Consider the following 72,089-nt stretch of genomic DNA (forward strand, 5'->3'; position numbering starts at 1 on the left):
GAGATTTGAGGATGAACTGAGTAAAGGAATAATCACATTCCTTGAGACCAGAAGAAAATGTCAGATGAATTTATTCTGTATCCCCAGGTTGCAAATAGTGTTCTACAACTCCAAAGTCTCTCATAACTCTCATTCGTGAAAGCCACATTACTCTCCCTCACTCTTCCAAAGTGCCCTGCCCTTTCTGGCCATTTTTACCTCCTCCTACTGTCTCTTTTTATCCCAGTTGACTATGAGATTATACAATCTTCTCACAGCAAATACATTCAGACGTGACAACGTCTGAATTTTGAGATTTTATAATCTCACAGCAAAAATTTGGAGGTGGTATGCAGTTCTGAGATTTCTGTTTGGCTAAATCTGGGTTTGGATCCTGGCTCTGTCACTCCCAGCTGAGTGCCTATATTAGGATTATCTAGAGGAGAAGAACTAATAGGATATATATATATATAAAATATATATTTATATAATATATAATTATCACATATATTTATATAACATATAATTATCACATATATTTATATAATATATAATTATCACATATATTTATATAATATATAATTATCACATATATTTATATAATATATAATAATATGAAAATATTATATATAATTTATATATAATTATAATCATATATAATTATAATTATAAAATATATAATATAATGTAATATACTGTAAATATTATATTATATATTTATATAATATATTTATTGTATATTTATATATAATAAATATATTTTATATATTTATATATATATATCCCAGCCCACTGACTCAAATGTTAATCTCTTTTGGCAGCACCTCACAGACACATCCAGGATCAATACTTTGCATCTTTCAATCCGTTCGAGTTGACACAGTATTAGCCATCACAAGTCCACTGTCTGTCGACTTAAACCCATACACGTCTCCTGAAATCACACATAACTTCAAATAAAGACAATAATAAGGTCATAATTAGACCTAACATAATACAACTCTCCTTCATACAACCAGAAATGCAACAGTTCCCAACCCAAATGCTATTACATAAACTTAAATCCTGATATGAAGTCAATAAATCTTACGTCACATGATAAAGGAAAAAGAAAAAAAATGAAGGTATTTTCTTAGTACAAGTGTATACGTTCACAAACATGTTTCTAACAAAAGGAGAAGGAAATACTCATGACAATTACAGTCCCCGTTTCTGCAACTGGTCACATGGTCTTAGCTGGTATTGATGATTACCTTCTTCTGCTACCCATTCTGTATTCCTTTTGCCTTTAGCAAGCACCTTGGCACGTCATGGTTTTTTCCCCTGGTGGAGTTATCCAACCATCAGCTCTTGACTTCTGCGCACTCGCACAGAAGCTGCCAAGGCTTTAAGTCACAGCCCAGCCTCTATGTTAGGCCCTTTCAGCCACTGTTAGAGCAGCTAGGATGCACCAAGACCTTAGGCTGCACACAGCACAGGGACCCTGGGCCCAGCCCATAAAACCACGTTTTTCCCCCTAAGCCTCCTGAGATGGGAGGACTGCTGTGAAGACCTCTGATACGCCCTGGAGACATTTTCCCCATTGGCTTGGGGATTAACATTCAGCTCCTTGTTATTTATGCAAATTTCTGCAGCCGGCTTGAATTTCTCCTCAGAAAATGGATTTTCCTTTTCCATCACATTGTCAGGCTGCAAATTTTCTGAACTTTTATGCTCTGCTTCCCTTATAAAACTGAATGCCTTTAACAGCACACAAGTCACCTCTTGAATGCTTCGCTGCTTAGAAATTTATTCCACCAGGTACCCTAATTCATCTCTCTCAAGTTCAAAGTTCCACAAATCTCTAGGGCAGGGACAAAATTCCTCCAGTCTTTTTGCTGAAACATAACAAGAGTCACCTTTGCTCCAATTCCCAACAAGTTCCTCCTCTCCATCTGAGACCATCTCATCTTGGATTTCATTGTCCATATCACTATCAGCCTTTTGGTCAAAGCTAGTCAACAAATCTCTAGGAAGTTCCAAACTTTCCCATGTTTTCCTGTCTTCTTCTGACCCCTCCAAACTGTTCCAACCTATGCCTGTTACCCATTTCCAAAGTTGTTTCCACATTACTGGGTATCTTTTCAGCAGTGCCCCCACTCTACTGGTACCAATTTACTGTATTAGGACATTTTCATGCTGCTGATAAAGACATACCCGAGACTGGGCAATTTACAAAAGAAAGAGGTTTAATGAACTTACACTTCCACATGATTGGGGAGTCCTCATAATCATGGTGGAAGGCAAGGAGGAGCAAGTTACATCTTACATGGATGGCAGCAGACAGAGAGCTTGTGCAGGGAAACTCCCCTTTTTAAAACCATCAGATTTTGTGAGACTCATTCACTATCAGAAGAAGAGCAAGGGAAAGACCTGCTTCCATGATTCAATATCTCCCACTGGGTCCCTTCCACAACTCTTGGTAATTATGGGAGCTACAAGATGAGATTTGAGTGGGAACACAGAGCCAAATTATATCATTGCCTTTTGGAATGAACTTTACTGATGATTTCCTCAATTACTGAAAAGTTAGATTAATTAAAGAGAAACAACAATATTTACTTAGTGATAAGTAAATTAAATAGATAATCCCTGTAACAACTCTGTGAAGTAGTTTCCTTTAATATCTTCATTTTACAGCTGAGCACAGTGGCTCACACTTGTAGTCCCAGCACTTTGGGAGGCTGAGGCGGGCAGATCACGAAGTCAGGAGTTCGAGACCAGTCTGGCCAGTGAAACCCAGTCTCTACTAAAAATATCAAAATTAGCTGGGCATGGTGGCAGGTGCCTGTAATCCCAGCTACTTGGGAGGCTGAGGCAGGAGGATCCCTTGAACTCAGGAGGCAGAGGTTGCAGTGAGCCGAGGTCGAGCCACTGCACTCCAGCCTGGGTGACAGAGCTAGACTCGAGTTCAAAAAAACAAAACAAAACAAAACTTCATTTTACATACAGATGACCACCCTGTGATTTAAAGAGGTCAAGAAAATTATCCAAAATATACAGCTTCTAAGTAGCATTGCTGAAACTCAACCCCCATTTTTATATTGCTAACTGCTTCCCAAATAATACTATCTGCATATTACTATTTGTGAGAGTTACTTGAGATGAATTCATGTAATACTCATGATAGATCAAGGACTTTCATTAAATATTGGTTCCTATTTATTTGTATTTGTATAGTACTTTATTTTTCCCAAATCTGTTTAGATTTTCTTATTTCACTTGATCTTCCTTGGACAGATAAACAGAAATATAAGATTAAATGATATCAACAAATCACCAGTGGAAATCGTCCTAGGATGTGGGCCTTCTCTCTTCATATTTGGTATCTTTTTTCCTTCAAACCTTCAATCCCTCAAGATGCCATAAGAAGAGACTTTGAATTTTAGCTTTTCTTGTGTCCTCCCTCCATTTGGGTCTCTGAGGAAAGGCATATGAAAATAGGGCATATGCTTATTTTCATAAAAGGATGTTACAGAACCTGATAGCGCACATTTAAAATGACTACTTTGCGATCTTTGGAATCATTGTGGTTGAAGGGCCACTCACAACAGGACTTTTCCTCTTCTTGCAATGATAAGCCTTAATGGAATCTGGCCTGCAGAGTGTCTGGGCTGTGTGTGAGCTTGGTGTCAGATCAAGTCCAAGCAAGTTCCCCGAAGCTCAGGCTTTACAACATCATGTAACTCAGAAACATTCCATCAAGCCACCACCCACCTTTTCCAGTGGGAATTCACTAAAATGATTCTCTTGGAAGCAGTGTGGAAGTAGGGGGAAGGGTGTTAAATTTGTGCTTTTGGAGCGGATTGTAGATGGGTGAGTGGGTGGAGACAAGAGGGGGAGAATTAAAAGCAAAGATGGAAAAAATAACCACACTGCCACCAAAATATTCTGCTCAAGGATGAGGGAGTACACCCTACAGCTGTTAGCACTGTTCAGCATATTTTGCATATTTACATATACCAAGTATTTCCAAACAGCCTTGTGTTTGTTTTAAAATCCCACAAGGAGATGTCTGGTAAAGCTGTCACTGCGGAAACTTCATGGTGAAGTTTGCAAGACTATTTTCAAAATTCTTTATATGCATCATAAACTGAGCAGAAGAGCTATTGTCATTAACCACATTATAGAGAAATCTGAACTAATCTGCCTACCCATCAGACAACACTCAGAACAAAGCATCCATGTTCTAAGACAAAGAAAGCACCTCGTTGATTGAAGCCAATTTTTTTTATTGTTGGTGTAATTTGTTTAATACAAAATGGCACACAGCATGATATCATGTCACCCAATTATCCTTGATTAGTCTTGAGGTTATCGAAGTATGATTTTTCTTTATTTCTGATGACTCTAACCTTTGACTTAAAGATATTATCCCAGACTTACTGAGTTATCATTGACAAATAAAAGTTGTATATATTTAAGGTATACCATACGATGGTTTGACATGGGTAAACATTGTATAAACACAATCAAATTAATTAATACAGCCATCACCAGACGTATTTTTTGTAGGAAAAATAACATTGGACAGATTTCTCATGTAGCCATTTTCTTTTGGAAACATAAAACACTACAAAACCATACAGAGCTCATTTGAAAAAGATTCGTGAGTTTTCAACAGAAAGAATTGGGGAGTTTAAAGCTATATTTTCCTTTTAGCAAGATCCACAAGAAAGGATAGAGTGTCATGCTTAAAGGGGAACAGATTTTGTATTTTTTGGCAAGATATTAAATCCTCTGTTGCTATATTTGGCTCTCTGCAAATAGTCTCTTGTACAAGTGCAAAGCAAAGATCAATGCTGGTGTTCTTCATTCAGTCACAGCCAAACTTGGTATGGAAAGTAAAACAGTTGTGTTTGAGTGTTGTTTCGAACAAAGTCTTGCAGTTCATTTATTGATCAGCAGCATTCCAGAGTGTGGATACCCTCTTTACACATTAAATCTATCAAAACATGTTTGCTTTTCCATAAGTTTTTCCACTGCTTAACTGATAGCAGATGGAGTGATTCAATCTGGACGAAAGTGTTAAAGCTTTACCACGTCAATGTGGTCATATTTAGCTATTTAGTCAAATGTGTATAAGCAGGTCAAATAAGATGCTTGGAGACTTAGGGCATCACAAGATGGGCCTATGTTCCCAAAAAAGGAAGCAAAACAATGAAATCGTACTTGGTTGTCCCCAAAGAAAACACACTTCAGCTAGGAAGAATCTGCACTAGATGACCTGCTCTCCGCCCCCCAGACTGCTCATCTTACATAAGTAATACATAACCCTTTGGATTCTGAAGTACTATAGAAACTACATGAAACATTTGAAATAGTGACAGAAATTTTCTTTATATGCAATTATTTGATGAATGAAGACAAACACCCACACAAATGCCAACGCAAGCATTATGACTTGCTACTCCCAGTGAAATAGTCCTTCTTGATTACAAGAGTGATGGAAAATGACGGAAGTCCAATACTAATTGTTGTAGGTAGAATAATGGCTCCAAGTCCTAATCCCCAGAACCACTGAATATGTTATTTTACATGGAAAAAGGGACTTTAAAGATGTAATTAAGAACCTTGAGCCGGGCACGGTGGCATTCGCCTGTAATCCCAGCACTTTGGGAGGCCAGGGCGGGTAGGTCAGGAAGTCAGGAGTTGGAGACCATCGTGGCCAACATGGTGAAACCCCGTCTCTACTAAAATACAAAATACGAGCCGTGTGTGGTAGCACGCGTCTGTAGTCCCAGCTACTTGGGAGGCTGAGGCAGGGGGATCCTTTGAACCCAGGAGGCGGGGGTTGGAGGGAGCCGATCGCGCCACAGAACTCCAGCCTGACGACAGAGCAAGACGCCATCAAAACAAAATAAAACAAAACCTTGAGATGATGAGATTATTCTGGATTATACAGATGCAGCTATTGTAATCACATGAGTCCTTACACATGTAAGGGAGAGGAAGAAGAGAAAGTCAGTGATGCCATGTGAGAAGGCCTTGACCAGGTTGCTGGATTTGAAGATGGAAGGAAACTAAGCAAAGGACTCTAGAAGCAGGAAACAGCAAGATTCTCTCTAGGAAGCATCCAGAGGAAATGCTGCCTACATTGTGTAGCCCACCAAGACTAAGATCTTCACCGAATGTCTGACCCACAAGAGCTGTAAGATAGTAAATGTGTGTTCTTTTAGGCCATTATCGTTGTAGCAATGTAGTGATATTTTACAGCAGTTCTAAAAAGCTCATTTTGACACCACATTCTAAATGTGGTAGACAGTTAAAAAGCCTGTGCCAAATTATTTCATCTGTAATACTGGAAAGTCTATTATTTAAATGCTGATTTTCGGACTTTAGTACTTTCACATTAAAGATACGTGTAATAAGAAAATTGAGGGCCCACGTAGAGAAACTCTAGCTTTCTTCAGAATACACGGTCTTGGAATTCTCTTTTCAATGTTAATGCATCGTGGAAAAGTTTTTGTTTGTTTTTTCATATTACTTATGGCAGGGTCCCTGTCAGCAAATGTAAAAACAATAAAATACACCTTGGTCAACCAATATCCTTAGAAGCATTGCATTATAAAATTCTCAAGACTCTTGCTGTTATGTAATTAATATACCCCATTTCATTTGCTTTTCCATTATAAACATGTGTTTTATAATCTATTCCTTGCTGTAACATATAGACTTCTTGGCTCTAGAAATTAACTTCTTAATTAAAAACACCTAAGATGTTGTAACTTCCAAAATATTTATAAGATGCTTAACTGAATAAGAAGGAAACAAAAAGAGCTTTAAATTCTCAAGAAATGCAGACCAAATCCAAATGCTACATTCAAATATAAACATTCAATTCACATTAAATTATTTATTGAACAAGTTGAAGATAATGACATCTGTTTTTATTACAAAGTCTTCCATCATCTGGTATCATTGACACATATTATGAGACCTGCATTTGAAGAGTGAACAGAAATAAGAAAATGTTTTCCCAGCCCCACAAAAACAGAAAAAATATATAATTTCATAATTATCTTATAAAGCCAAAAATTTTATGAGTTATACATTTTTTATTAATTAAGAATGACAGCATAACTAAGGTTAATTTTTATTTCTGGAAACACAAAATTAAGGTAGCATAACTGCTTGTAGAACTAATAAGTCTGAAATTTCATGGCATTTCAGTGCACTAAAATAATATTTCTATTAGTTTTCAGTTTAATCAAGTGACAGATATAAAATTCACTACACTGTATTTTTGTTCACAAAAGCATTTCACCTTACCTAGATTTATATAATAAAAACAAATTGTATCCATATCTTCCCTTTACATATATGTACTTTAAAATGATACAAAGAATTCACATGAAAACTTTTCCCTATGTTTTATCTCCTGAAAAAAATGTACGGAATAGTATTTTTAAATCAGATATAATATCCAATATTGTACATATCCTAAGAAATTAAATCAATTGTGTAAATAATCATTATTAACTTTTGCTCTAGCCACAGCATAGAAAGAAATGTACATCTCTATTAATATAAAGAGATATCAATAGGAAAGTTCACATCTTATGTATATACCAAAAAACTAAAGTATTTGCATTTTAAAAGCATTATTCTTATGCCAAATTTAGTAGTCTAGAAATTGTTTTTTTTAAAAAAAACAAATTGATGATTACTTATCCTTTTCTAAAAGGTGTCTGTTTGCTTATACAATGGAATTGGTAAAAGTACACTTAATTATAATAGAATTTATTGGAACTTAAAAAGGAGATTCAGAAAAACTTACTGGATCAAATTAAATTGACTACGACTTCAAGAGAATACTACTTTGATCAATACTTTAAACTATAAAAGTATTTTTAAACAAAAAAGCACAATAGACAATAAAAGAAATACAAAAATTGAGATAATTTAACAATAATGACGATTTCTATAGGTTGGAAAAGTGTACATGGTGCAATTCCCAGAGAGCACTACAAGATTAAAAAGAAAAAAAAAAATCCTGCTAAAAAATTCTAAATGTCTGTGCTGTGACCAATCTCCATGATCAAGTTACCAAGGAAAGTAACATTTTGAAGTTATCGAGACTGAGGTTTCCTTATAGGCTCCACTCATGCCCCCACTTGCCAGAACCATTCACTTTTTTATAAGTTCTATGTTTGGCTAAAACTTTTGCCCAATTTTTCTAAACTGATTTTAATAATACTTTTAATGTTTTAACAATAGATTTAAAGGGCACTTTGGCCTTTAAATATTTTCAGAGAATAAACTGTAATTTCTCTCTCAAACAAGCCTTTCTTATTCTGAAAGATGTCTTTTATCTTACAGGAAAGAAAAAAAAATGAGTTTCTAGGAGCCTCTCCATTAAACTGGCAGGCTGATTTCATTTCTGATCCCATACAGTTTCTGCTCTCTTTCCCTTGGCTGCAAAGGTGATCAATCAGGAATTCGAACGCCATCAATACCCCTTTGTAACTGCAATGGCTCAAGTGAACTCCTTCCATCTTCAATAACTGACACAGTGTCAACATCTGCTTCCAATAAGGTGGTTTCTTTTTTTTCCTTGAGTAGAGTAAATCTGCTGACTGAGATCGTAAATGGTTGTGTTTTTTCCCCCTTTTCATGCAGAAGATTTTTTCCACCATATTTTGCAACTTTCCTTCAAGTCAAGTAAAAATAAAAAAAATCGGAGAACTTCAAAAGAAATGTTCTTATTCTAGGTGCCAAGGAAGTTCGATATATAACCAAAAATATAAACCATGGTGAATGAATGACACTGTCCTCATAATTTTGGACACAGTACTTTAAATAAAATTTTGGAACATGGAAGAAAACTGAGTTGGACCTACACGCCACTATAAGGTTAATTTATTTTTCCTTCAGAAATGGTACACTAAAAAGTCAGCTAATTAGGAAATGTACATTTATCTCCTATACCAGGTAGGAGGGACAGTTAGTAGGAGACAAAGATTCTCTTTGTAGTAATTTCTTACAGAAAAACAATCATGTATCTATTTGATTGCTGCAGAAACGAATACGGACGTGAAGAGAAGAGACCTTTGGGAGCTCAATTTAAGGAACTACTTACTCAACTGATAGGCATCTCTAGTAGCTGTTATTTATTGAACATCTAATATGAGCCAGATGATTGATCGTGTGTGTGTGTGTGTGTGTGTCTGTGTGTGCGTGTATGTGATTTACAACTTCCACAGCCTGCCTGTTAGGTATTATCCCATTTTACTCATGAGATAAATAAATAAAACCCCAAACCACACATAAAATTGTGGCTAAACTAGAATTTAGAGAATGGCCTAACAGCCAAACTCTTTTCCATTAATTCATTCTGCTTTCTATTTATCCGTCAGTCAAAACTCTAACATATGTACTTTCCTTTTTCCACCACTTAATGCCACTGCCCCCACCGGCTTAATTCAGCAAACACCATTTAAAGAAGGGACACTCAGTAAGGGATAGAATACAGGTCTTTGAAATACAGTTTCTGATTGCCACTTTAAATTATAAATACAACATTAAACCAGATAGCAAACTCAAAAGCCAGATAGTGTGACATATTCTGCAAATCTTAGAATAGGAATGGGCAAATACTTTTTGCAAAATGAATAACAAACTTCTCAAAGACAACTTTCATGTCAGTGCCTAGAATTTGTTTTTTTTTTAAAGTCTTATAAAGTTAAAGAAATAAATCCCTCAATTATTTGCAATCCATTCGTTCTCATTTTGCAAATTTTAGAGCAATTTTGGCCATTTTTGCTTAACAAAATAATACAAATACTCTTAAGAAGAAAGAGAAAAGAGAACAAATAGAGGGGAAAGTTAAGAGAGGGTGCTTAACTTTCTTAAGAAGACACATTGATTTCTCAAAAGTTCAGAGTCTCTTTCAAATTAACAATGAGAGACAAAATAATCTGTTAGGATCCTGATTTGTCAACGTTATGTTGTTTCTTAGCTCCCAATGGTTTATTGGTGGAAGCACATATTCTATTTAAAATAAATGAGATGATTTTCTAGGCTCTAGTTCACAGATATTTAGAAAGCTTGAATAAATCTGATTTGTAAAATCAGACAAAAGTCACCTTTGTCTAAAGGTGGAGTGGTTTTAATAAAATTGTGGAGGCAGATGGTAGCCCTCATTAAAGCAGTTCAGCAGCCTCTAAGTCCAACAGCATCATTTTGATGTGAAAAAAGAAGAGCCAGAGAATGACAGAATTTTAAACTTGGAATGAATTCAGAATATTATGTTAAACTACAACCCATCCTCTTTTAGGACTTCTGGTGGTAACAGCAATATGGTCCTAGAAGACAATTGTAGAGACATGCTCATTCTCTATTTATATTTTTGATCCACTCTCTGGGTGGCAGTGTATCCCAAACACCTAGGGCCTGTTTTCTTTTTCCTTTTTCTTTTTCAGACAGGATCTTGCTCTGTTGCCCAAGTTGGAGTATAGTGGTGCAATCACAGCTCACTGCAAACTGCAAACTCAAACTCCCAGGCTCAAATGGTCCTCCTGACTCAGCCTCCAGAGTAGCTGGGAGAACAGTTGTGCACCACAATGCCCAGGTAGTTTTTCAGAAATTTTTTGTAGGGATAGGGTCTCCCCATGTTGCCCAGGCCGATCTTGAACTCTTGGGCTCAAGCAATCCTCCTGATCCTCTGCCTCCCATAATGCTAGGATTACAGGCATGAGCTGCCGTGCCCAGCCTGGGTCCTGTTTTCAAAGAGAGAGCTCACTTACAAATCTTTCCTCTGTACAGCAGAAACCAGGTTCCCAACGTTTCTCTGGTCCTCAGAGCCGATAAATTTTTTATCTGACAGTTATCATGAGAGACACAGAGCAAAGTCTAAATTCAGGGAGAAGACATCTAAGTAATGCCCTTCAATTAAATTTGGTGGAAAATAAGAAATGGAGCAAGGAGTAACTACTTTCCTTCTCCGCTTCACTGGGAAAATCCAACTGAATGATCTGAATGAGTTTGAGTATAACATTACTTTCAAATAAATTACAAAGGAAGTTAATGTATTCCAAAGGTGGATGCGGATGAGACAAATAACCCTGTGAGTCATCACATGGGAACTGTTGAACACTTGGCTTTGAAAATTCAGAAGGACACAAGGCAAAACCAGATTTATAAATTCACACAATTTTGTGCTCCATGCATTTGGGCAAATTATAAACAAAACAATCATATCAAATCAAATTATGGACCAAAGTACAGAAAATTTAACCAGGCTACTCCCAGGAAATATAGGTTCGTATTATTAGTGAGTGGAAGGTATCTTAAATTTGGACCCCACATTGGTAAAAATGTGCATATTGTGTAAAAGAGAGTCTAGGTAAGAAACAGCAAAGTGCGGAGTGATGACAGTACAAGAGAATATATAGATCTGAAACTCAAAAGATGGATAGTATATAAATGAATACATGAATTACGGCCAAGGAAAATATTTGAAAATTATCTTTGATAACTCCGCCTATTTGAACATGCCATGTTCATGTCTAAAAAGCTCACATATAACATATGAATAATTAAAGACAGAAAGTGGCATTTCACTGATCATACTATTTTATGTGGTGGAGAGAAAAATGGGAGAAATTTGAAAAAAACCTCTTCATAAAACTAAAAAACTTCCATATTACACTAACTTTTTTACATGACATCTCTGGAAGCAGTTGATGGAAGAAATGAACTTTGCCTTTGAAGTCTTAACAGTATCAATAACTGCTACGTTCATAATCTTAATCTTCTCCTAGCAGTCTTAATGATAATTTCAAGTTTATTTAGATCCTGATTCATATCAAGTTAAATTCTCAAATTTTTAATTTTTAGCCCAATTTAAATTGTATATGACCTCTGGTTTTATTTTTAAATTGTGGCATAAATTTAAATCCTAATATACACTTTATTTTGCCCTAAATTTCTTTCTAAAAATAATTAAATCAAGTAAAGCCAGATTTAAACAAACAAACAAAAAGATTTGTTAAGTTCTGTGTTTAAACTATTACATATAGAATTTTGTGTTTGTTTTAGTTTACAGTGATAGGTGGCATTATAAGAAAGAGCTAGGGCTCTGTAATTTCTCTAGTGCCTTCCCAGATCTTGTTCCTTCAAATGCTCTTCAGGAAAAACAAACCTCACTTAAAATATGACTTTTTAAATTGCCATGAATGAACAATTAGAAACAAGTAAAATAAGTCACTGGCGCTCACAGGTAGCATGGTTAAATGCAGTTTTTTTCTTGTAGTTGTATATAAACTCTGGTTCCATTTATCAAATTTGGATGGGCTAGAAAGATAATTAGTCTCCTGTAGGCAAATTCTTCATCTAATTGAAAGTTTATGCCAACTTTCTTTTTTTTTTTTTTTTTTTTTTTTTTTATTAGTCAACCTCCAAGTTATTCTTTGGGAGAAATCAAAGCAATGAAATATCATTTCTTTAGTGTGGTCATTTAAAAAAAACTTTTCAAGCTATACATATAATTTAAAACTAAGTGAGCTAGTGTGGAATTAAATCTTTGCTGCGATTCAATGTAAAAACAATACTGCATTGGTTTGTCTATGGTATAGCTACTTTTGTAAAAAGGAAAAAACATAAAACATTTGAGGTAACTTAGAAAGCACAGACAGAGCATATAATAGACGTCTGAGAGATAAGCATTTTAAACATTTGTGCCAGTGCTTCTCTGAGAGCAAGTTCTTTAAACAGAACTCAACAATTTTTACAATATTAAAAAAAATACATCCCTCAAAAATAGCCCGTCAATGCTAAACCAACTTTTTTGTATTTCTACAAAAATAGATGCACATAGAGCTACAAACTTGTATTCTTGAAAGAATGAGCATTTTAATGTGTGGTTCATCCTTTCCTGACAAGGTGGTTGGCGAAAAAAAAAAAAAAATCAAAATGAAACAAAAACTTAGCTATATACTGGCAAAAGCAAGATAACAAAAGGAGAGAGTTGCACAGTTGGCAAAGGCTCAGATGAGGAAACAAACAAATAAAAATGCTTTTCTTCAATGTCTAGGACCCACTTTGCTTTCTCAAGAAAGGCCGACACCCAGTCAACTGCGTGACACTTTGTCTTCTCCTTCCATGCCTTTCGTGTCCTATTGCTGAATCGAAAATCCCGACGGTATCTTTTCCCAGTGGGCCCTTGGATTTATGCTGCAACTTAACTCACTAAGATTGTGCGTTTCAGTACCATGGTGATTCCTTACTCTTGTCTTGATGCTGTAGACCTGGAACAAATGACAATGAGAAACAATAAAGAACATTAATACACATAGTACCAAAAATTAGCGTAATCTGCAATACATCGGATGTAGAAACCAAAAAGATAATCCAGGCAACTGTGAGGTCTGACTTGAAGACAACATGATCTCTAAGCAAATTCTGTGCCAGAGCTCATAATTTTCAAAAAGCCGACGAACACAGTATGTAACAAAAACACAAGACTAGAACAGTGCCATTTATACAATACAAATTGGTTGCTATTTTTTTTTTATTTTCTTGGAGTATGAGTGGATAGCAAATAGAAAAAAATGAAACATTTGTAATTTCAAAAGGAGGTGATATTGGGAGAAAAAAGATGTAAATAATCTTTGGAGCATTTATGCAATGCTTCAATTAATACTTTCAGTAACAATCAAAATTATTCTTTTAGACTAACGTGAAAAATAAATTCAGTTGTTATTTTGAAATGTACTCCACAATGGGATTGCTATAAACTATGTGAGCAATTAGATGGCTAAAAACTGAGTCTACTATTGTAGGTAAAATAAATATAGTTGGTTCATAACAGTCCAGACCTATATTCTATTTATTAATTTACTTATTTTATCTTATCTTCCTCCAAAAAGTATTTAAAGTGGATTTAAAAAATCATACCAGATAGCAAAAATTAAAATTTGGAAGTTAAAAATAGTGACGAAAAGAAGGTATACATAGATTAATAGGACATAGATTAATTCGAACTCAAAGCTAAAATCAGTAATAATTTATCAAAGAGAAAACAGGAAATGTGACTTTTATCTGTGTCTAATACAGTTAATTGACTAATATCTGATATGGGCTATTCACATGGCGTCTTCAGTTTGCACCTACTCGAAGTTACTTTTGTTTTTTTCTTTTCAGCTTCATTGATATATAATTGAAAATTAAAATTATATATATATATATATATATATTTTTTTTTTTTTTTTTTTTTTTTTTTTTTTTTTTGAGACGGAGTCTCGCTCTGTCGCCCAGGCTGGAGTGCAGTGGCGCGATCTCGGCTCACTGCAAGCTCCGCCTCCCGGGTTCCCGCCATTCTCCCGCCTCAGCCTCCGAGTAGCTGGGACCACAGGCGCCGCCACCACGCCCGGCTAGTTTTTTTGTATTTTTAGTAGAGACGGGGTTTCACCATGTTAGCCAGGATGGTCTCGATCTCCTGACCTCGTGATCCACCCGCCTCGGCCTCCCAAAGTGCTGGGATTACAGGCTTGAGCCACCGCGCCCGGCCTAAAATTATATATATTTAAGGTGTGTAACAAGATATTTTGATGAACTTATATATTGTGAAATTATTACCTCAATAAAGTTAGTTAATACATCTGGCACCCGTTTTAGTTCCCTTTGTTGTTGTACCTGAAGTATCATTGTTTGGAAGAGCGAAAACACAGAGTAATAGGTGCTTTTATGTTGTTTAAAACTAAATAACAAAACATGAAGCAAAGCTCTTTAAACGTATAGGTAGAAATGCGGCAAGGTTGCTGTTGTGTGGGTGCAAGGATCTCAAGTTGTTTTCTTGGCCTTTGATCTAAAACTGTTGTAATCCAAGATGGATGTCAGAAACTGAATAGCTAAATGAGCCAATTTGGTTCAAAGTTTTTCTATTATTAAACAACATTTCTTATCCCTCAACTAGTAAAAGAATTTTGTAAAATATGGATGTCATTACAAAATCGGACACAATTAGTGTTTGGAGACATTAAGACAATCTACAAAACAGGCTACACAAAGGGCAAAAGAACAAGTAGAAGGAGATAAAGAAGCACTTCACAAAATTACAAGTCACAATCTGCGTACTATGTAACATTTGTATACCGGGAACAAGCAACACTTTCTGAATGCCGGAAGATTGGCTCCACTTTTCTTTTTTCCACAAGCATACTGGTATTACACTTGATAAAGAAGCAATAGTTTTCCTTTTCCATTTCGAAAGAAGAGGAGGAGAAGGATAAAAGAGGACAATGAGGGAGAGAAAAAAAATAAAAGGATCTGGGGTATGTCAATCCACTCTAAGTTTGCTTTATTCATTTTCAAATGGTTTTCTGGTTAGAATAATTTGCAACCTGACATAGTCTCTGTTGGGTAACTCTTGTAATCTAAACCACCTTTACTGACAATCTGCTGACTATATAAATATTTTTTTCATTATTAAAACATCTCATCTTCTGTATGACTCAGGATTTCCACACTTGAAGACTGCATCAATCTACAGAATGTCAGCACTGCAAGTCATGAATACTGTTGTAATCATCAAGTGGTTTGCCTGTCTTATTTTTGCTTTTAAATAAAGGCAATTTCTTATTTGCTTTGCAAAGACATATGACTCTTTCAAAATCACGTGAGCCTTTTGCTGCGGACAAGTATTGCATTACTTAAGATCGCCCCAGATTTTCCAATCAGAATAACAGAAGTCATTCTCTCGTTATAAATTCATCTATTCAATTTCTTGTTTCCATGTCTCTGCATTTCTACAATGTGAATCTTAAAAAGTCAATTCCTCTGTGGCCTGAAATGTATCAGATATCTAATGGATCCTTGTGGTTAAACTTCTTGGTGATGGAACATAAAAAACTTTGCTTTAATTACCAGGCATTCATTTGTAAATCTCAAAATAGGCATACGTAAAGCACAAGAAAATGAGCAACTACAAACAAAACACCCTACTAATAAGTTGCAAAAGAAAAGCAGGACTACAATTTTTTTTTTTATTAAGACAACTGGTAATGGTAGATCGGGATTATTAAGAGTCAACAAGTACATTTAGTTTTTCCCAGCGAGGGTGGAGTGGGGCAAAATTGTTAACCCATGAATCTTACGTGGTCTACATTTATTTAGTATTTCCCATGATTTTTCTTGCCGGAACAAAATCCACTCTGCTACAGGTTCTGCTCCTATTCAGACTTTTCTGCTTCCTCACTTACCCAAATCAAACCTACTTGAAATTAATTCATAACATATCCTGAGATTTCCCCACTGGCAGTCTGAAACCACATCTGCTTACCTTCTTTACAGTAGCCATTTTCTTTTAGTTCTATTGTTCAGACCATGAAATTTTTCAGTGAAAGGAAAAAAAATCATAAAAATGAGGTGAGCTAACATTTTCTTAGGGCCTTAATGATTATATTAGGAATGGTGCTAAGTACTTTATATGAAACATCATACTTCATGTTTCTAATCATGCTGAAATAATATTCATTTTACAAATGAGAAAATTTAAGTTAAGATAATTTATGCAATTATTAAGTGAGAGAAATAGGATTTTAAAACAGGTGGTCTGATGTCAGAGTCAAGGGTCTTAAACATCATATATGTGTTCACCTTATGAGAATTATACTGGCTGTAGCCTAAGTCAAAATTATCACAAAATCAATTCAAAGAAAACTTAATATATTTTTATACTCCTTTTTGCACTGCTTAGAAACACCCTGATGTAACAGAACTGATCAAGATTAACAAAATGGCCCTCAGTGATTTTTAAAAAATTCTCCATTTGTCACATTTTTCCTAAATGACGTAAATGATGACATAGTAGTCTGTTACACTTTTGATGAAGACCACTTCAATGATGTGATAGGATGTGTCATATTTAACTGATGTGTCTCTACATGTATCTTTAATTTAACCACCACACCCCCTGCCAGACTTCTCCAGTGTGAACTTTAAAAACATAGAGTGGTCAGTTGGCTCTTGAGGTGGTTGTCAAAAATGAACTAAGAAACAAAGAGATCAATTGTATACTCCCGAGTTTGAGTTTGAAATTCAGTTACGACAAAAGCCTAAAAGAAACTGAAGGTCCATAGACAGACCCATTTCCTTACTTCAATTACAACACCACTACTGCCTGACCACCAAAAGAAAAGGAAAAAAAAAAAAAAACCTATTCAGAGCCAGGATGAGAGTAAAGGAAATATGAACATACAAAACAAAAACAAAAACAAAACAAAACAAAAAAACCCACCACCACCACAACAAAAAGCAACAACAACAACAACAACAAACCTTTGGATAGGGGCAAGTGAGAAGTCTTGGTCAAGGAAGAGGATGAGAACATGATTTTCCTTAAAAATTTGAAGATTTTAAACAGTCTTAGTTCATTTGGGCTGCTATACCAAAATACCACAAACTAGATAGCTTATAAACAACCAAATCTTATTTACCACAGTTCTGAAGACTGGGAAATCTAAGGCCAAGGTGCCAGCAGATTTGGTGTTTGGTGAGAGCCTGTTTTCTGGTTCACAGAGAGTGCCTTCTGCTGTGTGATCACCTGAGATCTCTCTCAGATCTCCTTTATAAGGGCATTGATTTATACTCATGAAAGCTCTGCTCCCGTGACCTGATCACCTCCCAAAGGCCCAGCCTTCTAATACCATTACCTGGGGGCTAGGATTTCAACATATGAATCTGGCGGAGTTGCAGTTATTCAGATCATAGCACTGACTGTATATAACAAGACATCATGACTCATTTTCTAACTGAGATTCAGGGAGGCAGCAGCTTCACAGATCTACCTCTTGTAAAATGCAATAGAAATAAGAAAACAGAAACGGTGACATGGTAGGTCTGAGCGTGAACAGCCTAGAGACTTCCTCCTCCTCAGTTTTCCTCAAGCCCTGTTTTTCTTTTTCTCCAAAAAGTCTTAAAGCTTGCCTACGCTCCCCACCAATGGTAAAGGAGACAGTTCAGTGAGAATTCTAGGGCCCTGTCAGTATTAGCTGTGATATGGGTATCCCACAGCAGAAGAAATAGCATGGGACACCCCAGATGGGCGTCTTGGAGGGATCACAAACACTAGGAACTGAATTCAAACAGGCCAAGTTGAGCAGGCCATTATTAGAAAGCACATTAGAAAGAATATTGTATAGAGAATGGCTGGAGAAACAGATTAGAGGAGGGTATATTGGAAACAGCAGTCCAGGATAAGAATGAAAAGACAGAACCAAAAAGCAGACAACAACTTTTCAACTGGACAGTTTTTGTGATGTGAATAACTTTCTAGGAACAGAGGCAACCCCAAGGAAAAAATGAGGAAAGAATCTGAGAAGACATTTCAATTCAAATGGGATTTTGTTTTAAACTGAGAATAATGGAGCTGCCAGTGGATTGAACTAAGAATAAACATAATTGATGAGGGTAAGTCTTTGACCACTAGATAGAAATAATAAATAAACATTGGGTAACAAAAAAGTGACACTAATATACAGCTGAGTTTTAGGTACTGTTTGTTTTTCAGTCATAACCCACTAAATAAACATGTTCTACTTCTGAGAAAGCACAGTCATTTGACAACACCACTGATCATGGCTCTTTAAGTAAGCTGAATATGCTTTCAATTAATTTTATTGTGGGAGATAAAAGAGGTAACCATACAATGGGAAACATGCTGTTGATTGAAAAAAAGGAACATAAATAGGAACATAAAGCCTGAAAGTGTGTGTAGAAACTTTGAAGATCTAAAAGTAAAGACAGCATTTATATGGGTAAATGTAAACTTTTCATTTTATACATATTAAAAGTCAAGAAGCCATGTGGATTAGAATGCTTACTATTAGGCTAAGAACCTGGTAACATTTCTATATTGAAAAAATAGATCTCCCTTTTCAATCATCCTTTAATAAAGATAAGAAATACTTATTACAAAGCTAAATATATACAACACTGTGTCAGATGCTACATCAAAATATCCAAACTTCGCCAGCAACTTGACAGCTAACGCTGACACATTGATATATGATCACAAAAAGGTGCAAGAGACAGTCATACTATTTTCTATTGCTTTATGAAATTATCATTGTTAATGATCATAGAATTGCATTTGTTTGTCTGAGCCTTGGGGCAATCACTTTAAATACTAGCTAAGAATTTCTAAATAAGATCTATGTAGGGGTAGCACCTTAACGCTTGCAAGAGAAAAATGTACGAGAGAAGGCTACCCAATCTGAGAACTATGATTTCATTGCAGGTGAATATCAAGATTAACATATAGGTGCCACATTTTAAAACATTTTTAAACCTCTTGAAACATCATGGAATTCTTGCTTAAAAAATCAAGTTAAACATATTTAGAAAGTAAAAACCTACATAATATCACCTATCATCAGACAATTTGCTAAGTGTACCCGATCTACATATACACACACATACCACTTGCCTATTTCCCCAGCAGTATTATCTTGGAAAATCATACTATGTCAGTATGTGTACCTCGACCCCATCCTTTTGGAAGGCTGCACAGTATTTATTCTATAGTATACTATTACCCAGTTCTCTATAGATGTACATCATTTAGATACACACACACACACACACACACACAAAGAGGTTTACAAAGTAGCTGTTGTGTGAATATTTAGGAGTTAAATTTCTTACAAAAATACACATATGTATAATTGCTGAATCCAAGCATGTGAACATGACATTTACGTATTTAATTGTGGTGACTAAATGTGCTCAGGAACTTTGTACCCATATTTATATTTTTTGCTATGTATGATCAATATTATAGATTAAAAGCATCTAATTGTTTCAATGTGAGTTTCTTTCACTGTTAGTGAGGCTGGATATTGTGTGATTATGGCATTTATTCCTCTGTGTTTTAACTCTGGCCAAATGCTTATGCTTTTCAAAAAGTAATTTTCTCGTTGATTTTTGAATGCTTTTTGTATACTAGTATTTAGTATACTTTTAGGTATCCTAGCATTTTTTCCCATGTATTACAAATATTTTTGCCAGTTTGATGACTTCTCTCCATATTTAATATGCAAATTTTGAACAATAATTCTTTTTAAAGTAATCACAAATAAGATGTATTTTCTTAAACCAGACCAAAGGTTAAATTTATTATGATATTTCAAGTGCAATTATTCTCTTATAATTACAATTCTTGCACACCAAAATCATTACAAAAGATACCTAGTATGGCAGCATAATAATGTTCTGGCAGAGGGAGATTTTCCGTGTATAGAGGTATTTTCTGCAGGCACATTTAGAATGCACTTAAAATCTCCACATACTAGTATTGTCAGAAACAGCGAGGTTAAAAACTGTCTGAACTTGTCAAAATGTCTTTAAGCTCAGATTCAAAAGAGGGTAGAAATGTAAAACCCACTGAACCTGATGTTACTAGAAAACCATAATTCACTAAGGTATTTCAAGAAGCACAGCACCTGCTCACCTGAGGCAAACATGCAGGTGACAAAAGTTCAGCCACCCAGGTGTTTCTCCTTGCTGGTGTTTCCCAGACCCAGACAGCCAGCCACTTTATTCTGTTTGCTCTCTCAGTACCTCCCTCCCTCCAAAACCACAAACTCTCCTGTGCACAGAATCTCTAGCCTTTGCCTTTAGTGACATCCACTTCCTCAGACATGTGCATATTAAAATGCACAGCTGGAGGGTAAATTGGCAAGTACTTAAAACATCAGGATATAAAGTTACAAATCTGAACCAGTTGTTTAAAAACTGACCTTGTGGATATATATATAAAATATAAATCATAGAGTTAGGTAGTTTTGTTTTTTTGTGTGTTTGTTTTTGGGTTTGTTGTTGTTGTTGCTTTTTATCATAGTGGCAATTTACCAGTCTCAAAATTTGAATGTCAATGTGGCCAATAACCTCTTGGGTGACTGGGGACTATATGGAACGATATGGAATTTAGACACCGCTTACCAATTCAGTGACTTCCATTTCAAAAGCAGATATAAAGAAACTTTGAAGCCAGAGACAAAGAATAAAGGGAAGCAGAAGGGAGTGGGGAAAATGAAATGGAACACTCTTTGTAATTTCTTCTACAGACTTTCTCCCAGAACTGGGGAGGAGCAAAATAAAAAAAAAATAAAAAAAATAAAAAAAATAAAAAGCTTGGATCACTTATTGTAACCAAAACCACAAGTTATAATACTCTCAAGAGATTCTAACTATCCAGACATCTGTTGGATAACAAATGTAGCCAAACATGCATCTTTAAAGAGGTTTCTAGGTTATGCAGTGACAGCTTTACAGTCCAGAAAACAGATAATCCAATCAGAGAAAGAGCTAATCTGGATCCATTTCTTACCCCAAAAGAAAAACATAATTAAGGACATAACACCAACATAGGAAACATGATACCTAGAAGTATGAATTGTAACGTTTACTATTCTAAAATTTTTAAAAGATGCTTAAAAACTGCTGAAATATACTTGCATTTTAATGTCTATTTGGTGTAAATGTACTTGATTTAATGCCAATCAATCTCTCTACAAATGCAAGATATATTGGAAAGCATTCCATTAGAATGAGGTATGTTGCATCTATATGAATTTTTGAGTTGACATCAGAAAATATTCATCTCTCTCTCTCTCTCTTTTTTTTTTTTTTTCTTTGAGACAAAGTCTCACTCTGCCACCCAGGCTGGAGTGCAAGGCACGATCCTGGCTCGCTGCAACCTCTGCCTCCCAGGTTCAAGTGATTCTTATGCCTCAGCCTCCCCAGTAGCTGAGACTATAGGTGTGCACCACCATGCCTGACTAATTTTTTGTATTTTTAGTAGAGATGGAATTTCACCATGTTGTCCAGACTGGTCTCAAACTCCTGACCTCAGGTGATCCACCCGCCTTGGCCTCCCAAAGTGTTGGGATCACAGGCGTGAGCCGCCGCGCCCAGCCTCATCTCACTTTTACGTGGCACGAACAGAAGCTCACTCTCTGACATTTTCCAGAGGAGACTGTCCAATTCGAGCAAACATAAATACGGCTTCAATGATTATGAAGATGCTAAGCATCACCTAATAGTGCTCAAGTAAACCAGGCATGAAAAAAACACTACGAAACATACTTGTGTTAAAAAAAAATTACGAAGTTAAATCTCCAGCATATCAGACTGTATCCCAAAAATAAAAAAAAATACCCAGCATATTTTGTTTCTCATCACTCCTTTTTGCCAAGAAATTCAGAACATGTTGCCTGCAGACAACTGTTTGTGAAACCTTATATTATTGATAAAGAGAACAAGAAAAGGATAGTTAGGCAGCCTGAAAGGGAATAAACTGTATCTGTAAATTCCTCAGGCCATAGAGAATTTTTGTATATAATCTTTGCAGACTGTTGGAAAACGGATATAAAATTGTCTGGGAACAAGTTCTGAAACAGATTTCTTCATTTGATCTGTTCTTTTAGATGCACCCCTATATGAGAGATGAGAAACAGCAAAGCTGAAAGTAGTATTTGCTGATAAGAACCTGACCACTGAAACAGCCTTTTCAATGCTTTGTGTAATTCTCTACTGAGAGTCATATCAGGACAACCTGGGAGTTATGACTTCCTTCTATCGTGAGCACATCAGTTTCTTTTGGGAAGACAAGTTTTACTCTGAAAAGGTCTCCACCTCCCAACCACAGCTAGTTGATGACAATTCCTTTAAGAAAAGGGTCAAACGATGATGGCATTGCCTAATCTTGCTTGCAGTTTTTAAGAAAATACTTAAGCTAACAAGGGATGCTATCCAATTTACATAGTAATTTATATGGTAAAGGAGCTTTAAAACTCCTTCATAAAATTAATGCTAAGATAAAAAAACTGATTAGTTTAGATTTGCAACTTTTAAGGATTAGCATTTATTATTGGAGTTTTGTTGAGCCTAATTCATAGTCTAACTTCCTTTTTTGTACTTAAAATTTTCTTTTGTTTTATATGAGTGACAAGGATGAATATCTCAATACATAAGCATAAAGGGATAGGTGTTTTTTTTTAGTGCCCTCTCATTTCACGTGGCAGGATATTCTAGATAGAGAAAATGTTTAAATGTTTAAACATGTCTTGAAGATGTTAATCCCTCAATATTTTTATCTTCTTTTCCATTGTCTGCCCAATCAATACAAAAGCACCCAGTTTTCGCTGTATGGCCAATATCAGCAAAACCACTATCAGGAAATTTAACTGTGACAAATATCACAGCTAATCTTCAAGAACAGGAAAGGATTAAGTCAGACACAGACAAAATAAAAATGACAGATGCATTCACAGCTTGTACCTCAATTTTTCAGGATGTCTCAAACCTCCAGCGTGAATTAATTTTTTGTCACAGTGAACCATATCTCAGATTCAGAATCATGACAGTTTTCATTCTGTGTCATGTATCACCATCTAGAAAACACGAGCTCATTGGGTTCTCCCAGCTGTGTCAGGGGAGGAAGTGTCCTCTCCATTTTGCAGCTAAGGAAGAGGAGGAGCCGAGGGGTTATAGTTTTACTCAACATAATGCAGCTAATAAGTGGTGATATGTGTCCAGAATCTGTTTTTCAGTCCCGTTTTTCCCTACCTATATCTGGACAGACATTTCTGCATCTCTGCAAATATTAGAGATGCCTACATTGACCAGGATTTGTATGAGCCCCTAAGTGAATTTGGGAGGAGGGGGAATAAATTACTAATAAAATTAATGTATCTCTTTTCTCTTTTTCCCTGTCTGCCCTTCTTTCTCTTTCAATACATACATATGGATATGTACATAAATAAATATGTATATATATTCATCTTCTAAAGTCCTTCTCCTTTCTTCCTCAAACTCATATTACTGACCTCAATACCTGCTGCCCCAAAAGAAAGCACAATTTGACAAACTAGTCTTCTCTGCTTTCATTGAATGATATGTATGTGGACATATGATGCAGACAAATATGCAAACTTTCTTGTTATTATTTTCCAAAAAGGACATATATGTGCTTTTCCTGAGCTTTTCTTTTTCAGTTAGCAATACCATATGGAACACAGTTCACTCATAGATCCCACCTCTTGATGGTAATCGCTCAATTCCACTTTTTTTCTTACTGCAAACATTGTCACAATAAACATTTTGTACATGTATCATATGCTGCGGCTTGTATTTATGGGAGGTAGACTCATAGGAGTAAGAATGCTCAGCCAAAGTTTATGAATATTATTACTGTTACTACATTTTCCAGTCTACTTCTTTAAAAAACTAAAACTCGAATTTTCTACCAGTAATCTATGAGAAATAGCATTTTCTCTTAGCAAGACATCTTTTACAATGACTCAAATTTACGCCACATAACTATTTATATTATTATGCAAACACATCCTAAAACATAACACTTTTAGAAAGCTCCTGCACCTGTTCTACCAAGCAGGAGAAGAATCTGAGGCAAATCCCCATAGTTTAGGCATTGCGACATTATGGCACCATTTTATGGAGGAAAGCCCACAGAAGCCCATGGGCATGATAGCTACATGGCTCTCAGAGGGCAGGGGAATTTCATTACGGTCCTACAGCATCCAGCTTTGAATGCTTGAAACTGACGGCAATGTTCTGGAATGCATTTCTCCCCTCTTATTCATCATCCAGTTACTTTTCACGCAGATCTCACTGGCTGGGATCTCCTGGCATTTTGCATGCATCTCAAAGATGGTTTCCATTACCCTTCTGGTCATGAAATTGTCATTCTGGACACGTGCCCTACACAACTAACACCAATCAAGAGTTTGTAAATATTTTAACATAACTCTGATGTTTTTTTCCTCAGTAATAGGCTTATGACATATGCCAGAGAAAAAGAAAAAGTTTTGTAGAAAGTGTGAAGCAATTGGGTGTTGATTAGAAAAATTTTTATTGTTACCAAATCATCATAAACCCGACAATGACAACAAAGTCCAGAAAAAGTATTTCCATTATTCATAAACATTCTGCCTGGTGTTTTTTAAAACAATCTGCACCTATTGCTTGGTGATGTTTAACTTTCCTAGCTGAGATAATGCCCTCAGGGTAGGTATACAAAATTCTGTAAATCTTTTTTGAACCATAATAATGAGATGGAAGAACATCATATAGTCCTAGGCTGGCTTCCAGAGAGAAACGTCATTTTATCTGTCTACATACTGAGATCAAATGATTATAAGTAAACTTTTATGCCTATTATATTTTTAATGCCATTTTTAAACATCTTCATAATTTCCTAATCATGTATACAAATTATTAATATTGTCAAGAAAGGCCTCAATGAATCCTTAATGCCATAATCCTCAGGATTCAGATGGCTAATGTATGCTCCCTGAGAAGTGAAGTAGAAAGGAGGGAAACTATTTTTAGTTGAACATCTACAATATATGATATTTTGATGCCCTCTAATCTTTAGGGTGAAAAATATCACAGTGCTTTAATATTTTAACATAAATCAAACTATTCTGTTTATTATTATTGCAGCTCTCTAATGATTCATCTCCAAATTTATTGCATCCTGCTTTCATTGTGAAGCCTGGAATTGGAGCATTATAATATTTAGTAAATATTCAAGGGTCTTGAGTTGTAAATCTACGTTTCCTGTAATCCTTTTTGTAAATGTAAATGTTTAGAAAGAGAAATTATTTCTAGGATGTTACTGGGCATAAAATTCCATAATTTTAATAATATTAGTACCCCAATGAAGTTAACTCATCAGTAACTTTTAAAGAGTGTTATTTAGCAAGGTTATTTGTCAAACTTTCATGCAACTAGTGATTTTTACCCAGCTGGATTAGCACCAGACCACCTAAAAGAAATCATGGGTCTTGAGATGTGAGTAAGTTTTGGCAAATTTATGGGTGGAATGGAAAAGTAAGAAGTAAATAGATCTCTCTTTCATGGAGAGAAACTGCCTCTCCATTTGCTTCTCTAGTATATTTGCTATTCTCACCCTGTTTTTTGTATTTCCTGTACCTAACAAAACCAAGATATTTATGTTTTTAACTAATAGACTTCATTATAAAGCATCATTGTAGTGCCAGCCACCATAATCTTAAACACTAAAGCAGTTTAATTAGTCTGTTCCAAAGTGAATACTATATAACAATTTCGAGCAATGATGATTACAACTTAAATCCATTAAAATATAATTTTTGTCACTTGTGAATAATGTCCCTTTCACAGAATATTCAGATTAAATCGGAATGTTGTTTTTAAATATAGCTTACTGACCTTAAACCATAAATAATTTGGAATACCATTTAATAATACCATTTAATATGATTCTGCTTTTATGATATCATCAGGCACAAGCTGTCCACATAGAGAAAAGGGTAGATTAGGACATTTATCTACTCCTGACTTCCCCTGTAGTACCCAGTCCTTCCTATCTCATACCAAAATGGAGAGCCTCAAACAATTTTTTTCCAGTTTTCTTAACAGATGAACTTCATTCACAGGTTAGAGAGTAAAGCTTATTGCTGTGAAAATCTCTTCAGAAAGAATACTAGAAACAACTTTCTGTACTTATGACAAACTTCTGAGTCTGTGCTTTGCAAGTAATTTGTGGACCAGTAGCTATTGTAGTGTTGTTTCCTCTGTCTGGCAAAAAAATATTGTCCCAGTCTGTGACACACAGTCTTGATTTCGCTTGATAGCTAAAGATATCTTGCTAAGTGAGAGATGAACAAGATAGTGTTTAATATCTGGATATAATCACATTTGGGGCCAGCTCATATAATGACTCACTGAGAGAATCCACTATTAGGTGGCTACCTACACAAATTAATGGCTAGTAATTAGGATGTGTTTTTTTGAGAAACAAAAGGTACATCAGCATATATTTACTCCCTCTAAGTTCTAGATTTCATGGACCTGAGAAATAATAGGTTATGAAAAAGTAATTGTTATATATATATGTATATATATATAAATATGAATATGATGTTGTTTTGTTTGTTTAATATTAGGTTACCTAAATGTATCTTAGCAAAAAGTATATGAATACCTCAATTCTAAGTTGTTTATGTATACTGTATATTGCATTATTGTGACATTCCTCAAAGTAAAAATAGATATTTATAACAAAATTGTAGCTAAAATAACATGAGGGATCCCAAGAAAAATAAATCTGTGGATCTACAGATGAATACAATCTCATGCCATGAGCAGCTTGTGTTTATAAAGAAGTCACACCACAAAGCATGACTACTTTTGTTTTGGGTGCATTTAAATAAAGTGGATGAAGTGGGAATTGTGAAAGTCAAGTTTAAATTTCAGTAAAAAGCCCTTATTAACAAATCTTCACTTGAAAAATTAATTTAAACTTGGCTGGAATGTACAAGGTTGTATGTCTTACATTAGGTGAATTATTGGTAATAACAGGAAGTAAGAATGACAACATTTCAGTAGAATGCATGGAATGATTGTGACCACTGAAAGAGGACTACTATGTCAGAATTTACTTAATGTCATCACTAAAAAATCTGAGGATGATAAGAGAAGACATATTCTGGCATTCACACGTGAATGCCTGGTAATATGTTGTACATGATCACAAATATTTCCACATTTAACTCTCCCCCTCCTTACACACAAAGGGGCCCAGTGTAATACTCTGAGATAGCTGCAATCAGTCTTCCACATCCTGTGACCCTTCCTTATTCACTGTACGATTCTAGGTGTTATCTCTGGCCCCACCTACCCTTGTTAACCTAGGTTACACGCAGCTTAAAGTAAGGTGAAAGTCATTCAAAAAGCTGAAAACCGTAGCTTCTATTATGGGGAAGAAACAAAGTTAAATGAGAAGTTAATAAGTATACCCCCCAAAATGTGTTCATAATAAAAGCAGAGTGGAGTGGAAAAATCTTCTGCTAAACACAATTTAAAATGCTTTTTTACTGAAGAATATACAAAACATTTTATATGCTATAGGGAACTGTGATCTCTAAGAGGTATATGTAGGCAATGTAAATAAATTCAGTTGATAATAGACCTTTTGTTTTCTCAATTAAGCCCGTATTATCACATTCTGAGTATTTTTCCTATGGAAACCATGGAACTCAGTTTAAAGATTGATAAAGGAAAGGGAAAAAAGCCAAATGTGAGATGTGTGGTAACACCCTCGTGGTAAAGATGGGCATTTTTCACGTGGCGTGGAGGGCAAATACAAATGACGTATGATCATACCATACTGATCATTCCAAGGTACCTGTAGGTAATACCTGTTCAACAGGGGGAGCAAAAAATAGGAGTGAGCTAGCATGACAGCAAAGCAACACCAAGACAAAGGTTAGAGGAATAAGGAGCCCCGGGTGTGAAACATGGGGTGGCATACACTTGCACAGCCCTGACAGTATGGATCCCTTTAAATTTTGTTCCAGAGGCACCTCACTCCCCTCACCACCACTCAGCCCGTCAGAAAACCTGGACCACCTTACTTCTTTCCTATGGCAGCTTTGCCTACCAAACCTCAAACCCTATTATAATATATTGTAAGGAATCTTCACAATTTAAATACTTAAAAAAATTAAGAATTAAAAATTTAAAGGTAAATATTTTAAAAATCACAGATATATGCTCTTTGGAAAAAAAAAAGATTCCAAAAATACAGAAATACATAAAATAAAAAATGAGGTTCTCTCAACCCCACAGTTATATTCCTAGATATATTTCCAAGAGAACTAAACACACATTTACATAAACACTTGTACATGAGGGCCGGATGCGGTGGCTCACACCTGTAATCCCAGCACTTTGGGAGTCCGACGCAGGCAGATCACGAGGTCAGGAGTTAGAGACCAGCCTGGCCAACATAGTGAAACCCCATCTCTATCTACTAAAAATGCAAAATATTAGCCAGGCATGGTGGCAGACACCTGTAATTCTAGCTACTCAGGAGGCTGAGGCAGGACAATCGGTTGAACTCGGGAGGCAGAGGTTGCAGTGAGCCGAGATCTTGCCACTACACTCCAGCCTGGGCGATAAGAGTGAAACTCCGTCACAAAACAAAACAAAACAAAACAAAACAAAATCTTGCACATGAGTGTTCATCACAGTATTATTCCTATTAGCCAAAAAGTAGAAACAAATCTAATGTCCATATTAATTTGTTTATGCATCAAATGCATAAGCAAAATGTGGTATTATCCACACAGTGAAATCGTACCCAGCTCCAAAAAAGAATGACTTTATGATAGATGCTACAACACACATGAAACTTGAAAACGTTATACTAAGTGAAAAAAGACACAAAAAGCCACATATCATACAATTCCATTTGTATGAAACGTCCAAAATAAAAAATTCCACAGAAGTAGAAAGCAGACTAATATTTGCCAGGCATAGGGGATAGGGAAAATTGGGAGAGATTCCTAAGAGGAATAGGAGTTCTTGTTGAGGTGATGGAATGTTCTGTAATTAGAAGGTTGCACAATATTGTGAATATAAGACCCATCAGTTATACTTATGAAAATGGTGAAGCATATGCCATTGTGAAATATATCTAAATAATAAATTTTTAGAAGTTAAAAAAAGTGAAAGTCTGTCCATCTTCTCTTACATAGCTAGAATTTACAGAGTACTTGTTATATGCCCGGTATATTTGTAAATGCTTTACTGAATGAACTAATTTAATCTCAAAACAATCCTATTAGGCATCGTTTACCTACAAAGAAGTTGAAGTAGAAGGAGGGCAAAGTCATTGGTCCAAAGTCTGCTTCTTTTGTAAGTGGCAAAGCTGGGCTTACAAAATCAGGCAGTCTGGCTTCAAAGCTCATGCTATCCACTAACTTACCATGAGTAACTACCATTAAAAGTTGGGATATACACTTCAGGATAACTTTCACTGAGGAAGTGCATGCGCCCACATGCATGAGTGTGTGTAGAAGATAACAGTTATACACAGGGATGATACTGAGGGTCGGCAACTACCCACAGGCCAAATTCCACATCACCTGTTTATGTACACCCATGAGTTAAGAATGCAAGAGTGAATTTTTCAGTGGTTGGAAGAAAAGAAGGAAAAAAGCAGAGTAGCATTTGATGACACATGAGAAATATATAAAACTCAAATTTCAGTGTGAATCAATAAAGTTTTATTGGAACACAACCATCTTTATACCAATTTTGTCTACAGCTGTTTCTGCACCACATGAGCAGAGCAGAATTAGGCAGTGGTAACAAGAGACCTGTATGGCACCACAAAGCATAAAATATTTTGATCTGTTTCTTTACAGAAAAATTTTGCTAACCCCTGGATTATGCCATACATGATACTATTAAACTTTAGTTTGTCACTACACATTATATTATGTTCAACCTTCTAGATTTCAAGGTTTCCTTAATTTCTTTAAGTAGATACAATGAAAAAAAGCATCTAAAATTATTAAACTATTTGCAATGAATTGAATGTTTATGACTCCCCTCCAAATACATTCAGATGTTGAAATCCTAACCCCCAAGGTGATAGTATAAGAAAGGGAGCCTTAGAAGGTAATTAGGTTATGAGGGTGGAGCCCTCGTGAACGGCATTATTGCCCTTATAAAAGAGATCTTCAAGGTTACTTTGCCCGTTTCATCATATGAGGTTACAATGAAAAGATGGGCACCTAGAAAACAGGCCCTTACCAGACATCAAATCTTTTAGAACCATGATCTTGGATTTCGCAGCCTCCAAAACTATGACAGTAAATTTCTGTTGTTTACAAGCTACCCAGTGTATGGTATTTTATTATAACAGCTTGAAAGCACTAAGACATCATTTCTCTACTAATGAAAATTTCATGTTTTTAGGCTGGGCGCAGTGGCTCATACCTTAATCCCAGCACTTTGGGAGGCCACGGTGGGTGGATCACGAGGTCAGGAGTTCGAGACCAGCCTGGCCAACACAGTGAAACCCCACCTCTACTAAAAATACAAAAATTAGCTGGGCAGGGTGGCATGCACCTGTAGTCCCAGCTACTCAGGAGGCTCAGACAGGAAAATTGCTTGAACCCAGGAAGTGGAGGTTGTGGTGAACTGAGATCGCAGCACTGCACTCCAGCCTGGGCGACAGACAGAGCGAGACTCTGTCTCAAAAAAAAAAAAAAAAGAAAGAAAGAAAGAAAAAGAAAATTTCATGTTTTTAGCAAGTTCCACTAAAAATAATTGGATTAATGTATTTATTTTCTAATGGATGTGAAATTGACCTATATTTTAATGGTCCAGGTCACTGGGACTTTGAGAAGTTTTATGACTATATGAAGGTTCTTCTCTTGGCTGCTTCGTAGTCACCCAATTATTGATGCTGAATTTTCAGCTGAGTCACTGTTTCAGGCTGTGTGGTCAGGTCAATGTGGCAGAGGTTATATAGAGGGACCCAAGTTTCACTGTTCTCAACTGCTCTACTACCCCTTCCTAGCTTGGTCCTATTATGCAGAAACTTCTGTTCATTTAAAAGTAGTTGGAAAAGTGGTAGAGTGGCTACTACCCTTTTGCTGTCCCTCTTTAGAGGATAGTGTGGTGTACAACCAGATCCCTGTCCCTTTAGGACCGAAGCATTTATTCTCGTGTTGCTGGCAATTCCTGACTCTCAGTTGCTTCTCTCTTTGGGAATTGCCTTCAGCTGAACAAACCCACCTCGCCTAATATCATGTCCCCTTCCCAGAAGCAGATCACAACTTCTAACTGGTCAATTCAGGAATGTAAAAGCCCAAACCCCTTGGCCCCAGGCCGAACAGTTATGAAGAACCATCTCACTCTGGAGCGCCTTGTAGAATCCAGGCCTCTATTAACTTCATCGGTGAGACTTCTTCTGCCCAAATCTCTTATCCTCCAAAGATGTTGCCCTGAGAACATTACCCCATAAATTGTCTACAAGCAAATCTGAGTCTCAGAATCTGTTTCCTAGAAACATTGACCTGCAACACCCCGTCTAACTCCTCTCAAAGAAAGAGAGATGTAATATTTGTTATTATATCTGAGTTTAGCAGAATAAAATGACCACATATGGCTCAGCCCCTTCCACTCTCTCTTTTTTAGGACAGCCTCGATGCATGATCGTGCACTGTCCTGCTTGTGCCTTTTGTAGGGAAACTGTACAAGAGTTAGGCCTCAGGTTATGTTTTTCAGAGAAAAATCTGATCAATCATCAATCTCTTCATAGTAATGGAGCTCTAAGCCATATAACAAGGAAGGTGTCCATAGGAATCTTCTCTGAAGTCGAGATTTTCCCCAGAACTGCATGTACCAGAATCTAAATATAGCTGAAGGCAGCGGGAGGTCTAATTGTGGCATTAAGTCTAATCTAGAATCTCCAATTCTGCCTGATCAATGATTATGCTAATAATTTTATCTTTATTTTCATGATTCCTTTGTTTTCTCAATTGGGTCAAAATTTATGAAACGAATCTTGATTGTCATCCTAAACCCACACTGACAAAGAGCAGCACACCATGCATGCAATAGGAAAACCTTCATCTTTCACTATTAACCATTTTAATAGTCGAATTCACCTAATTTTACCTGATTTACTTATACAAGGTGATGGTATCCCAGTAATCCCTTAGAGCAGGACACGTCTTAGTTCAAACTTCAGCTTGGACACATAACAATGCAACTTAAGCTAGTAGTTTTCTGAGCCTCAGGTTTCTTATTCATAAATGAAACTAACAAGAACTATCTCAGATTTAGTTTAAGAATTTAAAGTAATAGTGTGTGTGTGTGTGTGTGTGTGTGTGTATGTGTGTGAGCATTTATATATAAAGTACCCCAGGTAATGCCTCATATTGTGAGTAATAAATGCTCATTCATAGCTCTGTAAGTATGAAGAATTATCATAAATGATATCCAACTGGGTCCTCTCAAGAATTTCCAGGGGGAAAAATCCCTCTTGTCTACTTCCAAAAGGTGTGAGAATGGCTTTTCATGTTGATGAGATTATTTCAAGCTGAAATTCTGTAACAAGTCAGTGAATCAAGCTCACACTGAAGTGAACAAGTACAAAGCAGGCCATCAAAATGAAAGAGCAATAATCACATCCATTTCCGCCTTATTGGTAGAATTCATAGAGGGAAGAACATGCCCTTCACCTGAGAAGAGCATTGTTACTGTTGCCACATAGGTACCACATAAGACAGAGAAGAGCCTCCTGAGACCGGCTGTCCATGAAGGCAGCTGCCAAACTGAGAATTCTAATAAGATCTGGCCTCAGGTGTCACATGACTCCCAAGTTGTCTTTATTCTGTCAGTATGTGGCAAAGAAAGAAGGGAAGTCGGCGCTGGCTGTCCCATCACACCCTCTCCTGCAGAGGGAGTGCCGAGTCCCCTGATACTTTGTCTAGAAAAGCAGCTTGAAGCCAGTCTCCATAGGAAGCTGAAATGGCAGCAATGATCAACAATGGAAAGAAAGCTCAGTGGAGAAAAGTTAACCAAAATAAGAGTGTTCCACTCACGTCACGGGAGAGGTAAAATAAAGCTGAGCATTTATGACTCTGGGGAATTATTTGTTGTGAACCAGCACATGACTAAGGGTTCTCCATACTACACAAAAGCTGAGGAAGGAAAGAATTTCTTTAAGCTTTTGGAAAGAGAGTTCCAGTGTGCCACAAAATGTTCTAGCAAAAGAATCTGGGACCCACCACTTTGGACTCTAGGGATGCAATGATCAATTTGTCGTTTTGGTCTCTGATGCCTGTGATTTCATGAGCTCAGAACTATGAATACTATTAATATAACTAGTCTGGTTCAAAAACCAAGCTCAGACAGTTAACACGTAACCTTCAGAACTAGTGAATTCCAGAGAGGAGATGAATGCTCTGTGAAGAAATCATTTCCTTACTATTCGTTTCTAAATCTGTTGAATATAAATTTTATAGTAGTCTTTTAAGTCTTGTATTATTTAAATCAGACAGGAAGAGAGGAGAGGAACAAAGGAGGAGGAATAAGAAAGAGAAAAGAAGGAAAGGCAAAGGAGGGTAAAATCAGGGAAAGGAGGGCAGGGGAGGGGAGGGGAGGAAGAAAACGAAGAAAACATCATTCTTTTAAAATATGTTCCCTAATTCTTGTTCAAAAGGCTACACTATAGACTATATTTCAGAAAGCAGTTTTTATAAGTCATACATGAGGCCTAACAAAAAAAAGGAAAGAAAGAAAAATTACTCAAGTATACTATTTCTGAATTCTATTAGGCCTGACACATGGTGTAATGTACAGAGACATGGGAGATTTAAATAATGGACTCAGTTCTTTGTAAACAGAAGTTACCAGAGAGTCCATTTCAAAGGGACAGACTACTAGCCTAAGAGATGAGAGAAGAGCTCTGAGACGTTTCTCAGGCTGTATTGCATGAGCTAGTCATACCAGTTTCTGCAGGAATGCAGAAATTATTGCAAAATGGCTAGCTTCCATAAACATGTTGGTAAAGTTTAACTTTACAGATAAGAAAAAATAATTTCAAAACAAATTTCCACCTTTCCTTAAATTAACTTTATCTTGTTAGAGAAAGAAAGAAATCCAGCAGCTTACCTGTATCAAATCCCACACTTGGCACTATGTCTACTGTCCCATGAAAGGCTCCAGCCCATGCTGAGGTAGCAGAGGTGACTGTAGTCGGTTCTGTCTTTGTGATGTCACACTGGGGAGCAGGAATCCTGGCCGCATGCACTGAAGGCATCAGCAGAGGCCCATAGGATGGATCCAGGGCAGAACCGGCAGGAGGGTGGTGATGGTGGTGATGATGGTGGCGGTGGCGCATGTGGGCATGAGGGTGGTGGTGCCGCATGTACACGTCATGCATATGGCTGTAGGATGGGCTCACCTGAGATGTCAAAGGATAAGGCCAGGACTCAGACACAGCAGGGGGAGGGGCTGGGCCAGTCTGATGCAGGCTGTGTCCTGGCCAAGGACTGGGATCAGCTGCAGAAAAGGTGCCAGGGGGTCCAGTGACCTGGAAGTCAGGATGAACTCCCCCCAGACAAGGTGCAGGTGGGGGCTGGTAAGAGCTGGTCCAAAAGGAAGTTGGGAAACTATTCCGTTGGCTTGAGAGAGCTGAGCTGTCTGAGAAGACAGAAAATAAAAAACATGATTAACATAAGACTCAGTTTTGGGATAGACTTGCCTCTAATTGTCCAATAATATTTTACAAGCAGTCAAACGAGCATGCACTCTTATTCTTCCCAAACAGGGGTGAACTGATACCAGGTTGGCCTCTGGGCTCGCAAGCCAGTGGGTCCGTGTGCAGGATCCAAAGTGTTGAATGAGCCTCCCTCCATTTGCTTTGTTTGGCTTATGCCGTCACAGTCTGTGCTAAGGTTTGCAATTTGGGGATTGAAAAATTTCATTTCCTTCTGAGTACCTTGCAGCCATTAGGGGTAAGAGGAGGTCATAGCTACCCACTTCACTGGTAAAGAAAGCTTATGCCATAAATGAGGTTTATATAAGTTGGAAATGATCATATTTACCAACTTCTAAATGCAAATACGATTTTCATTTAAAGGAAAGATTTTAATGCCGAAGGTAACAATGAAAGTAAGATCACAATTACTTATACTCACTAACACTCATTTTCCATTAAGAAGAGTGTATTCTAGCCTCATTTTATTTGTTTATTTTCTGTGGAGATCTGGGAGTCTCTAGACCAAGAATAAAAACGGTCAATATTTAATACAGTATCAAATGTCCAACACTATGCCAGGGGCTTTTCATGGATAATCTCACAGGAGTTTCATTCCAGGCCTATGGGGTAATTATTGTTATTATCCCCATGATGAGAAAATCCCAGCAGAGAAGAAGCCTAAGGCTTAAGATGGCAAGAATGGGACTAGGCTTTGAAGCCAGGTGGCCTAAATGGCCAATGGCTGGTCCTCTTCATAAAGTGCCACAAGAGGGCACAATTGAAGCTATGAACCTCAATGTCTCGAATTTGGTGAAGATCCTATGGAAATGATAAGTGGAGGAAATTCAAGTAGAGGTCATGGGTTTGAGGAACTATTTTGGGGAGATGGAAATATCAAAGAATAGCACTTAGAGACAAATAAGAAAGAAAATCATCCCCTAACTCTTCATCAATTCAATTTCCTACTCGATCTTAACACATTTATACATGACCTACTGTGTATCAAACGTAGGCATCAGGGATGACCAAATGGACACCATTTTTAGTGACAATCTGCAGAAGGATAGATAAGTAAAACCAGACATGTGCAAGGTGACACGGTAGGTATTCTCCCAAAAGGAAGCACAGAGAGCACCGACCCAGCTTAGAAAGTGATAGGTAAGTGGAAGCTGACAGGCTGAGCAGGGGCTAGCCCTGGGAAGAGAGCTTTAGGCAAATGGATCAGCACATAAGAAAAGGCCATATATTACACACACACACACACACACACACACATGACAACAGCAGCATTTGAAAGACAAAAAGAGTTCGGTACACAGAAGGTGGCAAAAGAAAAAATGAGACTATTGAAATAAGGACCCAGACGGTGTAGACTTGCTGGCCATGGTACTGAATATAAATTCTATTCTGAGGTGGTAGGGTCTCAATGGGCTTTGAAGGGTTTTAATCTAGGAAGTGACATAGTCAAATCCATTTGTAGAAAGGTCAGTGCCTCCACCTGTAGCCTGTTGCCTACAGTGTTGTGTAACTGAACAAGCACTGGGCTGGGAGACCAAGGAGCCCAGCTTTCATCCTAGGTCTTACCCTAGGACCCTCGTTTGATCACCCCATATGGACCCATTGATCTTTCCATGGCTTACTTTCTTTTACTAAGAAAATGAAGTATTTGGATCCATTAATTCAAATTATCTACTGGTTTAATACTGCTAACAGTCTGTGAAGTGCCCCATGGATTATTTTTAACTATAGAAGAAGATATCTACTAAAGACATTAGTCATGCAAGTTTAAAGAGAATATTTGTATACTGAGTTCCACATGAAAGAAACTTGCTAGATCTTTCCATTGAATGAAGGGTAAGAGTGGAGGATATCTTAGGAAGTATTTTAAAATAAGAATATTCAAAACATTATCTATGTTCTCACTTCATAAATTTCCAGGCCATACTTTTCTTACCTCAGGGAAAGCTTAAAAAACTTCAATCAACCACCACATATATCATTTGGTTAACATAATTAGGCTATTAATGTGGTGTTTGAACATCTCTTCTCCCCTAACGGCTGTGGCAGCAGCACTGCAAGCTCTTCCATTCTCTCCCCTTCAGCCAGGCATGGGCACCAGAGCTGTGATCATTTATCCCATCCATCCTGTGGTCAAACAGCTATTCACAGTCAATTCCCTCCCTCACAACATCTTCATCGATCTCAAAACACTCGGGGGAAATCTAGATGATGATGTTCTTCAAAAGGCAAAGAATGGAAGTGCACACTTTAAATCTTCAACCAACCTCAGGAAACTTGTAATTGAATGGTTTTGTTAAAATCAAAATCTATCCAAAAACACCCCCTATGATCAACCTTACTGGCATTGAGGTAAATATGTTTTCTTGAATTAACAATCGTCTCTTTGCAACGTATGAAAAATACTATTAATGACAAGAAGGAAAGTCATATAAGTTGTAAGAAGAAAATTCAATATGCCTCATGTGATGGTCATTTGTAGAATATTTCAGTCACACCCACAATGAAAGCCATCAATGTTTAAACTTAAAATCCATTCACAGAGTTTAGAGAGGCTCCTTATTCTACATAGTTCATCCCTGCTACCACACGTCTGCCACTTTGCTCTCACAACCGCCATCTTGTGGGACTAAAGCCTTCATTCTGCTCCTAACTTCCATCTCCTGAGGGGCTAGAATCCTATTATGAAAACTAGTTAACCGCAACCACAAGTAAGTGCCAGAGATACAGAATTCCCCTTATTAAAATCCACTATTAAGATGTCAAAAGTACAGAGTATATACCATTTCTCTGTAAGCTTTTAGGCTCATTTATATGTACATGGAGCCAATCTTATTTTGTAGATGCTTATGCAGTTTGAATATGCAGGCACAAAAGGGAATAATGAATGAATTCCTTATCAAAAATATTATTGGTCTATTTATGAAGTACTGTACCATGATTAGTGAATACATTATTATTGAAAGTAGAAATCTATTTTTGAAAATGCACTCCATAAAGAATGAACAGAGTTTAAAAATGCTCCAGGGAAAAATAAAATTAAAAGGAACTTAATATTTTCCCAGTCAGTATGTCTCTTGAGATTAATATAAAGTTTGCAAAGATCTATGCAGCCCTTGAAAAAAAACCTGTTGCATTTACAATTGAAACAATATTGAATTGAAAATAAGTTTATGAAGAAGCTTATACTTCAGAATCACTATTCGGTGTCTTACTTGTTTAAAGAAAAAAGTCTTGATGCAAAGGAAGAGATGATATGCTTTGTTTCATGCCTGAGAATCAGTGTGCTTATTTCATATGTATGTAAATTTTTTTCATTACATGATTCTTTGCTTATGAGTACTTAATCACAGCCATATTTGTTGGATGAAGAAAACATATGAAAAGCTGTATGAGCTATTTCTATGCAATATTACATTTCAGGTTAGTGAAGGCAATACAGTACTTTATGCTATTAACACTATATGGTGATTTTGGATTCAATATTACCTGATACACAGATGATGTTAACCGATATTTGGATGATGCTGACACTGACAGTCTAACACATACAAAAAGCCCAACTGTAATTTTGATTCAATATGCATTTGGGGTTAAAAATATTACACACACATACATACACACAAGTTTATTTCTAGACAAAAAAGAAAATGGTAATATTGATACATTGTCTAATACGATCCACTCAAAGCAAACCTAGTAATCTCACTATCTGATTTAGACTGGAACATGGTACACCAGGTATTTCTTTCAATTTCATAATAGCTGGGATACTTTTTACACTGATTCTAAATGTCTCTTTAAAACACACACACACACACACACACACCCAAAAAACAATTTAAAAAAATCTCAGGGTAAAAAAGTTAAGAAAGATAAGATTCAAAATTTAAAGAATGATATAGCTTATTAATTTTGAAAATAACAACAACTAAATTAAAAGGAAAACGGGACAATGAAGTGTTGCAGAAACTCTAAGTCATCTTAAAAATTTCCAGAAACCACATTAGAATCAAAATTGATTCAAACATCATTATTAAATGTTAAAAGGTAACATTTTTACATTTTTTATTAATATCAGTAAAAAAAACAAAATTCTACTGAATTCTTAACCTAAAGTATTCTTGCTATAATTTCATTGCCATTCTCTTGTTGTTCTTCCCACGAAAATAAATGGCTGGGTCAGAGGTGAAATGACATGTGTTCCAGTGTTTTCTGTCATTCAGTAATTATGCATTACCATTATGCCCGAAGATTGCCCTCTAGTTACTTTCTTCTAGAGTTGCTCAAAATGGGCCTTGTGACTCTACAATGAGAGTTTCAAGGGATGATGTCAGAGGCTGACACTCCTTGGAGGCAGCAGGGTGAGGTTAGTCACGCCTCACTTTTTTCCCCATGTCTTGGTCCTATGGACATTCTGTTCATTTCCAGTATCAGCCAGCTCATCAGACAGGCCCTCCTTTTCCTTTCTCCATTCGACTATTTAGGTTTCGTATTTATTTCGAGAGTTTTTTTTTTCCCATGAGAATGAATTGCTCAAGCAGACCCTATGTACATCAATGAGCCAACAGATAATTTTCTTTGCAGCTACAGTATCAGTAAGATTAGCATTCAGGATGGTTTTAAGTCAGTGATCTACTCTGCTATGGCTTGACATAAGTCCTGCCCTTTTCTACAGGTACACACACACTCATTTCTGTGAAGATCAGTGCATAGACATATTTGAAGCCAATGTTTAGCTCTGCGCCAAATTAATCATATAGATTATTTTAAAAATCTTTATGATAACACTAGGAGAAGGGTATCAGTAAACACATATTTGTATGGAGATAAGGGAACAATCATATTCATTAGGTTTTCTTTTTTTTTTTTTTTTGTGATGGAGTCTTGCCCTGTCACCCAGGCTGGAGTACAATGGCACAATCTCAACTCACTGCAACCTCTGCCTCCCGGGTTCAAGTGATTCTCCTGTCTCAGCCTCCCAAGTAGCTGAGATTACAGGTGGCTGCCACCATGTCTGGCTAATTTTTTGTATTTTTAGTAGAGACGGGGTTTCACAATGTTGCCCAGACTGGTCTCAAACTCCTGACCTCAGGTGATCCGCCCGCCTCGGACTCCCAAAATGCTGGGATTACAGGCATGAGCCACCGCGCCCGGCTCACTAGGTTTTCTTAATAGAAAGAAATGAAATTCTTTCAACCCTGTTAGAACATATAGCAGGATTAGAGGTAACTGGTAAGACATTGCCAAATAAAATACATGTACTTCCTGTCATTAAGTGTTTGCCTTACAGCTGAAAAACACATAAAAAAACTTTCCTAGCTTCATCAAGGAGACATACATTCAAAGTATAACCATTATTCCATTATTAGCTGACACACACTATTCTTTGTTTAAAGATTTACCATGGAAATCTATTCTGCAGTTAAACTTGATTCAGTTATTTAATTTGTTTGTGGCATAGTAGCACTTCTGTGGCACTGTAATAACTTTATGCTGTAAACTAGACCCTTTAACACTTGGTCAGCAGTTCCTTTCTAAGCATCATCGCCATGGCCACTAACATTATCATTAGCCTTTAGTATCTACTATTATCTAAGACTCTGTGTTTTCTACCAAAAACACAAAGTTCCAGAAAACAATGTTCCTGGATAAAGGCTCAGGGTTTGTTTTCCATGTGCCAAATGAGTGGAAACTTACTTCAGGAAAAGAGAAAAGGCATCTGACTTTCATTTAGCACCTTGAGTCAACCTCTATGCTAAATTATTCATATACATTATTTAAAAATCTTTACAATAACTCTAGGAGATGGGTATCAAACACATATTACAGTTGAGGAAGTCGACGGAAGAGATTTCAATTTAGTAATCCAAGATCACATTGCAAGCAGAAGGTAAAGGCTGGAACATGAATCTAAAACAAATGGACTCCAAAGACTGCATTTTCCAATTCTGTGTAGCCTTGCCAATTAATATTAAATTGCCACCAACTCTCCTGTTTTATGAGAATAAAAATGTGAATCTCATTTTACTGAACCTCTTCTTTAAGACATTTTCTGTATCTTTAATTATCGTTTGTGGCTGCCCTATAAATCCTACACAAGTTTTATATATTTATCTAAATCTGACTAATTCACAACTGAAGACAATTATGGCAAAGATCTAAGAAAAGCAAATAATACCTTTGAAATTATAGAACTTTACAGGAGAAAAGATTTTTACCAATTCTTTGCTTCAACCCCCTTATTTTATAAATAAGAAAACTATACCCAAAGATTTCATGTAACTTATTTCCAAGAAATTTGCTATTAAAGACTCTTTTGTCTTCTAATTCTGGATACATGGTATGAAATTGGTTCATTTAATTCAGTCACTTAATCATTAAATTAATATCTATTTCAGATTTTCCACATAGAAACACATTGTCGTGAGCATCAGAAAAAATTAGGTACCATAAGAAGATACGGTATTTGTAGACTTAGTGGGAGAATAGGAGCTAAAAATTGAAGTGCATGCTGTGTTCTCCTGGTATACTCTGAAAAACTGATGTAAAAACCTGTAAAATAGCCGGGAGGGGTAGCTCGCGCCTGTCATCCCAGTACTTTGGGAGGCCAAGGCAGGTGGATCACCTGAGGTCAGGAGTTCAAGACCAGCCTGGCCAACATGGTGAAACCCTGTCTCTACTAAAAAAAATACAAAAATTAGCTGGGCATGGTGGAGGCCCCCTGTAATCCCAGCTACTCTGGAGGCTGAGGCAGGAGAATCGCTGGAACTGGGGAGGCGAAGGTTGCAGTGAGCCGGGATCGCGTCAATGCACTCCAGCCTGGGTGACAAGAGCGAAACTCCTCAAAAAAAAAAAGTTCTAAAACATCTGTTCTCCACCTATCACTTTGCATTCCATTCGCCTCACATCAGCATCTTTGCTTCTCATTAAATAGTCCAAGCTCATTCCATCTTCAGGGCCTTTGTACTGTCTGTCCCGTGTGTAGAATTATTTTCCCCTAGGTAACCACATGATGAGTATTCTTATTTCCTTCAGCTATCTGCTCAAACGTAACTGTGCCCTACAGGGCTTTTGTTATCACCTTAGGTAAAATAACATCTTTTGTAACAATTGTTTGTTTACTGTTTCTACCCCAAGACGTCAGCTCCATGAGGGCAGAGCCTTGGGCTGTCTCAGGACTTAGCACATTGGGTAACACATAGCAGGAGGTTAATAAATGTTTGCCGAGTATGTCAATGAATAAAACAGGTGACATATTTGAAGATCAAATTTAAGATGGTTCCAAGAAAATTTTAATAATAGTTATGAAAACATTGCCTTGATTAGCCCTTTCTATGTTACACTTTTAACATCTGCTAAAGGACCTTGTGTAGTGTGTTATGCAAATTACAGGGAAAATGCTGACATGTTGTAGGGTTTCCACACATTCACAACATCCCACTGAAAATTATTTTGAATATGATACCATAGATAATCACCCTGGCACCAAGAAATAATTTAGGACATTAATTCTGATTTCTCACGTTAAATGATAACAAGGTTGCATATGCCCATGTGCTAAAAGAAGTAGACATTATATGTATTAGTCTATTGGGACTGATTATCTTAATAGGATTCATTATTAATATATCAAATTATTTATTAAAGCCATCTAATTCACTAATGTTTTCCTATTTTCTTCCTCTACAAATTATTAAAATTATTCATCACATCCTGTTAAATAGGACATTAGTCTATTACGTAAGCACCATAGTTTTCCAAGGACTAAGTCTCAGTTCTCATAGTAAGTCCATAATACTTACTAATCAAATAAGTAGAATGTTTTTCAATTCACTTCCATCAAGGCCTTGGATATATTATTTGTAATCCACCTTACCCTTTATAGTCACTGTTTAGTGTTGTTTATATTTACTGAAGAGAAAAATAAAGAAGGAAGGAAAGAAAAAAAAAGAGGAGAGCTGAGGAGGCAAGCAGAGAGGGAATGAAGGAGAGAGGGTAAGAAGGGAGGGAGGGAGAGAAGAAAAGAAAGATAAAGTAGGTAAGAAAAGATCAGGCCCAGCAATTCCACGTGGCCAGGACTTCTACAGTGGAGCAGAACCATTCCAGTGCTTCAGAGAAGGTACCACCAGTCACTGCTCACTGCTCACCTGGCCCTGCCCGCAGGTGGCCAGCTTTTCCTCCATGACAGGAATCACCCAGAGCCCTTGTTCAAGTGTGATTCCCACAGCTTCCTATGAAGATTCCAGTTCAACAGACTCGAGATAAGGGGGTCCTGCAAACTGTCCTTAACAGGACTAGATCAATGATTATCAGACTCAAGCCTGCATTGGAGTCGCTGGGAGGGCTGGTTAAAACACAGACTGCCCCATCCCAGAGTTTCTGATTCTGCACGTCTGGGGTGGAGCCCAAGAATTTGCACTTCTAACAAGCTCCCATGTGGCACCGATGTTCCTGGTCAGGAACATCATACCTCGAGAACCATTTTACTAGATCATTCCTATAACCAGGTGAGTTTGGAAGAAATCATCACTGTAACAAATTTCTCTGAAGCTGTCATTGGAATGACATATTATGTTTTTCTCCAACCCTGTAATTACCCTGATTTAGATGTCACCAATAATTTTCTGTGAGTCAGAAATCAGTTTCAAACATCTCTGTGACCTCAATATAGAGAGAAATAAAGGAGTCCAACGTGCAGCTCTTTCTTTATCAAGGTAAAAAACACTAGTTTAAACCATGTAGAGGCTGCCAAAAATGCCTAGATTGTATACTACAAAGAGTTAATACAACCACCAATCAGGATAGAGAAGTCTATTAAAAGAACACAGACAGCTTTCAATGTCTGTGTTCCTGGGTCAGACTCAGGTCTCTGGTATGTCACCACGTAGCACCTACTGGAATGAGCAAGAGCTAATTTTTTAAAAGCTGATTTAGACACGCCTATTATTTAGAGATCCAAATGGGGCCACTGGGGCTTTAGGAATGGTGCTTCGCAGCTCAGTGCGGCCACTATAAACTCAAGCCGGTTGTATCACTCCTTTCCATGAGGAATTGAAGGGGTGTGACTGCATCCTTTCCAACCCTGCATTCCACATGTGACAAAACCGATCCAGCTGTTTGTCTGAAAGAAATTCCTCGCTGTCCTTAAATATTAAAAAGCAAGTGGATATCCATCCTCAGGGGCAAGTCTCCAGCTGGAACCTGGTACAGGCAGTTGCGAAACGAAGACAGTGCCCTGGAGAGCATCTGCTTTTGAATTCTTACCTCGCCACAGGGGGGTTAGCCCCATCTTGCTTTTTGAAATGGCAGATTCTGGATGGAGGGTGATGGCTTGGCCCAAAGCTCTTGAGAAGTGTTCATCCACTACTGACCCAATGTCTCCCTGGAAATAAGTGAAAAGGACACAGCGAGAGTTAAGGTACTCCATCTCGGCAGGCTGGTCTTTCTCCTCCTCCTCCTCCTCCTCCTCCTCATCCTCCTCCTCTTGTTTGCTGGGAAGGGTGACTTCCAGAGAGTCCTGCATCTTGCTGAATACCGCTAACTTCTTCTGGGATGGAATAAACAAAACACAGTATCAAAGACAGTTTGTAAAAAGGCATTCACTAGTTAAGTTTTCACTTTAACAAAAAAACAATCTAAATATTAACATATGTTTGCAAACGGATTCTACTTCATCTGCTTTATTCCATCTTTTTCCTCCCCAAACCAGTTGCCTCCTTCCCACACTAAAAAAAAATAATATTAATAAAAAGTCTGTGATTCTACATTTGGCAAACAAACATAAAAGCCCATTATCAAATAGCATATTTTCAAAATAGGATTTTGTTTTTGTTTTTGCTTTTGGTTTTTTCATCTAGCTAGGCCAACGGGAGAATGACATTTTAAAAAAAGTTTTTCTTCCCAGTTTTGGTTTACTTTTAAAAATGTAACATACAGCAGTGTTACGGTTTAGGACAGAGAGGAATGACTGTCTGGGGGTGGGGTGGAGAAGAAAAGAACTTTTCATAAATAAAATAAACTAAAATAAAAACAGGAATGTAGCATCTTATAAAAGGATTTGGCAGATGTGCTGAACTCATTTCTCAAAAATCAAACTAAAATGACAAAATAAGTCTGTGTGAAGATGCATTTTACATGGAACATATTTTTCAGATGTTCCACTTACCATCATTATCATGAGGGGAAAAAGTTTTATTATGGCTTGCTGAAAATGTTACAAAATACTAGTAGCGGGTTAATCTTTCAAATAAAAATGAGAAAGATTTGTTAACTTAAAATGTTTAAAATATATGATAACTCTCATAATATACATTATGTCAGACAAGCTTCTAAAACTTTCTATTTATCACCTCATTGAATCTTTATAATTCTATAACATGGCTATTAATACTATCCATATTGTAAAGATTAAAAAGCTAAAGCACAGAAAAGTTAAGTTACTTGCCAAAAGTCACAAATCGTGTGAGCTGCAGAGTCCGAATGCATAAGAAAATCAGACAGGTATAGACATGTGTGTGCACACATGTGCTGGGGAATGGCAGAGAGGGGTATCTAGAGTATAGATATGCATGTGCATACATGTGGTAGGGAAAGGCAGGGAGGGACATCAAGAGTAAAACAATTACAAAAATGTATTTTGTATTGTTTTTCTGTGTAATACATTTACAGTTAATAGATATTTTATTATTCCTGCTTTTCAATATTTCCAAACATTTTTCACTGAGCACATATTACATTTATTATCAACTTCAAAGCGAATTACATATAAGAAGATAATGCTAAAGATTGTGAAATGTATTATTCTAGTGACCAAACGAGCTTTCTCTGTCATCCTTATGTCTGCAAAACCTGATCCTTGATCATACCATTTTTTTTTACTTTGAAAAAAATGCATGCTGGGAAATGAATGTGAATAGAAAAAGATAAATCACTCCAGAATACCCAGCAATTTTTCATATGTTAGCAAAATACATACCCCAGACTCTATATTTCTAATGTAATTACTAGCTTCAATATCTATAGCTCCAAATTATGAATGCACCATTCAGCAATTTGGCCCCTTTCCCCAGCAGTGAATATGTTGCTCTTGTATAAGGTGAGTACTGAAATATTCAGAAATACTATGAGCTTCTAGTTATCGTTTCAGGATGGTTATTTATAAATATATATTTTGCTTTTATTTAAAATTTGTGTCAGTATGGTTATGATTTGTTGATGAATAGATAAGTCATTCTTTGTAAGTGAATGTGCCCTGCTGATGAATAGGTAATTGCAATGACCGAGTGCTTTTCTTTCTCATAATCTACTTCTGCACAGATTTGAACATTTTTATATTTAACTTCAATAGTAAAAACACCATAGAACCATATGGTATGTGTAAAATTAGGGAATCGAGCTAAATAACCTCTAAAGCCACTCCTAGTTTTAAATTCCATTCTAAAATTAGATGAATATTATAATTTATTAGTCAAATCACAGTGCTGCTTCTTTCGGTGCATGTGTATTTACCTAAAACATGTACTGTTTTAACCGTATGCACACACTCTCTGTTGAATATTCTGGAACATTAGAAAGCCGCTCTGTATTTACATGAAAACAAAAACCCTAAAACCTATCTACATGGTGGCATCATTGTCCACAAGTGTTCATTATTATTCGTGAAACTAATTTCTTTTTTCTGTTATTGTCCAGCCCAGCATCAGTTTGTGAGAGTGGGGCTCTGCATATAAATGCTTTATTTGTTTAATTGTAACATTCATTCTTTAAATAGAAGAGCCTAGCTATGTTAACAATCCAAATAAAGTCAATGTTTTATTTTATCTTTAATTGACAGCAATTAATTCTCAGATGAAATAAGAGTGAAGTTATATATATATACACACATATATATATGTATATATAAAGGATTTGAAAGCCATGAATCCTGATACAAATGTCAAATAGTATTCTGATCAATAGTAGCAATCATAAAATATCAATTTTAAAATTGATATTTTTAAATCAATTAAACTATTGTATTTAAACTATAGAATTTCAATCTATTTAAGATTTCAGTTTTCTAAATGCTTCATAATATTGTGTTACCTTTCCTACCAATTTTTGAATGGTTGGATAGAAATAAACTAACCTAAAAATTATATTTTTCAATATGCAATGGGGAATAGTAAGCGAAAGCTGCCCCTGCATTAAAAAGCTCATCATCAGTTTATTTTAGAAAAAGAATTATCTCAATGTATGCATTCTTTATATTTTTATTTCATATATGTAATATATCTATATTTACATAAATACATATACTGAAATATTCCTTTTTGATATGGCAAACATATATGGTTCTTTAAAATATCTATACTGATTCCTCTACTTAAATAAATTTTTTTGGAATGATTATAAAATATACTTTCTGTTTTCTTTTTCTCTCTCTGGGTTCTTTAAGCCAGATTCTTTTACTAATTAAATAAATTTGCTAGAAAACTATCAAACAAATAAAATGAAAAAAGCTTATATCTACCAATAGGCAGGACACAAGAACTCTACCATTGCCACTTGCACTTTTTTTTTAGATAAAGTTAGATTGGGCCGGGCGCGATGGCTCATGCCTGTAATCCCAGCACTTTCAGAGGCCGAGGCGGGTGGATCACGAGGTCAGGAGATCGAGACCATCCTGGCTAACACGGTGAAACCCCGTCTCTACTAAAAAATACAAAAAATTAGCCGGGCGTGGTGACGGCGCCTGTGGTCCCAGCTACTCGGGAGGCTGAGGCAGGAGAATGGCGGGAACCCGGTGGGCGGAGCTTGTAGTGAGCCAAGATGGCGCCACTCACTCCAGCCTGGGCAACAGAGCCAGACTCCGTCTCAAAAAAAAAAAAAAAAAAAAGGATAAAGTTAGGTTAATTTAATCTTCGCAGATTATAATGAACCAATTTAAACATTTACGTTTACAACACATACACACACACACACACACAGACATAGCCTCACGATCAACAGTACTGGTTAAAATAAGAATTTCAAAGTATCAAATGACCTGATAACTAACTAATGTGCTAAGGTTGAATTTGCATACTTTTGTTTTAACATTAAATGTGATCATGAAGAAAACAGAAATACAACATTTAAACAGCAATCGATTCAAATGCTGCCATTCATCCCATCTTAATTTCATTCTCCATTCTCCATAGACTCTCGTGCCTCAACTACTTTCTAATGTCTGTATTTTGTTGACTGTAAATCAATTTATTGGTTTTTTTTGTTTTGTTTGGGTTTTTTTTTTCTTTCTTTTTTGAGACGGACTTTTGCTCTTGTTGTCCAGGCTGGAGTGCAATGGAGCATTCTTGGCTCACTGCAACCTCCGCCTCCAGGGTTCAAGTGATTCTCCTGCCTCAGCCTCCCTAGTAGCTGGGATTACAGGTGTCTGCCACGATGCCCAGCTAATTTTTTGTATTTTTAGTAGAGACGGGGTTTCACTATGTTGGCCAGGCTGGTCTCAAACTGCTGACCTCAGGTGATTCACCCACCCCCCTCAGTCTCCCACAGTGCTGGGATTACAGGCGTGAGCCACGGCGTCCAGCTCTGCTTTTTTTTTTTTTTTTTTTTAACTAAGTATTTTACTCATGAGCACTTCTGCCACATTCTGTATTCACTTGGTCTTTGCTCCTTCAGTGAAACGTTCCTAGTGTTACATTCTTTCTTGGAAATAATATATAAAATTCAAAACATTGAGACTAAATATCAAATCATCAGAACCCAGATTTCCTGATTCAAGGTCAAAATGTAATCTAATTGGTATTTTTCTCAAAATGCACAATCACTTCCTAAAAATATCCAGATTTCGCAGAAATATTTATGTTTTGCTTAGAAGACCCTGAAGAAATGTTAACAAAAATAAAGTCATCTAAAGGGACTTTAAAGACTACAAGTTGTTGTTGTTTTTTTAATGCACATTTATGTCTCTTCACCACAATATAGTTATGACACTTTTTCCCTCGGTAAAATGACTCTGCAGTAAGATGAAACAATAAATGGGTTAATAGCTATAAAGTGAACGCTAACTCACAAAGAGGTTAAAGTATCAATGTGGAGAGTTCGCTTGGGCAGTACAGACCATATCCAACCACCACGCTGCTTGCCACTAGGCACAACAGCAACAAACTTTTCAGCAGGAATGTGCCGGGGAAGGATTTGTCTGACAAGAGAAAGACTTCCATGTCAGGAGCCAAATACCACTAACTCCCCAAGGCTTAAGCCTACAAAATGCCAAATGATTACCGTGCATATGTGGAAACTTTTTTTCCTAGGGAAACAAAAGTATTTTAATGAATCACTGGAGTCTTTGGATATTTAGAAACAGATTTAAAAAGAAAATCTACTGGCTAGCTTTTTAAAATACAATGATTTTTTTATATTCAAAAACACGATTGGAGCTATAAGAAGAAATCGCTCTCCCTAAATATTTCAAAATCGTAGAGGCCACAAAAGCAGCACATTGCTCTTTGACCATATGTATTTTTTTCTTTTGAGACAGGTTCTCGCTCTGTCACCCAGGCTGGAGTGCAATGGTGTGACCACGGCTCCCTGCAGCCTCCACCTCTCAGGCTCACATGGCTATCCCACTTCAGTTGGGACTACAGATGTGTGCCACCATGCTGGCCTTATTTTTTATTCTTATTTTTTTTGTAGTGACAGGATCTCACAATGTTGCCAGGGTTGGTCTCAAATTCCTAGCCTTCAGTGATCCTCCTGCCTCAGCCTCCCAGAAGTGTTGGGATTACAAACATGAGCCACCGTGCCTGGCCACATATTTCTTAATTTACTTGGATAACAGCTTTTGCTTCTTCGCCTATTTGGAGAAGGCTAGATCAGCTTATATGAGGTTGGGTCAAGTTAAGGAACATATGTCACAAACCTTCTGTATATTTCGTTTCACACAACTGTCCTCCCACACACAAATATTTTGTCAGAATAAGTACTCCCAAGTAATAAGTTAATATGCAAATTACTGGGTCAGGATGGTCTAATTATAATAGTAAGTGGCAGAGATGGGATTAGAACCTATTTCTGTTTGTTTACAAAGCATGTGCCCAGAAAATAGACTAAAGAAAATGTGTCTCTATGGTATTTATTTTAACTGAATAAACAAGCCGTAAACATCAGGCAGCGTGGCATCACATACTAACTAGGACAGTCTAAAACTCATGACATTAAAAAAATAGAAATTAATCAATGCCATGCTTTTAAAAACATACATCATTCTACATGAAATTGAACTTCTATATCTAAGAATATATTATCTCCTTGACAAATCAGATACATAAAACAATTGTCTACAATTTTTCTGAAAATCCCATTTTGGAAATTTGACGAGAGTCAGTCTGTGAGACAAAATCACACCTCACGATTCTGTGTGTGTTTGTTTGTCTGTTTTTCTTAACAGTAGGGAGGAGTCAACCAAAAATCATATAACAACATGATGAGTTACTTTCGAGTGCATTTGCCTCTAAACGATTCTTGTCACTATCAAAAAATCAAATCTAACCCCTCCAAGGAAGAAAAATTTCCAGTTTTAATGATGTTCAAAAAAATGTGCCACAGGCTTAGAGGCGATTTCAAAATTTACATTCCCAAAATGTTTTAAGCAATGATCATATCATGAGGGTATGTGTTCTCCCTCAAACCAACTACTTTGAAGGAGAAAACAGTTTCCAACATATAAATTTCTAGTGAGTTTGTATAATTCTGTTACTGGACTTAGGGTGTAATTACATTTTTAAGGTTATTTATCCATTATTCATTAATTTATCTAATTGTCAATTAATACCTACTTTGGGTCAGAAATTATGCAAAGACTCGGAGTCACAAAGATGAGAGTCATGGCCTGTTCCTAAACTCAAACTTCTCCTAGTTAGTTGCAAGAGTATGGTAAAGGCAATCATAAATAAAGAGAGCCTCATGATTTATTGACATGGCTGATTGCATTAGATTCTCTAAGTGGCTAATATTCCAAAATTTAAAAGTAAGAAAATTCAAAAGATAACACTAGGTTAATTACTGTTTTCTTGTTTCTAAAGCAGCACCGATGGGAAGGGAATTCAATAGAAAGAGAACTGAAATGGGAAAGAAGATTTGACCAAAACGATTTCCATGAGTCTGAGCGAGCCACTGAAGCTTCTGGCCCTTAGCTTCCTCTTTTGAAAACAAGAAACTTTGATTTGATGGTCTCAGAGGTCTCTCATCCAACTCTATATCTTAATAAGCAACATGCTGGAGCTCTAGACAAATTCACACTTAATTTTGTTTCTCAGATTGGCTGCCTCTTCTGATATTTAGCCAAAAAAAAAAACCCTACAGATCATTGAAGAATAATTTATTTTCAGACATGGGTCATCTAGCCCAATTCCTAGGAATTAGTTACGGTGCTTCCTTTATCTGTCTTCATATTAACAAGAAAGGACACACTTTTAGAGTCCCCCTACTTCATCCTCCAATGACAAGTGTTTTGGCACACTGAAATCATATAGTTTTAAGGAGAAATGACACCTGTTGAATTTAGGTCATTTTTTTTTCTTCTTCTACTAAAGAAGGAGACAAGTGAAAAGCGGTTCAGCTCTCCCAGTTCAGACCACACTTGTAAATTACTGGAGTAAATCTGCTATCCACTGAACTATCAGTAAATATGGATTTATGAGTTGTTCTAGCAGCAGCTGTTTAGGTCTAATGGTTCAGGGCACTCTTAGGGTCTTCCTAAATGAGTAGTCAGAGCAGAAAACCAGCTGCTTAAAGAGATGTGTTTTGAAAGGTTCAGAGCAGAGCTTAGCTCAAAAGTTTTGCTCTCACTGTCCCTGACAGAGCCTCAAATTCAACTCTTAGAGAGTCTTTGTTTCTTGAATAAAAATGTTTTCTTGGAGCTAATACCCTAACGTATTATCTATTACAGGATATATTCATTTTCAGCTTTTTAAAAAGTTAGTTGGACACAGAGCCTATGGAAATGAGATCCAAGCTAAGCACTCAGGTCTTAGAATGACAGTCACCTAGCTTACAAGTTTGCTTTAAGATCTGTCTTAGGTATCATAAGCTTCAGAGTTTTATTTCCACTGAAAAATCGCTTTGCACAGATAGATATGACAAATATATATACTTGTGATATACACAGCCCAGCCTCTTCTGCAGTAGCCTGAAGAAACGGTGCATAGGAGAACAAGGCTTTCCACTCTAAACACCTCTTTTACCATCTTATAGGTCTCCTTGCCATCTCCGGCTTTATGAGATGCGAAATTTTACTAAGGGCTAGATAAGGTAGGACTTCGTTGCATTTAGTCAAAATACCCTTTAGATAAATTTCCAGAGAGTCACCTTGTCCTGGCATTTGGTTTCTTGGTGAACACATCCTCACTATGCATGATTTTATGGATCTCAGTCTTGCCCTTACCATCATTATTGTAATCTCCATTCTGGTTGACCGCCAGCGATAACAGTTCAGTTATGTTAACAGTTAATTTTTCCTCCGGTTTGGATTTTCTGGCTGGGAAGTCATTGGGAGCATGAAGCTCTGGGGCACTTCAAGTCTCTAAGTCTCTACAGTGAAGTTACTTTGTGTAGTGTGAAGTTATAGGGGCTGTTCTTTCTCAAAGAAATCCTGTATGAATTTTTATAAATCCACTTAAGTCCTTACTTACAGTTGCAAGAAAAATAGATCCTCTGCCTCAAATAAGTTGTCTGTGAATGGAAACTACTTGGGTTATAATGGTATTATTTACTCTTAATGAATCTAAACTTACATTGGAAGAGCTATAATAGATGAGGCACTTAAAATTAACTGCTAATACCACTTCCTGTATTTTATTTTGGATAAATAAATATTCATTTGCTAAGTGGATATACTATTTCATCAACAAGGGGTGCAACATGGGTAGCATAAGTCATTAGCATAATCCAAATGCTTGCTAAAGGCCTTGGAATGCCTAAACTTAAGAAAGTACACTACCAAGGACTTGGAAAGAATCTCGCACTCCAAGGCCAAAGAATCTACTGCATATTAATCTTCATTATCAAAACAAATTGATTGGGGATCTAAAGACAAAAATAAGCCTATTGTGCAATAGCAAAACATTAAAAAAGTTAAAAAAGCTTTAGGAAACTTCACGGCGTTGTACAAAGATGCTACACTGGAGAAAGGGAGATCTGGTGGTCCTAATTTTGTCACCAGCTTTGAAATCTTTAGCCAGGCATTTCAGTCCTATAAAAATCCATTTTCTCACTTGTAAAAGGAAGAGTTGAAGTTATGTTTTTCCAGGGCTTTCTTCTCTGACAAACTGAATCTCAGAACAATTGTATGACTCCACCAAGGTAGCAGAGTCCAGACAGAGTTTGAAAAAACACCTTACAAAACTTATAACTGAAGTTCTGCCTCCAAGGGCACTTAATTTTTTCAAGTGAAAGCATGCATGCAGATTCATCCAGCTGTTACCCTGGAAGAGGACAGAGTAAATATACTCTATTTTATATGAAGCCCAAAGTGTGATTGTTAAAAATCCCCATGTGCAATTAGAAAGCCGGTGACTGCTCTCTGCCTCATCTATAAACTGCATAATTCTGAAACATTTGACAGCATGTGCTGAGATCGAGTCAAGAGTTCTACTGAGGAGATGTTAGAGACTGACATATTAAAGCCAGGATGAGATGGTGGGCATGGGAAACAGGTCACCCAGCATCCCTCAGCAATTTTGGCTCTATAAACCCCACTGTATGATTTATACCCAGCCATGCAATCTCTAGTAATTGATGTCAGGGACTATAAAATTTATACTTTGGACATATTTTAGCTTACTTTGAATTTTTAGCCCAATGTATACCTAAGTAACACACTGCAGTACAAGCTAATATAAATATATATACAGTTCACTAGGTTTTTAAAACGACATTCACTTATTACCCACCTACAACATACAATATGTTCAACAAAAACCTAAACTTAAATTTCAAGTGCACATTTGTGCTTATAGGGAAACAGGTGAGAATACACGTGCCTGGATAATAAAGTTCTGTTATTTCCAAAATAATTCTCAATATTATACGATCATTTGTTAAGAGGGAAAATATACCTGTGTTTAAAATCCATCATAATGAATCATTCTGATATAGTAATTAATAAGGACTTCAGAGCTACACAGTTTGTGGGGAAAATTAGTTGACAGATACACTATTATAATTGAATACAGAAGTAATACAAAACTTTAATGTTGTCTTTTCTAGCATTTCTTTAAACGACCATTAAAATTTCTTGATTACTGTTATTTTTCTTTGCTCCTTTTCCATTTTTTCCTTCTCAAAAAATCATTTTTTCAAATTCAGTAGGAGTTGTAGCCCTTACTTTTGTCTCCCAGGCAAGATTCTATTAGGGGTCACTTCCCATGTACGGAGAAAGCAATCTTCATGGATAATAATGATAAAACCTTATGGAATGCAAAAACAACCAAAATATGTATTCTCAGATGACTGCATTAGGGCCAAGTCAATATTAGTCCCACTTCACCCACGCATCACATAGTCTAAAAATGCTGTCAGCCTGATAAGAATTTCCTGATTTACTCTCTTTTCCAATAGAAAATGTAGGTCATCAAAATAAACTTCTGACAGTAAAAGAACAGTTACACCATCAAGTCTTTTTTTTTTATTTCACCAGCCGGTTATGGTCAAATAGTTTCTTTACGTAACCAAAAAAAAAAAAAAAAAAAAAAAAGAAGAAGAAGAAGAAGAAAAAGAAGAAAGAAATAAATCTTGAACAAGCCATTTTAGTAAAAGCAACAAGAAAATTTCCAAGCACATCTCTTGACTACATTCTTATGGTTGACTCAGCCAAACATCTAGTTATTCTAGCTGAGCAATGTCTACAAAAGTCCAAAATATAGAAGTTGAACTAATCAATGTAGATAAATTGTTTTCTTTTTAAGAAGCTCATTGGTCAGAGTTTTTCTAATTTTTATTTTATTTTATTTTATTGTTTACTTTTTAAAATTGTTGTCTTCAGTATGTTGATGGTTTTAGCAAGAGAAATGAATTGGGGACAGAGTCTCAGGGCCATTGCAAACATCATATAAAGTATTTGGAGTCATTTCTTATTGAAAACTTTTATGATTGGTAATTTGCCATTTTCTCTGATACCGAATGTTATTTTCTAGCTCAAAAAAAAAGTGTTATAGTATTAACTCCACCACAGATTCATTAATTTCACAACCCTAAAAAAATGAAGCCGTATTTGAAACAACTTCTACTAGTTTGTTATTTTATAAAGGAGGAAAGTATCTTTCTGAATACGTAGAGAAGTTTTAGTTTGCTGCTCATCCACATTCCAAATGATAATTGAAGGCCTCTATAATATCAGAGATGCTTTGAAATGCTGGTGCTGTTGAATATTTATTTTTTTAAACAGGATAGCAGGAAAGTAGGGCTCCTTCCTCTTCGGCCCTAATTGGTCCTAGTGAAGCTGGTACTATTCAGCAGATGAATCTGGGACATGTACCCTTCCAGAGTTAGCTGAATTTCATAGTTCCTAAATTCTAAACAGAAAGTTAGATTTCTTTCTACAGCATAGCATTGTAATTCTAGCAAAGAGACAGAGGTAGAGGAAATATAGAAAGTAAAAAGTCAGATTAATTAACAGCCCAAACCTATGAAGATTTGCAATAAAACATGTGGTTCCTAAGAAAGTAAAAAGAAATAAATCAATATATTCTACGGATGGTAATTTCCTAACCAAATCTAGTTATACATTTTTAAGTTTCTCCAAATCCACCCACCCTAATTCCCATAGTCTGAGGTGGACTCTATTTTGGTACAGCCCTTGCCACATACATTTTTTATTTTAATGTAGCACTAACTAAGCCTTGGCACACTCTCCGTTGTATCCAGAGAGTAATGTCCAAGGGCGCCTCGTGCCAAATTCCCCAGAACTCTACTGTTCCTTCTAAAGTAACGATATCATCTCCTCAGTTCACGACCCGTTATTACGGACATCTTCAGTCACTCTTGGAAGAGTGGAGACCCAGCATCCAGAGATCCAAGGTAACCTTTTGGCCTAGGGACACACTGTCAACAGACTGAGCACGTACTATATAACAAGCGCTGTGCTTTGCTGGGATGAAAAAATGAATGAAGAACCTTGGAATCCATCCCTGTCCTCTAAGTCACGGTCGCAGGGAGAAACATTCTGTGGAGAAGTTCTAGTAACACCCGATAGACATGATGCTAGACCAATGTTCCCCCATGAAAGTCCCAGATCATTTCGTGAACTCACTCTCCAGATAGCCTCCCCTACCTCTGTCAGCGCACTTCATCTTCCTCATCAATAAAACCCTGAAACATTCCACCTTTCCAAACAAACAAAATAGTTGGTTTAAAGGAAGTTTACTCACATAGTCCTAAGACAGATGCCCTTGGTGAGCTTCAGAGAACTGAGTCCTAAGAGCTAGGGTGGCTATGAGGCGCAGCCTCTGAGCTCCGGTGACCACAGCTCAATGAAGCCCCCAGCCAGGTCATGCCTCACCCACCCGTACACCCCGCTGCTCTCCCTTCCCGGCTCTCTCGGGATGGCTTCTGCTCAGGACGCTCCCGCAGGTCCCAGCGCATCCTCCGCGCCACGCGCGCCGGCGGGACGTCGTCGAGCCCCAGACCGATACTCTCGATGCCCTTCGCCCCCGCCCCCGGCAGGCTGCCCGGCCGGTGACTCACCTGCTGGCCAGGTTGGGGCGCCGGCTGGTAGTAGGCTGTGGGGCAGGTTGTCGCTGCCATGGGGTTGGGCAGATACTGGGACGCTCCATACGGCTGGGGGTGATACATCACCTCCGCACAACTCATGGCAGCCCGGGCAGTGGCGGCCCCCGAGCTGCGGCCGCCGCTCTACGCGCTGGCGCGAGGGGCGCGGGCGCCGCCGCCGCAGCTGCCGCCTCTGTCGCTGCTCCAGCTGCTACTGCGGCGAAGGCGGGTCCTCGGCGGCCTCGGGCTCCGCGCGGGGCGCGGGCTCGGGAGGGACAGGCAATCAGCGGGGGCCCGTGCGCGGGCACCTTCATCTTCAGCCCCTCCGGGTGTCCCCTGCCGCGCTTATATAGCGGCTCAGGGACGCAGCCGCCCGCTGCGCCGCTGGGGCATTACCGCGTCCGGCTCCCGCGAGGGCTGCGGCGCCCACGGCAGCGCCAGTCACAGCCACAGCCCAGGCCCGGGTCGGCCAGCGGTGGGGAGCCCGGTTCTGGTTTGCATATACACAATGCACGCCCGGGGCTCGTCCTATCACGAGTGCTCCCGGCTGTGCGAGGACCGGGAGGCGGGGGCAGAGGGAGGGGGAACGCCGGGGAGGAGGGGGAGCACTTCGCCTCCCCAGGCTCTGACGCGGAACTTTGCGAAGTTTCTCCAACTTGCTTTGCAGCCGGCGGGTCACCCTGCAGGGGGACCCCGGCGAAGGCTGGCTGCGGATTGGAGCGAAGTTTGCAGCCCTCTCCGCCTCTCAGCACTGGACGGTGGTGGGAGGGGAATGGTATGCAGAGGCTCCGCGCCCTCGATGCTCGGCAGGTTCCCACCCTGTCTCTGTCACCTGGCCGCCAGGGCAAGGGCTTCCCAACTCCAGGGAGATTTTACAGGGAACACCAACTCAGAGGCTGGGGCCAAACAAAAGCCAAGTGTACAAAGGGGTAAAACAGAGCAGGCGCAGAATACACGGGGATTAGCTCCTACACTAAAATAATCATAAGTGAAAGTTAACATCACTACAAGTGCGCACATGCCAAGAATGCAACACAGTTTTCCACAAGCAATCTCTGCTTTAAGTTTACATCTTCATGGTATGACACTGCTGTGGGACGTCCACCATTTCTGGCTTTTACAGCCTGGTTTTCATAGAGCAATAAAGGGTAGTTGATTAAGCCCATTCAGCTAATAAAGGTTTATCTATTTGCAATTGGATCTGACCCTCTCCAAATGGGGGAAAAAATCTGTGAGAATATACTCGCATTCCGAAGTAATCAGTAGAAATAATTATACTCACATTATTTTATTTATTTTGAGACAGGGTTCCCCTCTGTTGCCCGAGCTAGAGAGCAGTGGCATGAGCACAGCTCACTGCAGCTACCACCCCCACGCTCAAGAGATCCTCCCATCTCAGCCTCTGGAGTAGCTGGGACTACAGGCCCGCAGTACCACGCCCAGCTTTTTTTTTTTTTTTTTTTTTTTTTTTTTTTAATTTTTGTAGAGGGTCTTGCTATGTTACCTAGGGGGGTCTCTAGCTCCTGGCCTCAAGGGATCCTCCTGCTTCCGTCTCCCAAAGTGCTGGGATAACAGGCATGATGCACCGTACTGGGCCTCATTTTATAAATGAGCAAACTCTAGTTCTGAGGTTCAGCAAACACATCTTTTCTTATACGTAGGCATCCTCTTTTATGACTCAAAGCAATCTCTCATTTTCACAGTCTATCTTTTCTCAGAGAAAAAGTCAATTTGAAAGTCAAATGTACTAATGTTTTTATAGATTGAATTATATCTTCCCCAAAATGTATATATTGAAACCTTAACCCACAATAAGGCTGTATTTGAAGATAGGACATAGAAAGACGTGATAAAGTTAAATGAGATGTAAAAGGTTGGGCCCTAATCTAATAGGACTAGGTTCCTTATAAGAAGACAAAACACACCAAATATATCCGTCTCTCCCCCAAACAGCACTCCCTGCTCTGCCAAAGAGGAAAGGTCATCTGAAGTCCTAGTGAGTTGCCTACAAGCCAGGAAGAAAGGTCTCACCTTGAAACTAACACTGACCACACCTTATCTTATACTTCCAGCCTCCAGAACTATGAAAAAATTAACTTCTTTTTTTGAGACGAAGTCTCACTCTGTTGCCCAGGCTGGAGTGCAATGTCAGGATCTCAGCTCACTGCAACCTCCGCCTCCCCCGTTCAAGCGATTCTTCCGCCCCAGCCTTGGTAGTAGCTGGGATTTCAGGCACCCGCCATCATGCCTGGCTAATTTTTTGTATTTTTGTAGAGACAGGGTTTCACCATGTTGGCCAGGATGGTCTTGAACTCCTGACCTCAGGTGATCTGCCCGCCTCGGCCTCCCAAAGTGCTGGGATTACAGACGTGAGCCGGGGCACCCAGCTTAATTTGTTTTTTTAGGTCACCTAGTTTGTGGTATTTATGACAGGCCTAGCAGACTAATACAGATATACAGTTCTCATATATTGTTAATGTTTAGATAAGTGTCTGTGTGCATGTCTAGCTACACAGATACATACACATGTATAAACACACAAGCATACACACACACTCACACTATAAAAATTGGATAGGAACTTTTCGCTACGCCATAACAGCTTTTATTCACTCGTTTTATCCACTGAAAATTGAAAGCATATTTATTAAGGGTTTGCACAGTTTTTGGACTTTAAATTGTGCTCTTTGTAGTGCAACAGTATTTCCAGCAATGATATGTTTCATAATTTACTTTAAATGTTTATTATTGTCTTTTCCCAAATTGATATCCTTTGATTAAATCCCTTTCCTGTGTTCTAGGTTTATCTATTCAGTTCTTTCTAGGCAGGTCCACAGAGGTGTTACATAAGGACCTCAGTCCTAATACTCCTGATGGTCTCATGTCCCCAGTTCGATCCTCTTGTTTTATCTTCATCTCTACTGAAACTCCCTCACTACCAGTTGCCCTAGCTGGAAATGTGGGAATCTTCTGGCACTCCTTCCTTCTCCTCACAGTCCCCACACCTGGTCTTGGAGTCAAGTTGACGCTCAACTTTCCATTTCTACTGACTCTCTCCTTATCTCTGTTGCTATAATCGTTAGTTTACTCGGCATCTCTCACTCAGACTCCTGCAAGAGACCCTGAGTGATTTCCGGGCCCTAAGACGAACCCTCTTCCTGTTCTGCATAGTTGCTACTACTGCTCTTTAATGACACTGCAAATCCAACTGTGCAATGATGATTCATTCTTCTTTTAAAAATTTCACAGTCACATCCCGCAGTCTGTAGAAACAACTCTTTAACCTTCTGATTCTGATCCCTGCCTATGTCACTACCTCCTGCGAATGTTTACCAGCTATCTGAATTGAGATCTGCATTCTGCGAAGCTGTGGTACCTTCTACCAGCATGCCATTTTACACATGTGCACCCACACATCCCCCACCCTCTTCACTTGTTAACTCCTTCTTGCTCTTCATGTCATTGTCCTCCAAAACATCCGATGAGGATCAGCTTTAATGCCTCTATTTTCACCAGCTCTCGTACTTTTAAGAATACTGCTCCCATCATACTAATAGTTAACTACTTGATTTGAAGTTGCTTATTTGCTTGTCTCCCCAATATGACCATGGCTGCTTGAGAGGAAAGACTGACTTTTATCTCTAAATTTCAATCATATTGTGTCTGGCTTAGTAAACGTTCTTTGAATAAGTAAAGCGTATAATAGGAGGAGAAACAAAACTATTAGAATAACTTACAAATTCGTGGGGGGATCTGAGCACATACGAAATCCATGAAGGCTATAATGTAGAATATGATTTCAAACTCTGTTTTAGGCTTTCTACTGTATGTTAGATTGAGAAAATCCTTAGGATGTTAAAAAAAAAAAAAAAAAAAAAGGACTTAGAAAATGACAGCCACTTATCAGAGCCACACCTGCTGTTCAAATGTTTAATGTCCGCAACTTTTTTCAAATAACTTATATCTGTAGTTGCTTTTGTACAATTATGAGTTCAGTATCTGTCTTTTTAGCTAGACTTTGACAGAGGTTATTTATATCTTGTTCATCTCCATATCTAACACTTAGAAGACATTCTATATGTTTTCTGAATGATAAAATAAAGCCAGAACTTGATTCAACATGTCCATACCCCTCACTGCTGCATCTTCAACGCTCCATATGGCCTCTAGTGTGTAGCAAATATTTATTCTATGACAAAAAAAGTTATTTGGTACTAATAAGTCATGGACACAAAAGTCCGTAGGTGTTTGGCAAAATCTTCCTACGATGCAATATCTTTTTTGACACCTCTCTTTGTTTCTGTATTGTACTGCAGGAAGAAAATAAGAAAGTAAATATTAATTCTACCTAGCCTTAGAATCTAGAGAAGTGGACAGAGAAAGAAAATAGTTTGTCAAAGGCTGCAGTCTTCGTGAGGTCATTAATAAAATTTCTGATAATTAATGTTAGGGAAATCTACATTTGAGTTCTAGTAAGAAAGCAGATGTACCTGACTTCCCCTGGGTAGCTATTTAGGGTTTTAGAATGGAAAATAATAAAAAGGATCATCAAGTTTAAAACATCCTTTTTCATAAATAAGTAAATATATGATCTGATTGATGTCTTCTAGGGAACCAGTGGCAGAACTAAAACCAAAGTCTCATTTCTCTTGACTCTTGATTTAGTTCTCTTTCCATAATCGCATAATAAAGATATATAAACAAATACATTTGCATATGTATATGCACACATGCATTATACATGTGTGTACATATTCTTAGATATTTACTTATGCATACACACACACACACACACACACACGAAGGAAGAAGTTTTTGATCAGATCCTCCTTGGGTCAACTTGGAGTTGAAGAAGAGCAGTATGTGAATGGGGTGGGGATGCGGGCCAATTGCATTTAGCAAGAGTGAGTCACTCAGATCAGAGAATGTGATCTGACCACTGGTGTACTCATTGTTATCTCTACTATGTAAGTGTGTCACAATTACTTGGAAAAAGCAGCAATGGTATGGAATTCAATTTTATATAGTTCTGAGCTAAAGTTCCTCAAAGTTTGCCCTGAAACATTCCCAAATCTTCTGAATTGTGGGTTTACAGTCACTACATTTCTCCCCCACCACCAAATTTCTCAAAATGTTTGTTTCCAAATTTTCCAGCTGGAATTTAGTGAGGTGGACCACCCCCCGCATCTAGTTTTATTTGGAGGGATAACTTGAAGTGGGTTTTCCTAATATATTTTGGAATAAGATAGGGTAAAAAGCAGGGGCAGCTTACTTTTTGAGTGGTGACAGCCACGCCAGCCTTTAACTTGGGATCCCAATGTAAGAGAACTCCCTGGACCCTGCAGTACATGCATATAGATATCTCAAACTAAGTATTCAAATCTCCTCTACCTGCCCCCTGCTACCAAACAGTTGAGTTTTGACCAGCCCTTTACCCTAAGCTGAGCCCACTGATAATGTAACCTGCTCTAGGAACCGTGGCTCTGAGGAAATGGGCCTGCGTCATCTGTGCAGGAAATTGTCCGGTCTTGAGTAAAGAAACATAGTTGTTCTAGGCAGAATTATGCCCCTCCCTAAAGATGTCCACATTCTAATTCCTGAAACTCTTGAATGTTCTGTTACTTAGAAAAGGGGAGTTAAGATTGCAGATGGAATTAAGGCTTGCTAATGAGAGGATTTTAAGAAGATAAGCTCGATTCTCTGGATGGGCCCAATGTAATCATTATGAGGTGGGACTCCTCATATAAGGGAGGCAAGGGACAGAGGAGTCTCCCATATTGATGCAAAGAAAGAAAAATGACTCTGCAGGTCATTGCTAGTTTTGAAAATGGAAGGGATTCGAATCATGATCCAAGGAATGCAGACAGCCTTCAGAAGCTGAAAAAGGCGAGAAAATGGATTTTCCTAAAGTCTCCAGAAAGAACACAGCCCTGCGGACACGTGTCAGCCCTGTTTTTGTACTTCTGATGTCCAGAACCATAAGATAATAAATTTACCTTATTTAAAGCCACTAAGTTTGCGATCATTGGTGACAGTAGCAATAGAACCCAAATACAGTGGTAGGATGGGGAAGGAGATGCTGGAAGAAGTTTTGGTGAGCAATTCCCCTTTGCCCTACAATTTCCAATGGAGAAAGGCACCACAGGAAGAGGGCTAGTGAGGGGTACTGTAAAACTCAGGGCCAGGGAGGGACTCTAGCTGCCTGGATCTAAGAGTGGTATCAATTGTGCCAGTGGGATAGAAGTAAAAACAGGAGGTCAATACTTGCACGGAAGAATGAAGATTGTTTTAATCAGTTGTCATTCAGGATCACCTCCCCTCCTCAATGGCACTGCAACTTTACTGTTTCTCTAAATGTGCTTTCCCATGTCGTCTTGTAACTATTGCTTCCTGTCTTGTCCACCATTCTCAAATCTCTCCAATTCAAAAATTTCACCCACTTTCTCCATCTCTGTTCTCTATTTGTGTCCATCACCCCACCAACATATATTAAGGTCAGTAGTACTGACCATGTTGTCCAATTCGAAGTTAACTGTTAAAACCTCATCCTAATTGATGCTTTATAAATTTTGCCATTGTGAATTAATCCCTTCTTTAAATTACATCCTTTCATGGTATCCTCCTGTCTGCATCTGTTTCTTTATACTTTGGCTGTTCTTCCTGTTTGCTCTGTGACAGCCTCCTCTACCTAAACTTTAAACACTGAGTGTCTTAGCATTTGGTCCTGTACCCTTTTCTCATCCTTAGGTAGTACTTCTTGAAGAGATTTTATATGTACTCTAATTCAAGGTAGTATATTTTCTTTCCTGATGAGTTTACAACATCTACTGAAATACTCCCTTCTCTTATTAATGGCTCTTATGAGGTTGTTAGATTAGAGTACACCTCATATAAAGATTCTGAGGCTGGGTTTTCAACTGTAACAATTAATGATGGGCTACTTTCAATCTTCATGGTTTGATTTATTTAATGAAAAATGAGACTTTAAATATTTCAGCAGAGACACATAGCAAATGGTAGCACCTGCTTCACACAAGATTCTCATTCGCTGGGAGCCCAGCCAGGGTTGGCCAGGACCCTCTCTTAGCACCTCTATCTACCATTAGCACACACTCCTGAAAGAGTCAGCACACTCTTTCTGTTAAGTGTTTTTTTCCTCATAATTTCATTAAAAATTTTCATATTTTTTCATGAATTTGGCTGGAGTTACAGGATTTCACTAGAAGGTATACACACATATGCAAATATATGTGTATGATATTATATTATTAGTATATTTTATAGATACTTAAACATAGAGGAATCCAAGATGATAAATCGTGAGGTGAGATTAAAAGATGTCAAGACACTATTTAGGATCTATCAGCAGAGTGAGGTGATAGATATGTTAATTAACCTGATTTAATCATTCCAAAATATATACATATTCTACATTCTACAACATATCATAGCATCACATTGTACACCCTTAAGTGTATACCATTATTATTGGTCAATTAAAATGAAATTTTAAAAAATACAGGTTAGTCTAAGAAATATTCAGATAATATCAACTCATCATTTAACTATGTGCTGTTAAAATGTTAATTATTTTTTAAATATGAGCAAAGAATAGGTACTTAACTGTATAATAGGGTTATCTGTCATCACAAATGATGGACCTTGAGTTCAATGCATACTTTGAGTTTGTTTTTGTTTCTTTGCTAGTTTTCCTCATAGTAATGACAGATCTGGGCTAATGTAACTACATTGTCTCTCTCAGCCTCTGACCAGAGGAATATGTTCACACGAAATCTGGCCTGGGTATGAGTACAGTTCTGTCCATGGAATGGAACAAAGTGAAGTAGGCCAGGGGGATTAAACCCTTGATCTTGGCATCATTAGCACAGTGTTCTAACCCACCAGGCTAAGTAGCCACAGACAAAGACCAATTGGACGAATAAATCACAGCAGCCAGAAGTATCTGGTTTGCATTTATATCTCATTTTCAATACATTATTTTTATAATTTGATTTAAATATTTTAAAATTAAAAATGTAAAAAGAAAAAAGAGAAAAGAAAATAGAAACTTTGGAAGAAATGAAGCCAAAGGCAATGTTGCCATCATTCAGAAGTGAAAAAGCAGGGAGGGAAAGCTATCCCAGGAAAAGCTATCCCACATGAAATCCCAGCACAAAGCAAGACTATGAGATGTGCTCTCACTTTGTACAAGAGGTGTCAGCTGAGAATGTTAAGAGAAACTCACAATTCTTTCAAGTAATTTAAGAAGCACAAAAGAGGCTTTGTATTTAAGGAAAACTTTTTTGAACCACTTTGAAGGCCAATAACTTTTATGAAAAAAAAAGTACTGTTATGAAAAACAAAAATTTTCTGCTCTGTTGTTGCTGTTTCCAGATTGTCAGTTTTGTGTTTGATCCAAAAATGAGGTATGCATGTATTTTCACATCCTAAGAGTAACTTAGTTGCATCCCAACTGCCCAATTCATTCTCATTGTATAAATAGGTCACTGGAGAGGATGTCTTAACATTATTGTCCCTGTGGATTTTAATTTCTGGAATATATTCAAAATCCTATCTACTTCCAAAGCCCATTATAAGTACTACCTCCTTTAGGACGTGCATCTTAACATTTGAAAATTGACTTCCCTATACTGTTATAATTTGTGTTGCCTGCGCCTTATGTTTGGAGACTTGATTGTATGTAATTATTATTGTTGCTCCTTATTTTGCTCCAATCATTTCCATTATCATAATTGTCTCCCTAATGAGAAGACAAATTCCTTAAAGGAAAAGGCAGAGTTGGATATACCTCTTGGATGACTCACATAGCACAAAAGGTAGGCACAAAGTTTATATCTGCTGAATTTAATTTGAATTTAGCAATTATACCTGTGATCTGTGAATATTGTGGGATTGTCAATCTACAGATGTTCTTGCTTTGGTCTCTTTCAACATCAAATAAGAAGAACAGAGATGCTAAGAATTTTTATGTGAACATTATATAAGAAATACATGTAGCATTATGTTTTAGCTTAGTTGCCTAATTTACTTTTATGAATAAATTATGTCTTCAAGTAGGTGTCTCTTTTGAAAAAAAGTATCTACAGAATAATGTCAAAATGTTGAATGTGATGGACAATACTTTTGAAGATTTTTTTTTTATTTTCTAAGAATTCTAACTACAGCGGTTTCTTTAGTATAATACAATTATAATAAAACTGAAAAATATAAAATAAATTATTTCAGAAGCCATGCATCACCTTCAGTAACTATAAATATTAGCAGCTCATCTTCATATGTTTGTATCTTGAGGCCTTGCAAAATCAAGTTCATCTTGGTGGTATAGTAAGGGGCAGACTTCTTGAAATTATGTAGCCATAACATAAACTTGATGAATATAAAGGAATAAGTAACAGCAATAATAGCAATCAATAGTAATAATGATGATAATAGTTAACCTTTAGAGCGCCTACAATATTGTAGGCAGGTCTTAAGTGCTTTACACGTACTAACTCAATTATTCCTCACAACAACCTCACGAGGTAAGAACAATAATTTTTTTCCCCATCATACAGATTAGAAAATTGAGGCACTAAGTGGTTAAATGATTTTCTCAATGTTATGCAGCCAGGCAGCCTGTTTCCACAGTTTAGCCCTTAACCAGTGTGCATACTATCTCTCAAAGGTGAGGGTGTTGAAGAAAGCTGATGTGTAATTTTGCCAGTTCTAGATCATTTTACCCATTCTATTATAAAACGTCATAGTCTCTTGTCTACAATTTGTTCTTAGAAACTAGGTAGATAACATCATCTCTGAAATCTAAGATGATGTTCTGTACTCTAGATATCAATGATCTTCACTAAAAGGAAAAACTGCGGGTGATAATAACCTGTCCCCTACATATGCCACCTTCTTCGAATCTCAAGGGGACAGGGACAGGAAAGTAAACAAACCAACTAAAATAAAACAACACTTAATGCCTCAATATAATACTTGCCTAGTTCTCTTATTTGTAGAATCCAAATATAAATTTTATTCTTTCTTAAAAATGAATAACTGAAATAATGACACACCTGCTGCCAACTTTGTGAGATTAAATCTCACAAATTCTCAAAGACTGAACTGCTTGTTTATATTTCCCTTGAGAGCACACCATGTTCTGTATAGATAATAACAATTTGAAAAGAAAACCTAAAAGAAATTTCAGAGCATTTGGTAATCAGGTCATGGCATCATCAACTTCAGGTATGGTGAGAATATGAGGAACTCAATGTGAACAAATGGGAGAAATAAAGAAATGTGGGAGCTGTTCTTGGACGATGTGAGATATGATGCTGAATATTAATTGTTACTTTTAAGCTCAGGAAATGTGCAAAAATTAGTCATTAACTAGAATGTTGCTACTCAAGGTGTGGTCTATGGTCCAGCAGGATTGTTATTATCTGAGTTAGAAACGAATCTTCTCAGGGTCCCAACCCAAATCTGCTGAATCTGAATCTGCATTTTGATAAGATCCTCCAAGCACGTTAAAATTGGATATTCACTGAACTAACATGTCTTCTCTATATCCAATATCAAAATGTAACATCACATCACTTATATTACCTTTTAGCCTAATTTTTAGACCATAGCCACCTTAAAAAATAGACTAATTATGACATATTTATGGCAATTTAAATCTATAAAACCCTTTCCCAGGCACTTACCTCATGTAAAATCCTTATTCTGCCTTTGAGAAATTCAGAATATGTACATGTTTTTAATGGTAAACTGTTGCTAAGAGAGAAATTATCATGGGGACAAATACGTAGAGGTAGTAATTTAAACCTTGATCTTGTAAATCCAAATCCACTTTAACACCCTCACCTTTGAGACATAGTGAGGCCTTTTCCATTCCAGAGACAAGCATCTGCAGTTGTCAGGGCATTCTTAAGTTGCGTTCAGGAAATGCTGAAGGATTGACAGTCTATTTTTCTAAGACACAATGTATTCCCAATACAATTCCCAGTCTTCATGAAGGTAGAAAAGGTGATTTAGTCAAGCACAAGGAAACCATGTCACTCTAAGATTTTCTTGACATTTTCTGGATAAACGCAATGGTTTGAGGTTAAACTAGACATTTCAGATGTTTCCCTTCTTCTTCCGCCTGAAATGTTATTAGGCTATTTGGTGGGGTAGGGGAGTGCATATGTGGGGACATGGTTTGGAGGAGACGCTGTGGTTGCCTCAGGTTCTTAGTCCTGACACCCCACGTAGCCATCTCTACTCTTTCCCCTTTCCATGGTGACATTCTTGGGAGATTGTGCCTCTTGGCATGCTAGGCAGAGAGCAGAGGCACAGGCATTCCATCCTTTAAAATTCCACTTATGATCAGCTTCTATTTCTCCTCTTCCCTTTTAGGATCCAACTGCAAGGGTGGGGACAGGAGAGGAGTGGACAGGCCAGAGGTGCCCCCTCTCATATGTTTTCACCAATTCTCTACTCTTTTGTTTCCTGTACAACTCTTCCCTATTCCTTTTAGCCCAGAGAGTTCTTATCTCTTCAAAGGCAAGAAAAACTAGATCTTCGGGTATTTTTATGTGGCTTTTAATTTAAAGCTTAAAAGTCAGGATTTGGATGGTTTTGTTTTTCAGTTTCCATAGCTGCCACTTCCCCTTAAGGCAACGCCTGCTTCAAGTCTGTCTGGTGACCTAAATGGAGGAGAGGTAACAGGGTAAAATGGAATGAGGTATGGCAAGCATTGGCTAATATTTAAAAATATTGTCCTTTCTGGTGACCTGTAATTCTCATGAGATATATGAACTTCTAGAGCACTGGACTTTCTAGAGTTTAAACCATGGAAACTTAGGCTCATCTAATCTGTTCGTCTGAGAATATCTTAGATACTGAATTCAGTTCTTAGTACCACTCTTTAAATGTCATTGTCAACCTAACGGATGGTCTTAGGAAAAGAAACAAAATGGAAAGGTGTCTGGGAATGATCTCCTGTGAGGTCTGATTATATGAAGTACGATTATTTAGCCTAGAAAAAATAGACTAAGAGGAAATAAATATTTAAACATCTATCATATTTACGGGGAAAAGTAAGTAAGTTTTGCTATTGTTATTGCTTGTTCCAAGAGCAGAATGAATTAGAATTGGTGAATTAAATTTAAGAAATCTAACTTTAGTTCAAATTAAGTATGGCAGAGAAAACATTGCCATTTTCATTTTACTTCTGGATGGAGCAACATTATAGAAAAACCCCAATTCCTGAGATATGATTTGAAGGGAAAGGCCACGAGGAAGGCAGGTATTTTACACATTTCAAATGGTGATATGAAGGAGAAATAAAATTTTTATTATGTAATGCCATCACTAATATTTTGTGATTTTTATTTTATCACAGCATGTTCTCCTACCTTGAATCGTATAGTAAGGAAGAATTTCCTGGGACAGATATTCATCAATGAACTGGATTTCCCATGCAGAAGCACCTATTCTATTATGGAAATTATTGAGCAGTAAAAAGGATACATTTATTCAGTAAATATTTCCTTAAATTTATTTTTACATTTCTCAAAATACGTATCTTCATTGAGTACATAATATGTGCCCGTTATTCTAGTATGCGATGAAGAAAAATTGGAGGCAAGATCAGCCTGGCCTCTCAAAATTGACTGGGTGATCCGATTAGGTGATTTTTATGTTTGCTTTTGATCCTAAAAGTTTTAGGATCAATTTAATAATTTAACAGGATACTGCTACTCCTAAATCCTACCGCACCATTAAAGTTCCTGTAATATTCAGCCATCTCATTTTTTCCATATGCATTAGTGTGTACGCATATTTATGCATTTTTATTTAAACACAATTTTATACTTCTGATAACTTGCCTAATGATTTTTAAGAATTGTAAATAATCTGAGATTTTTATCGTACTTGTAAGATAACAAGTTAGCTTGCCGTAGTTTCATGGATGCTAACAGAAGGCAAAAGACTCCTGAATCAGAAACAAAGGACAGTTTATCGCTTACATCAATAGCAGTAACCAAAATATCAGCATTTACACTGGTTGCCTGAGTCCCAATTCCTATAAGTAGATGTGATGAGGGCCACGTGGCACCTGCACACGCAACGGGTTGCATTAGATTACAGGGAGGAATACCAAATTTAGGAAATCTCAGGCTTTTAGAATGGGCTGCAAGCAAGCCTGCCCAAACATTGTCCCAGAGGGAAACATTACTTATTTTCATAATGGATAGCAAATAAGCCTGGTCTCTGCCCTCAAAGGAGACACTCTCTATCTTCCAAGGTTGTCTTCTATACAAACCTGAAACTTATCTGAAAAGATAGAACAAGAGGCTGTCAGTACTTCCGTTCCCAGACACACAGAAACGCTAGAGATTCACAGAAATTGCCTTGCAATAATCATACCTGCTAGATTTCAAATTACCACGAACCAGATCCTATCTTTTTCATCACCATATTCAATTTCTTCCCCACTGCCTAGTGCACAGTATAAGGAACTAAGACTTACTGAGGTCGCATCATATGTCAGACTTTTCAAACCTTGTGTATGTAAACTCAATTCTCACTACTATTACATAGTTACAAACGTTACCTTCATTTGGCACCAAGTCAAAAGAATTTAGAAACTCATCTAAGACCAAACAACTAACAAGTGTTGCAACATAAATATATATATTTCTAGAATAAATAAATTGGATTAATAGATGGCTGGAAAATTATGAAATGGAAAAGCAGCCTCTGTGATTATATGCATCAAGCTATGTATTATGCTGCAATTATGAGTTTGAACACAGTGCAGTTCTTTCTCCAGACCTCACATACTATTAAAATCAGAGGCTAATGCATATTGTTTTACTATTTGTTGATTTCTGTAACTGCAATCTGCTCAGGGAATCTGAGATGCCTGTGCTGTAACATAGCTAATGGAAGCTTTAGTGTCTAGGTTTAATTTGCCTGACTTGGCCAAACTTCACGGTAAAAGACTAATTCTATCTGAAAAACACAAGAATTTATTTCATACTGATTGTTCTTAGCAGTGTGTCCATTGGCAGAACATTAAAAAACAAGAAGAATGGCTCTGTTTTATTAGCTGTGGAATAAATGTACAATGGAAAAACTAGCTCATGCTTAAAAGAGAGAGAAGTCATTTCTGTGCTATGTAGCCGTCCCTGGATATAGACACGACTGTAGCTACACAAAGTATATACTGCTCTATGTCTTGATTTTTGTTTTTCAGAAATTACACTCTGTTCATTTCTAGTCCCCCTCTTCATAGAATGATCTCATTTTTCCAGGTTGTAAATATAAAGTGGCATGCATTTGGGTAGAAGGAGACTGAAAAATACATATTACTGCATATCAGCGGGGATATAATGGAGAAAAAGGTGGGGAAAAAAGAGGAAAGAGTTTGGAAAATCAGGAAATTAAATAAATGTACACATAATTCCACATCCCAGTGTAGAACCATTATCATATTAATTTGTATATTTTTCTCCAATATTTAAGTAATTCATCAACAAATTCACACAACACATATTTATTGAGAACCTACTACATGTCAGATACCGTTTAAGGTGCTGGGCATATAGCAGTATACAAAATGAAACAGATATTCCTGCATGTATTCTAGAGATGGTTTTCTAGATAATATACATAAAATTTTGAAAGCTATCTTTTAAACTTTTAATCATTTTCCCAGGTGACTCTTTGGTTTTCATAACCATAATTTTTAAAGGACTGAATGATCTTAACAAAATAGCCAATGATTTCAACTACTTTTTTTATGGTTGTTGTATTTGCTGTTTTCAATTTCCTTTTCTTCTTTCCTTCCTTCCTTCCTTATTTTTATTTAAAACGGTTTTTAGCAAATAGCCTCATACTGAACATCTTGTAGGACTGCTTTTTTCTCTGTATTTTATACAAGTGTGTTCTTTCAGCTCACATTTCCTCTGGACTTGTGCATAGTGCCTTTGGACACCCTTCTCTTTTTTGGGCAAGATTCACATTACAGAGCCTGAATGTTAACACATCGAATTCTCTGACGCAGAATTGTCATTGAATAATTCCAGAGCTCCCAAAGAATGATTCTCCTGGGATTTCCTTTACCGATAGCTGATTTTTGAAATGTCAAGGTTAGAGTTTCACATTTGTCCTCCTTCAAAATGTACATACCACTGCAATATTAAAATCTAGGCTTGTTACAAACATC

General features: G+C 37.2%; 1 protein-coding gene, 1 long non-coding RNA gene and 1 pseudogene across 6 annotated transcripts; 1 reads left to right on the top strand and 2 right to left on the bottom strand.

Annotated features, from left to right (window-relative positions):
* Positions 1 to 4,229: 4,229 nt before the first annotated feature.
* LOC101000902 lies at positions 4,230 to 5,663 on the bottom strand (annotated as a pseudogene).
* A 1,185-nt stretch (positions 5,664 to 6,848) lies between these two features.
* VGLL3 (vestigial like family member 3) lies at positions 6,849 to 57,474 on the bottom strand. 5 transcript variants are annotated; one of them, XR_642204.4, is made up of 5 exons: positions 56,846 to 57,474; positions 44,384 to 44,666; positions 34,510 to 35,040; positions 13,062 to 13,268; positions 6,855 to 6,958 (listed from the first exon to the last, which is right to left on the bottom strand). XR_642204.4 is itself a non-coding variant. In XM_009198339.4 (5 exons), the coding sequence occupies exons 1-4, from the start codon at positions 56,969 to 56,971 to the stop codon at positions 13,225 to 13,227; spliced, it is 984 nt and encodes a 327-aa protein (XP_009196603.1). In that variant the 5' UTR covers positions 56,972 to 57,474; the 3' UTR covers positions 6,855 to 6,958; positions 13,206 to 13,224. The 5 variants fall into 5 exon arrangements, 4 of the variants coding, with proteins under 4 accessions (XP_009196608.1, XP_009196606.1, XP_003893853.1 ...); XM_009198339.4 differs by having other exon boundaries at positions 13,206 to 13,268; XM_009198344.4 differs by having other exon boundaries at positions 6,849 to 13,268; positions 44,384 to 44,501.
* Positions 57,475 to 60,761: 3,287 nt separating this feature from the next.
* On the top strand, positions 60,762 to 69,375 carry LOC116273695. The gene is made up of 3 exons (XR_004182016.1): positions 60,762 to 62,811; positions 68,503 to 68,597; positions 69,258 to 69,375. It is a non-coding gene; the product is annotated as an uncharacterized LOC116273695 (long non-coding RNA).
* Positions 69,376 to 72,089: the final 2,714 nt, after the last annotated feature.

The sequence above is a fragment of the Papio anubis genome, chromosome 2, assembly GCF_008728515.1.
Source record: "Papio anubis isolate 15944 chromosome 2, Panubis1.0, whole genome shotgun sequence".
Taxonomy (NCBI): Eukaryota; Metazoa; Chordata; class Mammalia; order Primates; family Cercopithecidae; genus Papio; species Papio anubis.

Excerpts from the sequence above, each read along its gene's own strand:
- VGLL3 (XM_003893804.5), bottom strand. The coding sequence starts at position 56,971 with ATGAGTTGTGCGGAGGTGATGTATCACCCCCAGCCGTATGGAGCGTCC. Across the intron at positions 44,667-56,845 it reads CGCCCCAACCTGGCCAGCAG|AAGAAGTTAGCGGTATTCAG; the intron begins GTGAGTCACCGG and ends ATTCCATCCCAG. Across the intron at positions 13,269-34,509 it reads AAGTGTGGGATTTGATACAG|GTCTACAGCATCAAGACAAG; the intron begins GTAAGCTGCTGG and ends CATTTGTTCCAG.